General features: G+C 34.6%; 3 protein-coding genes across 5 annotated transcripts; all 3 read right to left on the minus strand.

Moving 5' to 3' along the window:
- Positions 1-18,409: 18,409 nt before the first annotated feature.
- On the minus strand, positions 18,410-20,692 carry LOC110641508 (uncharacterized). 2 transcript variants are annotated; one of them, XM_021793242.2, is made up of 2 exons: positions 20,535-20,692; positions 18,410-20,363 (listed from the first exon to the last, which is right to left on the minus strand). In XM_021793242.2, the coding sequence occupies exon 2, from the start codon at positions 20,307-20,309 to the stop codon at positions 18,603-18,605; it is 1,707 nt and encodes a 568-aa protein (XP_021648934.2). In that variant the 5' UTR covers positions 20,310-20,363; positions 20,535-20,692; the 3' UTR covers positions 18,410-18,602. The 2 variants fall into 2 exon arrangements, with proteins under 2 accessions (XP_021648934.2, XP_021648933.2); XM_021793241.2 differs by having other exon boundaries at positions 20,529-20,687.
- A 2,164-nt stretch (positions 20,693-22,856) lies between these two features.
- LOC110641515 (U-box domain-containing protein 13) lies at positions 22,857-25,364 on the minus strand. The gene is made up of 2 exons (XM_021793254.2): positions 24,974-25,364; positions 22,857-23,951 (listed from the first exon to the last, which is right to left on the minus strand). The coding sequence occupies exons 1-2, from the start codon at positions 25,288-25,290 to the stop codon at positions 23,126-23,128; spliced, it is 1,143 nt and encodes a 380-aa protein (XP_021648946.2). The 5' UTR covers positions 25,291-25,364; the 3' UTR covers positions 22,857-23,125.
- A 2,532-nt stretch (positions 25,365-27,896) lies between these two features.
- LOC110641513 (GBF-interacting protein 1-like) lies at positions 27,897-59,592 on the minus strand. 2 transcript variants are annotated; one of them, XM_021793252.2, is made up of 11 exons: positions 59,127-59,592; positions 58,385-58,428; positions 57,615-57,720; positions 57,155-57,281; positions 56,646-57,058; positions 56,382-56,561; positions 33,801-34,197; positions 32,960-33,137; positions 32,371-32,532; positions 29,774-30,274; positions 27,897-28,821 (listed from the first exon to the last, which is right to left on the minus strand). In XM_021793252.2, the coding sequence occupies exons 1-11, from the start codon at positions 59,287-59,289 to the stop codon at positions 28,525-28,527; spliced, it is 2,568 nt and encodes an 855-aa protein (XP_021648944.2). In that variant the 5' UTR covers positions 59,290-59,592; the 3' UTR covers positions 27,897-28,524. The 2 variants fall into 2 exon arrangements, with proteins under 2 accessions (XP_021648944.2, XP_021648943.2); XM_021793251.2 differs by having other exon boundaries at positions 32,840-33,137; positions 59,127-59,590.
- Between the last annotated feature and the right edge of the window lie 11,456 nt (positions 59,593-71,048).

Genomic DNA, 71,048 nt, shown 5'->3' on the forward strand with positions numbered 1-71,048 from the left:
CCTTCTCGACCTTCTGCGAGGCCCCCTTCTCGTGGCGCTCAAGTGCTGATCGCTTCCCTGGAGAATAACCGGACTGTTCGGGAGAACCCCGGTTTTGCCAAAGTCTTGGGGTCTTCTATCTGCCTTCGGGAGGATCGGGACAGACTGTCTCCGGACAATCTTGACGACATCGACTGATCCATGAGTGCGAATGTAGAGTGCCCGGTGAACCAAAGACGTAGTGCGAAAAAGGCTCACCACCTGGGTAAGGAGGTCGAGAAGAAGAGCCAAGAAGTGGCATCCCTCCGATCCCAACTCTCATCCGCTCAGGATTACATATCTCAAATTGAGGGGCATATGAAGTACTATAAGGATAAGCTGGCCGAACAGACTCATGTTCTGGCTGAAAGGGATCATGCTCTTGGAGAAGTCCAGGTGCTCCGGGCCAACGAAGCTGCTCAAGTCGCTCACCTTACTGAGGAGCTTAAGGCAAAAGATGAAGAGATGGTGACAGGAATAGCCGGTGCTTATGTGAACGCTCACAAGGATCTCTTGGCCGAGCTCCAGAAGCGTTACCCAGAGGAGGACTTCTCTTGGATGGCCGACCTGGCTCCTGGAGGCGAGGAGAAAGCGAAGAGGAGGCCGAGGGTGAGAGAGAAAATGAGCAAAATGTAGATCAGGCTGGGGGTGATCCCCCAGCCGAATGACTTGTACAAATGTTGGTATGAAATGAAATCGCTCTTTGTTCAATGATTGGATGTGATTGGAAAATCTCTGAATTGCCTAAGTATTTGATTGTCTGAGCATAGCAAAACAAGAACTAAATGCAATTATTAATCTAAGCGTAAGAGATCGGAAAGCACAATAAGCATGAGATCGGTAGGGAAGAAATGCTGAACGGTACTTGATTAAAATTGGAAATTTGACTTGAACACTTAAGATCGGAATCCTCATTAAACCGGACCAAAACCTTAGCTCTTAAACTTTTGAAAGGGAGATCGGCAATAAAACTGGTAAGAAAAGATCTAGTGTCAGTTCATTTCGTTTGTCAACAGAGATCGTGAATATACTTGATAGTCGGAGATTCGACAATGGGTTTGAGAGATCGGTGAGCGATTTAATAGGTAGTAAGGCTTTGGTGATGTGAGGACTTAGCATTGATTCAATTCTTTGTGAGGAGAGATCGGAAATGTGACTGTCTATCAAAGAGGGATTGGAAATGTGATTAGCTGTCACAGGGAGACTTAGTACTGGGGATCGGTTTCGAAGTTTTATTGATTTTGGGGATCGACCAAAATATGGTGTCGACACTCTAAGAAGTTGAGGGTCTAGTTATGTAATTAAAAAAAAAAAATCAGAACATTAAAACACAGTAGCAGTAGCCCCGTCTCCCCTCTCCTGCGTCACCCCCTCCCCCTCAGTTTCTCCCTCTCGCTTTCCGGCCAGCGGCAGCGGCAGCGCCGGCGAGGCACCGATGGGACTCCCCCACCTCAAAAAGACGTCAGCAGCCACAGCAACAGGCGATAGGGAGGAAGAGAGAGAGAGAGAGAGAAGAAAGGGAACGAAAAAGAAGAGGGAGATAGAGAAAGTCGGGCCATTTTTCGGTCAATTCCAGCCACCAACGCCGATGATCCAAGCTGCCACTAACTCCCCACGAACCCAGCTCCATTTTTCGATCAGCCATGCTGGGAATTGTGGAGTTTCCGGCAAGAAACGAAGAGAGAGAAAAAGGAGAGAGAAAGTGATGGCAGTGGCTTTCCGGCTACTTTTTCGGCGATATGACAGTCGGATCGGAAATCCGAGGCCACCGATGGACTCAAGACAGTGAAATATTCGAGATAGAATTAATCTCGCTCCGATCGGACACCATTTGAAAGAGGCGATAATCGGAAGGTCTAGATCGCTAGGTGAGATTTTTGAACTTTTTTTGATTCTCAAAATTTAAAAATAATTTTATGATAATTATTAATAATTTTTTGGGCATAATTTGGGTGCGATCAGATCGAAGATAGCTCACCGGTGCAAGGACCGCATTTTTAGCCAGATCCGATTGTCCGGTGGCCCGTCTTAGAATGTGATCGATATTATAGTCAATTATAGCATTCTCAAACGTTTCGGACGCGTTACAGGCGTCAGATTTGACATAGGTAAACCCGAACTCTACATTGCTCAATTTTTTCCTTATACTGGGTTAGAATAAAATTCATAAAATATTCATGGATGATCAGAAAATTATGATTCATTTTGCAATAGCATTATAATATTGTAAAAGATAGCAGGGCAAGTTTATAGAATTTTTAAAGTTAATTTGGATAGTTTTTGAAAAATATTAGTTTTGAAGTCTTATAATTGAATTGTCTGATATTGTGATTATTGCCTGGTTTGGAGGGCTCAGGAGGGGCCATATAATGATAATGAGATATAGGTTGAGTTTAGAAGTGTTATTTGAACTATTTTGCAGGATGAGAAGGTCCCAGGTATAGGGAAAACTCTACTGGATTTCTGGTATGAATTAGACTGTCTGTTGTCTCTTTAGAGTCTTATTTTGAATTAGTACTAATAAATCTATAATATAATTATCTAGCTAATTGAGGTCAGCTATTTTTTTCCACCCAACAGCCACAATAGCCTCTGGTACACTGTGAGTAAAATATTGATTTTAATTATAATTTCAATATTACTATATGTTTAGGCATGCTCATGCATCATCTATAAATATATTTATGTAGTTAAATGCTAGGCATGTTATATGTTGCATCTTTGATTGATGAAATGCTTATGGATGTTGTTTTATGGTAATTTGGAGCAGTGTACGTGCGTTGGCATGCATGTGGTGTGTGATATAGGTTATGGACAGGACGGGTAGACGCAACTTGAGAGACACTCGCTGGGACCCGATCCTTTTATGGATAATTCGGGGTAGGCACGGCTTGAGAGACACTAGCTGGCAGAGGTTGGATTAAGAGGGCTGTATAGGGGATCAACTCTCATATATGTACTGTTTGAACCTTACTGGGTGTATGAGTGCTCCAGATTATCTTTTTGCTATTATGATGTGATTTATATGAAAATTATGAAAGTGTTGCATTCCACTCTTTAAGATGCATTAGCTTTAGATAGCTATAAAAATTATGCTTAAAATCGGTATTTTACTCCCTGAGTCGAACGCTCACTCTTGTTTACCCTATTTTTTCAGGCTATAGAAGGAGACCTTTTTCAGAATAACTTACTTTTTTTCTTGCAGGTTATCAATATTACTTAACTGTATTATTATTCTCTAAATTTGAAATTTAGAACTCCGCATGTGCTAACAGTAGCATTAATCTTGTTAGGGATTGCATGAATTTAAGTTTTTATATTAACAAATGAAAAATTTTTATGAGTTTTAAATAGTTTGTAAATGATGTAACAGGGTTGAGCTGGGTTCCCCTAATTTTAGTTTTTTATAATTACTAGGTTAAGTTGGCCCAAAATAAAATTATAACAGTTTAATTTAAATTATTTTATATGCATATTGGGCCTAAATTATGGGCCTGGTCATGGGTTTGAGAACAGTAAGGCTTACTATAGGCCTGGGGATTCTATGCCGGCCCAGGTCCTAATGGCGATCAGGCCCATAGGTTGGGTCGTGACAAATATGGTTGTCACATGCGGAGTAACAGGGTTAGATTCATGGAAAATGTGCACCCAGAGTTGTCACATGCGGAGTATAGGATCTTATTTCGTCTTTTTCTGCAACTCCTTGTTTCTAGCTTCTGCGTTATACCCCCGGGTAATATAAGAGTGCTTTAGTTAGTATCTTGATTTTTTTGTGGAGTACATAGAAATGTGAAATAGAGTTAGCAGACATGTTGAGGTCTGCCATGGAAATACATTCTCCAAGAAACACTATATTTCTATCAGTATGGGTCCAAGTGTTGTGCCCATCTAGTGCTAGGCACGAGTACATAAAGGTGACTTTTGATAGTATAATTGCACTAGATAAGGGTGAGGATATCACTGCTGGCAGTCATCAGTGGATGACCCAGTCAGAGTAAGTTTATGATAATAGTATATTCAAGAGAGATAAGAAATTAGGAGACGTAGTCTGTCAGGATGTATCGTAGTAACTATACAATGTTCTCGATGTCTACTCTATAAGCTGCAAATTACAGTACCGACATGAGATTATTGTGTAGAAATGCGTGCATCCTTGTGGTGATTCATAATGAGGGTTTTTGCGGATGGCCTCTATTCTGGTATAGTTATGCCAGAACAGAGTTCTATATCTGCAGAGGAGTTGGGAACACTTGGTTAGGGGTCTAGAGTTAGAAGATTGAAAGGTCACAGTTGGTTGATAACTAGAATCAGTGACTCAGTTATCCTAGCATGAGCTAGAGTTACATCAAGAGTTGCAATCAGACCAGAGGTTGTGTCACACCTTACCCCTCTGTAAGGCATAACATGATCTCATAGTATATTTAATGAATTACCGATTTCATCTACTGATAACCCATTAAATACACTACAAGGGATTTTAAAACCAATTTTTGCCCTTCTTGAAGGTGGCGAGCATTTTTTGTAGGAATTAAAAACTTTTAACTGAAGTTTAAAAACTAAGTAAAATGTTTGACAAATTCTATTTTCCGTAATTTTTATAAAAATTTTGGCAGAGTACCGGCTGTAATTGAGAAAAATCAAAAAATTTTGACATGTAGAAAACACTTCCAAATAGTGCACTTCATCAAATCTCAACCACCAATAACTCAATTCAACACAAATAAACTCAATCTCCACAATTCATGGTATTTCCAAAACAATTAAATAAATCCATTCACATGGAATTTAAAATATTTAATTTACATTCATAATTTAATTTACAGACATAAAATCTCAAAAATAATATTATTACACATTGACTATACAACTGCTCAGTCTACATTAATACATATAACACTAAGCTATTTAAATCAAAATAATTACAAGGGTATAAATAAATACTCGTACAAAAATCTAGGTATAATCCTCGACTAATCAGCAGCTCACTCTGCTACTTTTTCCTTTCCTCTATCTGCGGCAGCAAAAGAAGCTGTCGCTGAATATAATTTACTCAGTGGTACACGATAAAAATTTAAAATGCTTAATATAAAATGTTTATTGACAAATCACAATTCAAATATTTCACAATCTCATTTCACAATTTTCAAAGCTCTTTATAACACAATTTTGGTCAAACAATTTAGTAACACACTATGCCAATCCTATACAACTTAAGTCATGACACAAAATTTCCTATCAATGCCATGTTGTACACCACAACCAAGCGATCTACAACCTCACTAATCGAAATCAATGAGGGAGGTGGCTAGCTAGCTAATGAGTACTCATCCGATCTCGACCTCAACTGGGAAGCCAGAGAGGGAGGAAAATAATCGATCTCAACCCCATAAATGGAGGAGGAATAATAAGGCACTATCATGCTAAGTGTGAATCCGAAATTAATTTAAAATAATTTATTCAAATAATTCATGAGAAATCCGATCAATTTCCAATTCATGTTTGCAGTCACAAAGTGGCAACACAATTCATAATCACACGGAAATTCATAAAACATAGCAAATCAATCTTCAATAAGAAAATGATTAAATAGATTTATTGTGCACAAACCTTATGTGAGTTGCCTCTAGGCCTTTACTCAGTTTGCCCTATCATTTTTCAGGTCTTTTTCAGCTAAAACACTCAAGTTACAGTGTTTCAGTATCTTATCTCATGACAAATCCAATAATTAAATTTATGTCTACTCAATTTTAGCCCTAATATGCTTAAAATAATGTTCTTTGAAGTTTGCATTTTGGAGTTACAATTCATGACACTATTCAAGTCAAAATGTTGAATTTCTTATGCTTAACAGGTATGTGGATTCCAATTATATCCACATACCACATTTTGGGTGCTTAATTTGTTGGTTTAGGTTGCCATTTCAATTTCTAGGTCTCCTAAGATAAAACTCAATTTTTTCAGTTTTGGTGCCCTGTTTTGCACTGTTTCATTGGTCTAGTTACTGTGGGAATTTGGCTAAGTATTCTTCATAAAAATTATTCCTTATTATCTTAGCTTACTTTTTGAATAACTCCATTTGGAGTTTTTTAGCCTAAGATATGGCCATTTGAATAGGGCTGGTCGGATTGGTGTTACCCAGAATTTCTGGGCACTTTATTGGTTCTGGCAGTTTTGGATAACTAATTTTGGGTGGCAAAATGACTTGGTTATGGGTAGAATTTGGATTGATGTTCTACATGAAAGTTGTAGTGCTATGTCATACCTTTCCAATGCCATAAAAATAAGGTCATTTGGACCTGTCTAGCCCAAGTTATGGCCAAATGAACAAGCATTGTTCATTTGGTCGTTTTTGTACAGTAGCAGTGCACATTATCCGGATTTGACCTAATTATTCACTATCTAAATGTCATTTTCTGGGCATGGTCTCTAAATGAAAATTGTGTCTTTATGTGTCTAATTTCATTCCCAATTGGCCTCACACAAATTAGGTTGATAAAATTTTAGTTTTGGTCCCTGAAAGGGACCTAGGTCAATCTGCCAGATTGGGACCTCTAACCAATCCAAATTGTATTTTGTTTCCACTCATTCATACACATCACAATTGGTCCCAATGGACCATTTTTAACCTCAATTAGGGTCAATTGCATCAATTGACCATTTCCTCCAATTTTTCTCCCAATTTCAAGAACTTAAGAATCATAATTTTGCAATTCATTTAATCAATGAAATTAAAGTGTATAATCTTACTCTACATACTTAATTTAACTTCTCTATTACTTTAATTTCATCAACTCAACTCAACTCAACTCAACTACGCCTTTATCCCAAAAATTTGGGGTCGGCTATATGGATTCGCTTTTTCCACTCTGAACGATTTTGGGTTAAATCCTCAGAAATGTGTAATGCTTCTAAGTCATGTTGTACTACTCTCCTCCAAGTTAATTTAGGTCTACCCCTTTTTTTCTTTCTATCCTCTAACCTAATGTGCTCTACTTGTCTAACTGGAGCCTCCGTATGTCTACGCTTCACATGACCAAACCACCTCAATCTCCCTTCTCTCAACTTATCTTCAATTGGCATCACTCCTACCTTTTCTCTGATACTCTCATTACGGACTTTATCTAGTCTAGTATGGCCACTCATCCACCTTAACATTCTCATCTCTGTAACTCTTATCTTAGATGCATACGACTCTTTCAGTGCCCAACACTCACTACCATATAACATAGCCGGTCGTATGGCAGTACGGTAAAATTTTCCTTTTAATTTATTGGGAATCTTACAATCACATAAAACTCCCGTGGCACGTCTCCACTTCAACCATCCGGCTTTAATCCTATGACTAACATCCTCCTCACATCCCCCATCTACTTGAAGGACTGAGCCTAGATATTTAAAGTGATTACTTTGGGACAGTACCACCCCATTCAAACTAACTCCTTCCCTATCACCAGTTTGGCCTTCACTGAACTTGCAATACATGTATTCTGTCTTCGTTCTACTTAACTTAAAACCCTTTGACTCTAGAGCACTTCTCCAAAGTTCTAGCTTCCTATTGACTCCTTCTCGTGTCTCATCTATCAGAACAATATCATCCGCAAACATCATGCACCAAGGAATACTCTCTTGTATATGTTTCGGTTCATCTAAAACTAATGTAAAAGGTAAGGGCTTATGGTGATCCTTGGTGTAATCCAATTGAGATCGGAAAATCACTTGTGTCCCCTCCAATGCGCACAATAGTAGTTGCTCATTCGTACATATCTTTCAATACTTGTATGTACCTAATAGATACCCTCTTTTGTTCTAACACATTCCATAAGATCTCTCTTGGAACACTATCATAAGCCTTCTCCAAATCAATAAAAACCATGTGTAGATCTTTCTTCCCATCTCTATATTTCTCCATCAAGCTTCTAATGAGAAAGATCGCTTCCAGAGTTGAACGACCAGGCATGAAACCAAATTGATTGAGAGAGATAGAAGTATCGTGACGTAGTCGATGTTTCACAACTCTCTCCCCCACAACTTCATAGCATGACTCATGAGTTTAATTCCCTATAGTTTGAGCAACTCTGTATGTCTCCCTTATTTTTAAAAATAGGTACTAAAATACTCTTCCTCCATTCATTAGGCATTTTCTTTGAGTTTAGAATCTTATTAAATAATTTAGTTAACCATGCCACTCCCATATCTCCCAAATACTTCCACACTTCAATTGGTATTTCATCGGGTCCACAGGCTTTACCCACTTTCATTCTCTTAAGTGCTTCCTTTACTTCTAAAGATCGAATCCTTCTAGTATAATTTACATTCTTTTCTATTGTTCTATAATCTATATTCACGCTATTACCATTTTGACTATTATTAAAGAGATCATTAAAATAATTTCTCCATCTTTCTTTAATGTCCTCATCTTTCACCAACACTTTTCCTTCTTTATCCTTAATGCACCTAACTTGATTGAGATCTTGACATTTCCTTTCTCTACTCCTTGCTAATCTATAAATATCTTTCTCCCCTTCTTTAGTTCCAAGTTTCTCATATAACTTTTCAAAGGCCTGTACTCTTGCTTGACTAATTGCCTTTTTTGCCTCTTTCTTTGCTATCTTGTACTGTTCATATGCCTCATTATTATCACATTTAGGTAATTTCTTATACCATTCCCTTTTTCTCTTCACTGCCTTTTGTACTTCCTCATTCCACCACCATCTCTCTTTTGAGGGTGGTCCATGTCCTTTAGACTCTCCAAGTACTTTTCTAGCTACTTCTCTAATCTTTGATGCCATCTGTATCCACATATCATTGGCCTCCATATCTAGCTTCCATACTTCGGACTCGAGAAGCTCATTTTTGAACTTCACTTGCTTTACTCCTTTGAACTCCCACCACTTTGTTCAAGCTACACTATTTCTTCTAACCTTACTTGAATTGTTCCTAAACTTGACATCCAAGACCACCAACCTATATTGACTTGTTAAAGCCTCTCCCGGAATGACCTTGCAATCCTTGCATAGAGCTCTATTTGTCTTCCTGGTTAAGAGGAAGTCGATTTGGCTTCTATGTTGCCCACTTTTGAAAGTCACTAAATGTGACTCTCTTTTTATAAAGTAGGTATTTGCTAGTATTAGGTCGTATGCCATAGCAAAATCCAGGATGCTTTTTCCCTCCTCATTTCGACTGCCAAAACCAAAACCTCCATGAACATTCTCATAACCTTGCCTATCACTTCCTATATGTCCATTCAAATCTCCACCAATGAAAACATTCTCTTCATTCGGTATGCTTTGCATTAAATCATCCATATCTTCCCAAAACCTTTGTTTACTCTCACTGTCTAGTCCTATTTGTGGGGCATAAGCACTAACTATATTTATTATTTCTCCTTCTAGTACTAGCTTTACTAGTATAATTCTATCTCCTACTCTTTTCACAGCTACTACTGCGTCTTTCAATGTTCTGTCTATGATTATACCCACTCCGTTCTTATTTCTCTCCTTTCCGGTAAACCACAGTTTGTACCCTGAATTACCCACTTCCTTACTTTTCTCTCCTACCCATTTAGTCTCCTGAATGCAAGCAATATTCACCCTTCTCCTTTCCAAGGTATCCACAAGCTCCATTAATTTTCCTGTAAGTGATCCAACATTCCAAGTACCAACCCTGATCCTCCTCCTATCCTGCTCCTTCCTAATTGGTCTCCTTCTATGATATCTTCTATTGTTTTCTATATCTATCTTGTGTTCTATTCCACTTTAATTTCATCAAACTCAAGCAATTTCTACTTCCCTATAGGCTGGCTGAAATTTACCATTAGTCCCCCCTAATTGTTTTGTTTACATTTTTACTTTAATTCTAAGTTAATTTAGCTAGAAACATAAGCATTGAACTAGAAATTATAAGTTTAAATTACTAAACTTTCTCTTTGAAATTCAACCACCCAAATCCTTCACTTTTCTTTGAAAATTTCTTGATCAATTTTCTTTTCTAGTTTCCCAAACAAGGTTTGATCAACAAAATTGGGGAATTTATGGGAGATTTTTAGGGTTTATGGAGCTTGAAATCAAGCTTCAATGGAGGATTTTGAGAGAGAGAAGAGAGAGGGATGAGGGACAGCAATTGAAGGAAGATGAAGACCAATTTCCTTTTTCAATTAGTTTTGTTTTATCCTCATTTTGACTTAGTCAAAAATTAGGGAAATTAAATTCCATTTTTGACATCATAAGTGATGTCACTAAAGTGATGTAATAAACTTATTTTCATTTCTTTTTCTTTTTCTTTTATTTTTCCATAGTTCTTTAATTTAATTTTATATTATGAAATTTTCATTTCTTCGATTTTCTTTAACAGTTAGGTCGTGAGTCACCTGTAGGGGTGAATTGACCAATTTGCCCCTCGTCGGTTTGATCTGGTTTGCAAATAATTCGATATTTCTTCTAAATCTCTAACCTAATTATTTGACCTACTTATCAATTCTTTTCTATGGTTTTCTCTTTTTCACTAGGTCCGCAATAGTCCTTAAGACTGCAGTGTCACAATTTTCCATTCAAAATTAAGGTTAGGACTAACTTTGCAGTCACTTCCCGGGAAGGTCATCCATTATGTGACCCCTGGCTCATTTAACCTTTTATGCTTTATTTTTCTTATTTATACTTAACTATCTGGTAATAATTATTTATTGTCATTCAGGGCTTTTCTAGGTGTCTTACATGTGGTTCTGATCCCCTTAATTGTCCAGACTGACACCGGTCATCGGAACAGTGTAATATACCAGGCTATGCATATAGGAGTGTTACAATTTGCGGATTAGTTGCAAAGTAAAGGTGACATCTATAGAGTAAGACCATTTGATCTTCGGTATGAAATTTTGGATGGTTTTTGTAGTACGACAGACATTTTACTTAGAGCTTAGAGAGAATAGTATACCTTGTGTGTATCAGCAAAGTGTAAAGTACAACCCTACTACCTAGAGAAGGTTAGAACTATGAATTGATGATTTACAGAGCTATGATATGATAAGAGAGCCATTAATTTGACATGGTTTTGGCAAGGTGGTAAATGTAGTACCTTTGTTGCATTAAGTTAGAGTATAGTCCTATCTTTCTAGAAGGGATAGAAGGCTATTACTGATAATGATGACTTATGGAATAGTGTCCCAGATGGGACTATTGCGTGACATAGAGAGTTGTTAGCTCAGGTGTTCTGGAGAGGGTACAAGTTCCATGTAGGAATCATAAGATGTAAAATCAAGATGTATGTAAGCCTTTAAATTGAATGACGGGTTTGGATACCTAGTATTTTAAGTTTCAGCTAATTAAATGGATATGAAAAATTAGAGTTGCTATAGATCCCCTCCCTAAGGTAGTAGGGGGTAGTATGTAGTCCAAAAAGGTAAGAACAGAGATCACGTAGGAGATGTATAACTGCTATTCCCTAAGTTCATCCTTAGCTTCTTAATGCTTAAGAAGAAAATATACTCCAAATAAAGTAAAAGAAAAAGGACAAAAGTTAGCATCGATAAATCATAGAATATGTATATAAATATATATAGATGGAGTGCGGTTCAAATGCAATAGGAGAGATAGCCTGAATGCCAGTAGAAGTTTAGTTAGGGTAGTTAGAGGATCAATTCTGAGTAACATTAAGGTATAGATGACGTGGTAGGGATAGTGTAAAGGTATAAGTTTCTGACATAACAATCAGGTTCAAAAAGAAAATAGAGCTAAAGAATGGAAGAGTGAAAGTTCGAATTTGGGTAAAAAAAAAAAAAGTAAGGATAGAGAACGTAGAAAAAGATGGCATTAGGAAGAACATTGTCAAGTTATGAAACCCAGAGGTACAGGGCTTAGAACATGTCATAATTGATGTAGTGTTAGGAGCCTGAACTTAGAGTTTAGAGTTACAGGATCTGGATTAGACCTTATCTATTTTCTACCCCCAAGGTAGGATAATGGGACAATGACATAAAAACTATTTTGGTTGTTGACGGTATAATGGAAATTAGGTGAGGAGTGCGACCAAAGTAAGTAGTAGTTGTTGAGCATGCTGTGGTAACTTGAATTTTATTGTCAAATAAAGAAGCAAGATCAGTAGGAGTAAGTTGGATAAAAGTCAACATAAGGGATTTAAATATGCAAGATGAGGGATAATGTCACAGAGGCTTGATGTTAAAATTTAGAATGGTGAGACCTAGAGTCTAAAATTGGAGTTAGACAAATATTTTCAGTGTGATCGATAGGATAATTATGTAAAAAAAAAAAAGAATAATAAAAAATAAATAAATAATGGTATAATAATATGTAGCAGAATGCTAGTACAGGTTAGAATAGGACAAGATAGGTATAGGTGTAATTATAAGATATTGAGAAGTACATGGATTAGAGGAGTGATTGTTGGTAAGATTAGAGTAGATCTGAAAGAATCTATGAGTGCTTTTATCTTCTAGAATATAACCAAGTATAAGGAGCATTGAACAAATAATTATAAGTATGGAAGATAATTGGAGAGTAAAAAGGAAATAGTAAATTCTAAGATGATATGTCAGGTAGGACCACAATATAACAAATGGTAGATACAACTAATATCTTGTAATAAAGCATAATAATTACAAAGAAATAATGAAACTAAAAAGGGAGACTAAGGGGTATGAGCTAAATCTTGTTTATCAAACAATGGTATACCATAAATGGTGGGAGAACATTTCTCCTTCTTTCCAAATTAGCTCGTGTTTCGATTCTAGGAGATTATGTTAAGAAGAGAGGTTATATCAAAGTGACCCAATTAATTGAGAATTTGATGGGCGTTAGCACATATCCAATCTTTTAAGGCGAAAATGACGATAATGGTGTACCTAATATTAAATACGAAAGAATGATTAGAGAGGTGATAGGAGTTAAATCGAGCTAATTATTAGGGCTTACAACCCTTTTGAACTATAAGCTAGAGAAAGTGTTATTTGCTAATGAGTTACAGTGAATTAAATAGTTGTTAATGGGAAAAGTTGAGGCTGAAGTTTGGAAAGCTATGGGCAGTATATGTGATTATATTAAAGAGAATGAACACGTAAAATATCTTGTTCGAAATTAAGGCATGGCACATATTTCCTACAGCCATGTTAGTTCAGATGGAACTTATAATTTCTGGGGCTCCTATCCATCCAAGATGAGCAATTTCCTACTAAGGCTGGTAGGGAATGATAATGTTCTGATAGTTAAGTTGGGAAAGGGGATACAAAAAGAATTTTCTATGGTTAATTTCAAGTGTTACATAATGTGAAGAATGTGCTGGTAGGAGTCAATCGTAAGGTTAGAATTCTCAAAGTAATGGAACTAGTAATCAAAATGAGACTAAGAAAAAAAAAGTTAAAGTTGATGATGGGATAGACATCCTTGAAGGAAAAGGTGTAAGGGTGAGACAGGACTTAGATTAAGGACAGGTTGAAAAGATATCAACAATAGCAGAAATAGGAAAAGGAAGTGGATAAGATCCAAAGGACAGGAAGAAAGCTCGGTAGAGTTAGTTATAATGATGAGGATAAGAAGGAATAGGTATGCTAGGAACACACTAAGAGATTTTTGAAACAAATTATTATGAGATAATAGATTAAAGGAGTAGGGGAGCCTCGACCTAAGTGTCAATGTGTCAAAAGTACGTCACATAATAAGAAGCTTTAGGAAGAAGTCAACATATTCCCATTCTAGAGGAGAAGTGAGAAATGATAAAGTCACATGGACTGGGTTATCAGGGAATATAAAGACTTTTGTCATATAAGAGAAGAGACCCAGTTCACTTTCCAATATTGATAGATGGTGTAGGGAACACTTGGCATTTGGATGGAGCTTTATAGGACTAGTTGCATAAGATAGATAGAAGTTGGTCTAAGGACCTTAGTAGTGATACAAGGAGATTGGAAATTCGAAGTATCATGGGAGTGAAAAGATGCACAAGTACTGACCATTGAGGTCATGGGACAAGTAAAGATGTTGAACAAGATGCCTATGATAGGTGCTACAGGAAAGCTTCTCATGGGATGTTTTAGGATAAGGAACATAAGTCATGTCCTTGGGAAACAAAATTGTTGAAAAAGGAAGAATAAAGACAAAAATCACTAAGAGGCGTGTTAGGGTGCAATATAAGAAAGATAACCACCAAGTTGATTGAAGTTATGAGACATCAAGTCAAGAGCAGTGAGATATAGCGAATACTTGAAATGTCAGAAAAATGGCCAATGAATAGTTACAAGATAAGAGCCCTCTAGAAAGAGATGATAACAGATAGGACACTATAGTAGAATCAGAGAGCAGTAGAATGTCATCTATAATATATGAAGAGTTTGAAGAATAAATGTTTTACCAATCTCTACATAGCTGGAGGAGTAATTATTGCACTTATTCTAATAATCTTCTTTTCCTTATCTCTTGTTTATTTGAAAATTTGAGGACGAATTTTTCTTAAGGGGGGAAGAATGTAACAACCCAAAATTTTTAAATTATAAATAAAATGAAAAGGAAATATTATGTTATTAATATTATAGGATTTATTTGAATTGATTTTAAAATAAAGGAAGATAATAATAATAATAATAATAAATGAATTAATAATAAATAATTTAATTAAAGTTAATTTATTAAACAAGAATAAAATAATTAAATTTTCCTAGATTATATTTATTTTATCATTACTAGAGTTTTATTAAACTTTAACATAATAAAATAATATTGGACCTAATTGTAAACCTCTAAGAAGTTGAGGGACTAGCTATGTAATTAAAAGATAAAAAAAATCAAAAAATTAAAAACACAACAGCAGCAGCCCCCTCTCCCGCGTCACCCCCTCCCCCTCACTTTCTCCCTCTAGCTTTCCAGCCAGCTGGCCAGCACCAGTGCCGGCGAGGCACCGGTGGGACTCCCCCACCTCAGGATGACGTCATGCAGTGGCAGCCACAGCAGCAGGCGGCAGGGAGGAAGAGAGAGAGAGAGAGAGAGAGAGAGAGAGTCAGGCTGTTTTTCGGCTAATTTTGGCCACCAACCCCGCGATCCAAGCTGCCACCAACTCCCCATGAACCCAGCTCCATTTTTCGACCAGCCATGCCCGGAATGATGGAGTTTCCGGCAAGAAATGAAGAGAGAGAAAGAGGAGAGAGAAAGTGACGGCAGTGGCTTTCTGGCCACTTTTCTGGTGATCCGACTATCGGATTGGAAATCCGAGGCCACTGATGGACTCAAGATGGTGAAATCTTCAAGATAGGACTAGTCCCGCTCTGATAGGACACCATTTGAAAAAGGCGATAATCGGACGGTCCAGATCGCTTGGTGAGATTTTTAAACTTTTTTCGATTATCAAAATTTTAAAAAAAAATTATGATAATTATTAACAATTTTTTGGCATAATTTGGATGCGACTGGATCAAAGATAGCTCACCGGTGCTAGGACTGCATTTTTAGCCAGATCCGGCTGTCCAACGACCCGTCTCAGAATGTGATTGATATTATAGTCAATCTTAGCTTTCTCAGATGTTCCGGACGTGTTTCAGGTGTCAGATTTGGCATAGGTAAACCCGAACTCTATATTGCTCAATTTTTTTCTTATACTGGGTTAGAATAAAATTCATAAAATATTCATGAATGATCAGAAAATTATGATTCCTTTTGTAATAGCCTTATAATATTGTTAAGGACTGTGGGACAAGTTTATAGAATTTTTAAAATTAAATTGAATAGTTTTTGAAAAATATTAGTTTTAAAGTCTTATAATTGAGTTGTCTGATGTTGCGATTATTGCCTGGTTTGAAAGGCACAGGAGGAGCCATATAATGATGATGAGATATGGGTTGAGTTTAGAAGTGTTATTTGAACTATTTTGCAAGTTGGATAGGTCTCATGTATAGCGAAAACTCTGCCAGATTTCCGGCATGAATTAGGCTATCTATTGTCTCTTTAGAGTCTTATTTTGAATTAGTACTAATAAATCTATAATATAATTATCTAGGTGATTGAGGTTAGCTATTTTCTTCCACTCAACAGCCATAATAGTCTCTGGTGCACTGTGAGTAAAATATCGATTTTAACTATAATTTCAATATTACTATATGTTCAAACATGCTCATGCATCATCTATAAATATATTTATGTAGTTAAATGCTAGACATGTTATATGTTGTATCTTTGATTGATGAAATGCTCATGAATGTTATTTTATGATAATTTGGAGCAGTGTGCATGCGTTGGTGTGCGTGTGGTGTGTGATATGGGTTATGGACAGGACGGGTAGACGCGGCTTGAGAGACACTCGCTTAGATTCGGTCCTTTTATGGATAAGTCGAGGTAGGCACGGCTTGAGAGACACTCGCTGGCCCCCACATTTGGTTTATTAAGCGAAAGTCCGGCTTGAGAGACACTCACTGGCAGAGGTTGGATTAAGAGGGTTGTATAGGGGATCAGCTCCCATATATGTACTGTTTGAACCTTACTGGGTGTGTGAGTGCTCCAGATTACCTTTTTGCTGCTATGATGTGATTTATATGAAAATCATGAAAGTGTTGCATTCCACTCTTTAGGATGCATTAGCTTTAGATAGCTATAGAAATTGTGCTTAAAATCGGTATTTTATTCCCTGAGTCGAACACTCATTTCTGTTCACCTTATTTTTTCAGGCTACAGGAGGAGACATTTTTCAAAATAACCTACTTCTTTTCTCGCAAGTTATTAATAATTACTTAATTGTATTATTATTCTAAATTTGAAATTTAAAACTCCGCATGTACTAACAGTAGCATTAATTTTGTTAGGGATTGCATGAATTTAAGTTTTTGTATTAATAAATAAAATTTTTTTATGAGTTTTAAATAGTTTGTAAATGATATAACAGGGTTGAGCTGGGCTCCCCTACTTTTAGTTTCTGATAATTACTGGGTTAAGTTGGTCCGAAATAAAATTATAACAGTTTAATTTAAATTATTTTATATGCATATTGGGCCTAAATTATGGGCCTGGTCATGAGTTTGAGAACAGTAAAACTTACTACGAGTCTTGGAGGTTTTATGCCGGCCTAGGTCCTAGTGCCAGTCTGACCTATAGGTTGAGTCGTGACACTGTCAATCCTTACTATATTTTGTCAAATTAAGCTGCAGGCTCCACTCTTGGTGGTGCCAAAGCTTTTTCTCTCGTCTGCGTGTTTGTGGATCTGGTTGTCTTCATATTTAATACCTTGACCCTAGGAAATAGATGGAGGAGGTTGGTCTGCAGCATTATTTTGTGGATTAGCTTAGCATCAGTAGCTTAGAGATTGGTTTTCAAACAAATTCTCAGCTTAGTACTATTCTATTCCAAAACTAAAACTTCATTTCTTTTTGTTATAAAAGTAAATGAACTACCACTGCCACCTTACGGGATTGAAATTGTCATTGCAAGATGTGTATATGCATTGTAATTTGATAGTTTCATTTGATAATGTTTGGCCTAGTGATACACTTGGTTAACTGATGGTAACTTTTATATCTGATACTGGTGCAATGTTGGACAGGTTAGAACTAGTGTTACTTTGAGAGTTGAAGCTTTAGGACCTCCTTTTCAAAGATAGAACAAGAAATTTGTTGCCTGTAAGTTGAGCTTCTAGTCCAAAATCATACTTTTTCTTGTCAGTCACATGGGAAAAGGACAAGACTTCCAATCTTGTGTGGTTTCTCTCAAAGTCTGGATTTTTTTGAAGGTTTATGTCATAGCAGGGAGAATTTTTCTATATTCATATTTGAAGCCTTAATGCAAGTGTTAGGGCAATAGAAAGTCTTCAATTTTTTAAAGAAAGCACCATTAAAAGTATGGATACACCATTAAGTACTCAAATGAACTTATGCTGGATTTTTTGGCATTGTGCTAAACAACCTACTTGAATTGGTCATCCATTCCTTTATTGGAGGAAAACCACTAGCACAAGGGTGATTGAAACCATTTACAGATTACCAGGCAAATGAAAATCAGCGTTAAGACAAACAGAGACAGTACTATCAGTTCTGGCTAAAAAGTAACTCTTGTTCCTGTCCAAAAGGGCAAGTTTGGTGGGGAATGAAATTATCATCTCACATTACATTTTTGCCGACTCAACATCATCATGTTACACAAAATCTCAGTAAAGCAACAGCAATGTCGCTGAAAATCTCAATTGCAGCAACATCGACCACTTCAGATTCCTGTTTTTTCACTTCATTTACCACGCCAACAAGTAATAGAATACTCGTTCAGGTGTGCAATACATTTACCTTCCAAACAATGTTTTATTCATTTAAAACAGACCTAGTATACAAACAGTCTTAAAAATAGGGGAAAAAAGCTGAGAAGCAAATTTTATCTTTGACAAGCTAATTAAACTAACACATGATTGCTTACACAGAATGGCATGAATCAAAAACCAAAGTAATGAAACACTGATGATAATAGCGGATAATGTTCTACAAGTACAAAATTCATGACACTGCTATCAAAACTAACAAATAATGCTAACAGTTCCTCAAAGCGAAAACAAAGGCTACAAGTACACGTGCTTCTATCCCAATGCAGCAACATAAAAGCTCCAAATCTCCTATATTAGAATTAACTGGCAGCAGTGTTGCAGGTGTTTATGCCATCTTTGCAATCATTAGTAAGATCATTGAATGTCTCAATCTGCTTTTTCCCTCTCAAGAATACTTCTGTATCAACAGACACCCTCATATAACCATCAAATTCAACTGGAACACCTTTGTTAAGTTTGGTTGTCTCCGAGTACCACTCACTGTTCTCATCCCAAAGATCCTTGTACTCATCAAGAAAATGAGTTGTGTACTTGTCCTTCAAAGGGTCAAAGAAGGAAGTGTCAGGTTCATTCGTTGCAATGTAGATGTTCCTCCCGTCTTCAATCTTGTTAGCCAAGGTTGAAAGCAGTGCATCAGGAGAAGTATCCGCTGCAAGATTAGGCCAGAGTTCCTTGTTCATTGCTTTATCCCCTCTCTCAATGTGAACTGCATCATAATCCCAATTCAATCTCGAGGCCATTGCTGACACAATATCCATCAACCTTCTCGATTTCCATATCAAATGCCATGGCCGTTGAACAACAGACTCTGTTTCTCCTTCACACACTCTGTACCAGTAATTATCTGGTTCAACTGATCCAAACTTCCTCATGATTAGGGTGTCTTTAACCTCCGCAAGCTTCATAGGGGTGACCCTAAAATCCTCCAAAAGATAAAGACTCAGCTTATCCTTTTTATGCCATTTACCCCAGTCCTCCCAAAACTGAGCCTGGTCCAACACTGATGCTGCCTCCTTCAAATGCTCAAAATCAAAATAAAACCTGAAATCTTTCCCTTCTTCATCCTGATTTGAAGAACTATACACGGAATTCAAACAAATAGTCAAATCCATAATCAAAGTTCGATTTAGATACTGTGCTTCACCTAATGCACACAAGAAACTCCACAAGTAGTGATTCATACTCTTGCATCTATCACCACCACCATTGTAAATCAAATACTTGCCACGACTAAATGAATTCTCTGACTCAACCACGGGAAGCGAATCATTCACAGTTTCCCCAACAACAGGTAACATCACTGCCTGTTGTTGCTGGGCAGGAGTCTTTTCAAATCCAGGTTTCTGATTCTTCTTCTTCTTCCTTGCATTTACACCCGTATGGTAATCCCCAATTCCCACAACACTAAGTGTACAATTCTCTGACCTAGCTATCACAAACCGCCTGTAATCCTTGTAAAATGCAGCAGTCTTCCCTTCCTTAGGCCTAAATCGCCAGGCCATGTCACAACTACTATCATTATTGGCAGGAACCGGTTTCCCAAACCTATAAAAATGTATATCCTTAAACTGCTCTATTGCCTTTCTCATCATCAAATGAAACACTTCTGGATCCCTACAGTCTATAGGACCAGCACAATTCTCAGCAGTTATTTCAGCGGTACCATCACCACCAGCACCACCATCCTTGGGGGTTTCTACATCCGTAATGTTGATAAAAGTGGCAAATGCAGTCTGGTTTGAGGCCATGAAATCCTCCCCGGTTTTCACTACAGTATTATCGGATTTAAACGTGGCATTTGAGGTTGATGTAAGGAATGTGTTGATCTTTGTTGATGGATGAAAAAGCGGGTCCTCAGGCTCATATGTAGCAGCAATAATGGTGAAAATCAGGACTCCTAGGACAAATATTGTAAAGCAAAGATTCCCAATCATGGCCAATGCATTTTGGCCAAGATTTTCTGGCCTAAAACTTCCTGTTCTTGCTAAAGTGGCCCGACCAAACATCTTTCCCTCCCTCTTCAGCCAAGATTCTAAAATTAAACTAAAATCCACCCACGACTGCAATAAATAGAAAAGAACCCAGATGACCAAAATGCAAAAAGCACCCAAGAAATAAGAGATCTAGCAATAAGTGGATTTATGGATCATGAAAAGAATCAAAATAACAAACCAAGAATGCAAGACCCAATTGGCAGTAAAATCTAGTACAAATAATTTACTTACACATACATGAAGATCAAGGAAAACCAGTGAGCAGATTCATATCTTTCTCTGTATCTCTTGACTCTTGACTTTGTTTCTGTGTTATGGGCTAAGGAAGAAAAACTAAGCTCCCTAGTGAGATGTGCTTAAGTGGAGGCTGAAACTGTGGGTGCCAAAAATTTCGATAATAATAAAAATAATTCAAAAAAAAAAGATCTTTGATACATTGAGCCTGAGGTATAGTGCGCCTATTTGCATGAGATTTTGCCACGTGGACATTGGTTTACGTGGGATTATGGGATCAGTGTTGGCTTTAGAATTTGTTTATCCGTCATATCCTGTTGGCTCATGGCTGGACACTCTGGAGAGGAGTCACCGACAATGGCAAAATTGTAAAACAGGCACTAGATCTAAATATATTATATAATATTTGTATTTAGTAAATTGGATTTTTTTTCCCATAAATAGATTTCTTTGATAAATTATTAAAAATGTAAAGATAAAAGAAAAGGTTATTTTCTGTATATTTAATTTTTTTTTTTAAAAATTATTTTTTTTAATATAATTTAAAAACTAATTATAGTTGTAATTAAATATTTAAAATAGTAAAATTAAAAAATTATTATTAATTAAAAATATAATTTAGACAAAAAAATGAATTTCATGTGGAAGGAAAAGCCATCTAAGTTGTTGAATTTACAAATACACATATTTATTTTATTGGGTATTGAATATTTTGTAATTTTGTTATAGAGATTTGATGCATGTTTTATAATTTAAAAAAAAAAGAAAATAATAAGAAAAAAAAGATAATTTTCTTATTTTGTTAGAAGAAAAAGGGAAAAAAAATTAAAAGCCAAAATTTCCTATTTTATAAAAAGAGAAAAAAATTATAGATATTTGTGTGGAAAATGCTCTTTTTTGAGTTATTTTATTTTTTGTTTAAATTTGAAGAAAAATAGTAAAAATTCCTTTTACGACCTTATTTCCTTCTAATTTTTTTAATATAATTTTATTTATTTAATATGAACAAAATAATAAAAAATATAATAATTTTCTATCTTATTTTTCTTTTTATTAAAAGCATAAAAAAAAAATTACTTCATTTCCTTTCATTTCTTTACCTTTCCTCATAAAAAAGATAATTTTATTTACTTTTTTTCTCTCTTCAAATATGCCACTAAGTTCGACTCCTGTATATGTGAAAAAATGTAAATTTTAATAAAATAATTTGAAAAATTAATGTAAATCAATTAAAAATTGAAAATAAGAAATATTAGAATGATTTTTACAACTTCTCAAAAAAAGAATTGTTGAGTTTTACATGTAAACATGATGTTTTCATAAGTAGCCCATGGAACTATCATTTCCGATAAAGATATTGAAGCTTTTTTTTTTTTTACACCTTTCTCTCCCATTATCCAAGGCTCTTTAGACGCTACGTTAGAAAACAGCTGGGGCAGGTGTCATTCATGATAAAGGCACAAAGAGATTGCTTCTTGGATCAGCCCCCTTGAGGAACCAAGCTACTTTTCATTTTATATTATCATCCTGTGTACAAAGATGGCAAGGGTGTTCTGAATTAAATTAATTGAAAATTAAAATAAAATATTATAAAAATTAAATTAAATAAAAAATTTTAATTTGATTTGATTCATTAATTTTATTTTCAAAATTTAATTAAAATTTTAAAAAATAATTTTAAGTTTTTTTTTTACCATTTTTTATTTATGACAAATGTTATGTTTTTAAATTGTAGATTATAATGACTTTTTTATATTAAAAATTAATTAAATAATTGGATGACGCATATTAGGAATGGCTGAAGCAATGAAGCTTGAAGGGAAGGAGCAATTAGTTAGGTTTTTAAAATTTGCATATGGAACTGAAGTGCGCTTAGTTGGTAAGGCTTTGTTTGTGGACTGTCATTGGCTAGAGAGAGAAGGCTCATAATTTATGAACAAATCAGTCAATTCAATTTTTTATGAAAATAACCCAATCAAATAAATTAAAAACTGAACTTTCTTAGATATATCAACCGAATAAATGGTCCTTGCTCCACCCTAGTGAGAGACCCCAATTTCTCATATTTTCTCATCCTCAATCCTAATAGGGCACTGCACACAACCATTTAAAGTAGAATCCTAACCCTACCCCACCATTTTATCTATCAAAAACAAACAAAAGTTACTGCAGCCATTGATTCATCTAGCACTACATCCTGAGAATAATCACAGTCTCTTTGACCTTCAATCCTTGTACCACAGTTTTGTTTGCCAGGTATATAATGAGTCGACTACTACACTGAGAGCCAGCTTGAAGAGAAAAAAAAAAAACCGACTATTGTAATTTTCCGAGTAAAGGGACTTGATTTTTCATATATATGCATGATCATGACGGATTTACAACACACTGTTGAGGTCACAATTAATATATCACCTCAAAAGAGCAGATTTTAGTGAAATCTACTTCAGTATATTAGTATGTTCATTCATCTCTGTTTGATGATGACACAGAAATGGGAAAGAGAGTTTTAACTGGCCAAACAAAACAAAGATTCAGATTAAAACTCTAACCCGGGTTACCTGTAAATGTTCTCTTCAAGTCAACAGGACATGTCATATGGTTGAAATTTCAGAAGGTGTAAAACATGCAGCGCTATGCTGGATTCGGTCAAGGCTGAGCTCCATACTTCTATGAACCATGTCCTGTAGCAGCCTCTTGGCAGTTTCAGCTGCTTTATCAGAGCCATCATCTTGTGCAGCACTGTCATAAACAATTCTCTTCAATACTGAGGATGCTAATTTCTTTTCCTCGGGGGTATCTCTGAGCAAGGCTAAGAGCATTCGAGCTTTTTCTTGAGCTTCAGAGGTTCCCTCCACAGTTAGTCGCAGAAGCCCTGGAATTGCGCCTTCTTTAAGAATGAGTTCCCTGTACTTATCTCGGTTGCTCTGGCACAAAGAGAGCAAAGTTCCAACTGCATGTTCCATGCTAACAAGTGATCCATCTTCAACTGTCTCCACTAGAGTTAAAATCCCACCATCTGTGTCAGTGATTGCAATTCGCCCTTCTTCAGAGTTGGAAACAAGTTCAAGTAGAGCTGTTGCTTTCTCAGCAAACTTTGAATATTTCTTGCATTCTTTAAGGAGTTTAATGAGAGGGGAAACTGCTTTAGCATCCACAATTGGAAGAGAATTCTTAGTGCAGGATGAGAGGTTGTGTAAAGCTGTCACAGCATCAACTTTTCCTTGAACAGTGCCAGAGTTCAGAATCTGAACCAGAAGAGGTGCAGCTCCTGAAGCTGCAATGGTTGGCTTGTTAGGTTCAGCAGCTGATAACGTTAAAATTGCAGCAGCGGCTAACTCCCTTAAACTACTATTCTGGAACTTGAGCAACTCCACAAGTGGGGGAATGGCACCAGCTGTCACTATCTTGACCTTGTTTCTGATAAGCAATAAATACAAAAAAGTACTGAATCAGATAAAATGGCTAAATAACTTAGGGAGTACTAAAGTATAGTTTCGGCCAGAAGGACAAGGACAACAGGCATAAAGTAGATAATATGAAAGAAATCACATGAAAAAAAATAAACAATAATAAAGGGAAACACAAGAAAAATTCACATTACTAATTCAAGATTCACCAATCACCATTACTGCGACTGCTTATCACATAACTATGAATTTTCAGACAGAAAGTAGTTGTTCTAAAGGGGATAAATTTCTTTCCTAGATATCATCTGTGTTATTGATAAGAAAAAAAAAATGCTAAATTGGACCAGATATTCAGCAATATAAACCAACTCATCAACTGAACAGAAATAACATTTCATATCATGGAAATAGAAACATATCTATATAGATCTAGAAACTAATGTTAATATACATCACATAATAATCCATTATCTGCATTAGCAACAACCCCAACACCATAGTCTTCCTTCCAAAAACAAAAGGTACGAAAATTGAAAAATTATAAGCAAATTGAATCATTTCTTGCAACCCAATACTAAAAGAAATACAACAAAAGCCCTCCACCATCCCCTTCTCCCAAAATTTCAGAGCAAATGAAGTTCTCCACATAAACACCAATAATTGCAGATGATAAAGTAGGAAAGGCAAGATATACAGTTTCTCCATCTTGGAGCAAATTGGGCTAGCTTATTCCGGTCACAAGACCATGGTACAACTAAGAATTGCAGTCAATTTTCAAGAAATTTCAAAATAATGAATCACAACATCAGATTATCCAGGATAAAAATGAACCTAGATTCTTCAGATTTGTAATTGCCCATTTCTTCTTCTATATTTCTCTTTCAAAAAATATAAATCAATCCCCAAACTTCGTTTGGTCAGTTATCATAAAATCCACAATAGAAAACAAAAATCTGAGTACCCATGTAAAAGTGAAAGCTAAATTTATAAGCATATGCCTAGAAGAAACAAAAAAGTGAGTGAGAGCGTCACCGTTGATTTCTAACGGCGAGATTGAGGAGAGCGAGAAGAGAGGCTTGACGGGCGTCGAGGTTAGAAGAGAGAAGCATGAAAACGAGGGGCTGAATGACACCTGCAGCGGCGAATTTGGAGCGAGTCTTAGCGGAAGATTTTCTGACGAGCTTTCTAATATCCCTGGCAGCTTGAATTTGGGTTTGGAGATCTCCGTTGATGAGGCTATCTGAAAGTTGGAGGATTAGGGTTTGCTTCCTGAGGTTCCATGCCTCTTCTTCTTCGTCTCTTCCACTGGAAACTGTTGATGTATCCTCCTCCGCCTCCTCCTGTCCCATTCTCTCTCTCTCTCTCTCTCTCTCTCTCTGCTTCTCTTCTCTTTCTGTGAGAGGCTTTTCTGTATCTTCTTATCTCTTTAATGATTGAGGTTTTTGTCTGAAACCCTTTCGTAAAGATGCACGAGAAAAATAAAATAAAATAAATCTATATTTTGCACGTGCCATTATTATTATTATTATTATTATTATTTTCTTTTAAATTATCCGTTAGAATACAATTTTAGAATTTTTTTTTAATGAAGTAGTAAGAGCTTCTTGATAATTTCTGTTGGTAAAATTATTTTTTTAAATATATTAGATAAAGAGTATTAAAAAATAATTTAAAATTAAATTTAATAAATTTTAATTATAAAAATAATAAAATTATTTTTTAAAATTATTTTTTTAATAATATTTAAAATAATAATTTTATTTAAAAAAATAATTTTAAACATCTAAATGTATTCTCAAATAGATATTAAGTCTTGTTTAATATTAAGTTTCAGAGTCTGAAATTATTTTTCTGAATTAAAATATTATTTTAGATATTATTGAGAAAAATAATTTAAAAAAAAAAATTTTTTATTTTAATGTTATTATAATTAAAATTAATTAAATTTAATTTTTAATTATTTTTTAATATTTTTTAACTAATATATTTAAAAAAATAATTTTCTCTGACAGCAATTTGAACGACGATAACAAGCAGGCCCTAAATCTAACTAGAATGGCTATAGGCAGGTGGAGAGAAGAATCGCCTCAGCTTCGCTCTATAAAAATTTGAGGTAGGAGCAGAGTTAGACAAATTTTCTGCGGTGATATTAATTTTTTTATTTTAATTTATTATTATATAATATAAATTTATTTATTAAAAAATAAAGTAAAATTAAAAAAAATAAGTTCAATAATATATTTATATTTTTTAAAAATTATTACATTTAATACATAAATATAAAGTAAAAAGTTATTTTTTAATAAAAAATAATTATATATCAATTTGTGTGAGATGGAATATGAGTATTCGGGGCGAAACCCTTCATGTTGTTAGAGTCGGGTACGTTAAATTTGAGAACAATTAACATCTCTAAATAAGTGATATAATTTTGGCTATTAAATCACATCAGGTTAGAGTACTTTTATAAAATGATTGTTATGTAATATTTAAAAGAAAGTATTAGAATAATAAACTTATATCATGGATAATAATAATAATGTAAAATAAATAATACATGCAATTTACGCAGCTTATTATCGTTAAAAAAGTAAAGAATATAAATTTTAATAAAATGTGGAAGATTAAATATGAAATAATGAAAAGGGCTCCATGGACAAAACAGGTGAAGGATTTCAACAAAATTTCATAGGCAAGAAGTCAAGAAGATCAAATGGAATAAGTTTACATGAAATATGATGAAAGAGAACAAGTTTATTCTCGTAAGTTAAATTGTCTGGAAAATCAATATCAGATTAATGCGTGAATCTAGGGAGCATCATTAATTCATCGGTCTCCATGGCTTTCAGTGACTGCTTGAAAAGATGGCTGCCAAGCTACGGCATTCCTTTTAAAAAAAAACAAAGGCTATGGCATTCCAGGGCGTCCTCTTTTCTCCACCCCACTCAGAGTTTGAGCTCTTTTTGGTACCTTTTTTGCTCTTACCCTTCTTCTCCGAGTTGGATGAACTTGACGCCTTGTGCTTGTCATCCATTCCAACGAAAGTTACAATTCCACTTCTCTTTCTAAAGGCACTGCTTGTAACCGTAAAATCATCATCTTCTTGGCGAGAAACCATGTCAAACCGTGACTCATCCGATACGACGCAGAACGAGAAAGAATTTCTGTCCTGGGGTGAGGATTTTCTCTCGTCGTCGAACCACTGAATCCCATGGTCTCCTGAATACCTCCGGCTTGACTACCACATAAGATGGGTACTTCTCCAAGATCTTCACTGCAGGTATTGCCATATGGTACATTCTACCTTCCACCAGCGTGGACGATCCTCATGACAGGAGGGTAATCCTCAGGCTCTTTAGGGTTGCAAGGTTCGCCAGCTTGGGCTGGTCACCAAGTTTATGAAATTTGAGTAGTACTGCTACTTAAACCTCCTTTTAATGCTAATATGCTTTGGATCACCGATGAGTTCAAGATTAAAGAAAAATTGTTTCCCTTATGTTTTGCATGAAATAGACCAACTGCGACTGGAGTTGAGAATTTCTAATGAAAGATAACATCAATGCAGAATTACCAAGCAGAGTCCGAGTCAAGCAACAGGCTTTGGACTATAGCATTCGTTGGGTGTTCGCCAAAGACATGGAACACGTACCATCTCAAAAGTCGAAAGGCATGGCTTCCAGCCAGAAACCACCCTTAACCCAAAGAACAGGAGGAGGATTTTATAGTCACTCCCTCCGGTGAGGGCCAACGCTCCTAGCGCGCAGGTTATTAGTGTGCATCACCACCTTTCAGTGAGTTGCAACTTAATTGCAAAAATGAACACCTAAGAAATGGGCACATGCCATTTCCTCCAAGCATCAACTAGAAATGATTAACGCCAACCTTCGATCGGGATCAAGCATGAATTTACAGAAACTTCCAAACTTTAAAAATGTTCAAAAAATAAAATACAATATTCCCAGTGAACTTTTCCCAGAATCACATTCTTTACCAAGCATTTATGATAATATCAGTCAGGATAAACAATTGAAAGGTTCACTTTTGCTTATACCAATTACAACAGTTAGGAAAATCCCTTTTCTTGCTATCAAAATTCACTTTACAGGTAGCGGAAAGACAATAAAAAGGAATTGCAAAAATTCGCCACCGACCTATATCTTACCTTCCAGAACCCTAGAAAACCTCAAAAGTCAAAAAGAATTGGAAAAAAGGTTCTCACCACTCAACAATAGAAAACCTAAGTTCAAAGACTTTCTTATAAAGAAAAGTAGAATGCTTGAGACTACGAAATGCAGAAAATGTAACACCCCACATGGCAGCAACAAGAAAGAGAGAACTGCACATACCTACCTCGACTAACTTAAAATGGTCAATATCTGATACAGATGAATGCACTTCTTAGGCCTTCAACCCAAAACAAGTAGAAGATCTCCAGAATCCTCTTCTAGATTTGCACTCTCACTCCAGCCAATGTTGTATCTTCTTTCTGTTCCCCTCTATCCAAACTTGTTGGAGTTCCCAAAATTTATCCTAAGATTGGACTTGTTTTCTTGGTGTACAAAAGGATATATCATATCCATCCATCAGTAGTTACTAGGCCAGTTGATCTGTTGATGCTGAGGCTGCTGGTATACACTGGCTGCAGGTCCCACCATATCAACAGCTCCAGCCATGGCTTGAGACTGTTGAAGAAGTGGGTGAACAGCTGCTGCCGTCACTGCTTGTGCGGGCTGATAGATACTAGTAAAGGTTCCATGACCCGCCTGTGCTGGGGTAAAAGTCACATGCTGACCTTGAGGAGGAAGGCTGTAGAAGGAACTTGCTGGCAAGCTAGATATATCTCGTCCAGGAGCAGCAATCCACACGGCTGAACCCTCACTCTGCAAAATAAACCATCATCAACAACAAATGTATTTGTAGCAGTGAAAGAACAGAGGAGATTGTATGAGCTAATCATTACAGAATCCTGGTTCAACAACCCAGCACACATTCTAGCACCTCAAGTATTCATACAGCACTAACCATGCACTGACAAATATATTAATTCAGCCATCTGACTAACTGATGAGCTGAACAAGCAATAAGTGGGTATTGAAGTAGTTACAAAGAACAGATTAAAAAACATATCTAAATCTCTACAGCAATCATACAGAAGCATTTCATTGATCAAGAAAAGCTTATTCATAGCACCAATGTGATATACCATCATGCCACATGACAGGAAATTAATTATCAAAATCACTATACTACAGCAACCAAAAATGAGTAACTACCACAGCAGCCACAGCAGCTAGATCATCACAATCACATCTGCCACCACTGCCCCATCACCAATGCCACTGGCAACAATACGAAACCAAAATTGTAACCACAATTCCAATTACAAAACCAGTCATCTCATTATTTCACAACACCACCGATTTCAAGGCAATCAATATCCACCAATGACACAAAATATCGCAATTAACATGACACCACAACGCCCTCTACTTCCACCGCCCTGATCATATATTACCACCTTAAAAGTTATCCATCTATTTTGTAATTCACCAAAATAAACCCAGAGAGTGTGAAACACAAAATGTTTTTGAACAGAAGGAAACTAAATACATCAAGGACACTGTAACATTCTTTTATGAAAGGAAACCCATAGAAACAATATAAATAGTGGGAAAATAAAACTAATAAAATTTTAAGAACAAAAAAATACAAGAAATAATCCTTATTATTGCCTTGACATTCCAATTTAAAATTGAACCATCTGAACAGGCATTTTCCACTACAAGACCAATTAACTATGATGAAATACACACAGAACCATTAGAATACAACCTGCTGCCCAGTGATGTAAACATTACTTTCTTTGAACTGGGATGCACCAAGATCTTCATTTGTGGTAGAGTTTCCTCCTGTTCCCGCAGAACTGGGACTATAACCAGCTTGAGAGGAGCCATATGGCCCATAGCCACTTGCCATTCCAATATGAGTTGAATTTCCTGTATTAGTTCCTGGTTTATATTGTGGAAGTGAATATTTGACCCCCATGGCAGCTGCAGCTGGTGGCGCAGGATATATGCTTCCAGCTTGAGGTTGCTGGGGAAATGCACCATTACCTAAAAATTGGTGAATGCCTGGAGGTGGAACATAGAATGGGGAAAAGTAATGACCGTAAGGGATGTAGTTTGGGGGATAATGGGGCATGTGCAACCCTGTTGGTGGACGGAAGACAGGGAGTGGTTGTTGAGTCACAGCTATGGAACTTTGCATAAGCCCAGCAGCTTGAGTCACCTGTGGAGTTGGACCTGCTGTTGACAGAACTAATGAATTTCCACCCTGCAAATAGACAAGTATAGGAATTATAATTTAGAAACTTATATAGACAATACAAAATATTTTGTTAAAAAAAAAAACTCCCGAAAAAGAAGAAGAAGAAGAAGAAGAAGAAGAAGAAGAAAGAAGTTGAAATATTTTGAAAAATAAACATGTCTTGGCACAATGAAGTGTCCAGAACAGTAGTAGCCAATAAAACTAACTTATATTCTTTTTTACAATGAATGCATGATCCAGGAAAATTACAAGGAAATTGTGAACTATATCGTCCTCTAGACTAACAAAAAGATAATACAAAACGACCATGACTAGGAAACATAGAATGAGTACTACTGATTTAGGCAATCCTAGAGATATTAAGACTACTTATTTTAGGAAAAAATATAGGAAGTAGTTCATTTTATTTGGTAGTTTTATTTGATTTGTAATTCCTAGTTAGGGTTGGAATTAGGGTTCTTAATCCCAATATAATTAGGGTTACAAAACTCTATAAATAAGGTTTAGTTTCTCTACATATTTAGAACTTTTATTATGATGTTATTCTATCAAGAATTTGTTTCTCTAGAAAATTTATTTCTCTTTTCTTGGGAATTTGTTTGCCTTTATTCTTCTTGTTCTACATCAACTATGTAATATCAGATTTGTAGAACGTTAACCATTCATGTGTTTGAGTCAGCATTAATCTTTATAAGGAAACACCACAGTTGTGTTGACTAATGCTGTAAAGATCACAGCTAGTTTTTTGGTGTGAAATTTGGCTCTTCGCTTTTTCTCAAATTAAGTTATATGGTCCTTAACTTTTTAAATTTCTTACACTTCCATGAAACATAACACACTTCAGTCCTATGCTTTTAATGAAACAACTATTTAATTCATAATATTGTACACATTAGTTCAAATTTTTAGGAACCAAAAAGCCGCTTCATTTCATTTCACTCAAACTTAAGGACTAAGGCATATAATATTTTAACAGAAAGACTAAAGTGCAAAGAATTTAAAAAGTAAGAGACCGTATGAGTCAATTTGGAAATATGATGACAAAAATGTATATTTTGCCATATGTCAGGATTCCCTTTTTAGGTACATCAGAAATTTGTACACTAGGTAAACATTGATCACTGATACTGAGCTACTAGCCCAATGGCAATGATTGTATTGCAATATTCCTTTTATCAAATAAATTACATTTAAAATGCTAAGAAGGTTGGAAGTTTGTGACCAACTTGCCAGCTACAGCATTAGATAGAACTAGGAGAGCACTAAGCAACAAGATGGGTCATTGCCTTTGAATAAATCTGCTTCTAGGAACCTTTTTCAGGTCTTTCCAAAATCTCAATAGTATTATCTGACAGCAAAGAATCACTAGAACAGCAACATGCCTTTAGACATAATGCCAAGAATAAAACAGTGTACCCGATAAAGATGATTCAAATGTGGTTCATGTTTGCAGTTGCAACGAGGACAAATCAACTACTCTAGGCCATTCTTTTGTTGAGATGCATGTTAATCAAATAAAAGCATAGCGTTTAAGATTGTCATGCCATAAGCTAAACTCACCAAATGTAAAAACTATACATTGAAAGCCCTGAATAACTTATAAAGGTGTATTATCATGTAAGAAGACTCCTAATGATGATAAACCTACCTTTGCCACTAACTGCTAACTTTTCATCAAAAAAATTCTCGAAAAAATACAGAATACGATGAAATGTAGAATGCAGACTATAAATAGAGCCAGACCAAATGCTGAAATCTAATATATGTCCAGAATAAGCGTTTAAAAGCAAATCCCAATGAGACAGCTATGAACAGATGGTAAAATAGCTACGGTAGTTGCATGTTATTTGTATTAAGCCTGGGAGATTGTTAACAATCCCAGTGGCTGCCTAATGTTTGCATTGCAAAAATCACTGAACAAAATGCTGATAGGTATAGTTATCATGAAACATGAAAACTATGCCTGAGGAAACATTAAATGCTGATCAATAAAGAAATGCTATCTTTGACAAATAACTGCGTAGGATGAAGAAGTTCATCAACAAAAAGATCTTGCATTTTGATAAATTGAATAACTAAAGAGAAAGCTTATCCATTGAAACCTCTTGGGGAGACTGAGAAGTATGTGGAGGCAACAATGCAACATTCCCATTGTATTTAGCAGCAACTGCAGCTGATGGAAAGGGAGAAACACGACCATCACTATCAGCGCTCGAACGGTAAAATTGGGCATAATAACTTGCAGGATCAAATGGTTGTTGAACCTATACAGAGAAACAATCAAATAAACACAAGTAATCAGTTTTAAGTTCAACAACAGAAATTGCAAAAATATTGCAAGAAATTACCCTAAAATTTTCTATATAACAGTGATCATGTTATTATAACATAAATGTTTGGGATCACAAAATAAATATTTTAGCACTATAATTATACATGATAAGTAAAGTGTTACATCTATTGCTCACCACACATTAATATTTTGTTTATAAAAAAAAAAACTGAATGTAACATGATACAACTGAATTGATAGATAACACAAGGAACATAGTTTTGATTGGAAAGACTCACTACAAAGCTAGGAAGACGAGAAACATCACGTTCTTGAGATTCAGAGTTTTCAAATGGTGCAATCTGACTACTCAGCATTGGAGGAACAAAACCAAAACTGTAGCTTGGAGAAGTGTGTACCACAGAGTATTGCTGGCCCCGAGAAAGCAATGCAGTTTCTGGCTTGGACTCATTATACTCAGGCATTGCACTGGATGAGACGTCACCATCACCAGTTAAATTTTCAGGTGCATGTGAAGGTGACTCTGGATGATCAGGATAAGCTCCCTCCTCAGCAGTCGGTAATGCATCTTGATTGCTGAATCCAAAAAAATGTTACAGCTCAAATAAGTATGCAGCATACTCATGTACAGAAAAACTTAGCCCTGCAAACAAACTATCCATTGATCCATAGGATTACTAAAACCATCACTAAAGGCCAAGTAAACAATCAAATTCAAAGCCCCACTTAGATACATCAGTATGTTTATTATTTATACAATTTGTTACCTACTAGGTTATTATTACATCTCTCTCTCTCTCTCTCTCTCTCTCTCTCTCTCTCTCCTCTAATTGTCCTCTCTTTTTGTATTAATTAAAACGAAGGTTAGGGATAAATATAATTTAAAAAACTAATAATCATTGAGTTTATTATATACCCATACATTCTCTCCCTTATTATTGAAATGTATGGGTATTTAATAAACTCATTAAGTATTAGCAATTTAAATTACTTATTTATCCCTAATCTTCATTTTAAGCCCAAGAAAAAAGAAAGGGCAACTAGTGGAAATGGACAATGGACATGTTGTTAACTTGTCGCAATTGGGGACTATATATATGATGACAAAGTAGGATGATCAGCAATAAATTATTTCTTACATTTGATAAAGAAACCAAAACAAAAAGGATAATGGAAATGACTCTGGCAGACAACTCAACATTACATTTAAACCTAACTAACAGCACTCATCGTACATACCTCACAGCCTGTTCCTCCACAGCTTCTTCCATACCCTGAGAAGTTTCGGACACAGGTGTAGAACTTTTATCACTCTCTGGACCATTAACAAAGCTTGCCATTACTCCAAAACTCGCATCAAAACTTCCAAAACTCAATTTTGTTCTTTCAGATTCAGGGACATGAATATGGTTTGGAATAATAACATGTTGACGCTGTGGAAGATGCAACTCCTCTAGCTTCTTCTGCAGTTTAGAGGTAGTTTCTTCTGAATCAAGGACATTTGATAGAGGCTGTGATCGGATACTGGGTTCAACTGGAATATTAGGCACATCTGATGAACCGGTTGGTCCAGTTCCAGAACCCTGAAGCACACTAGGGTTTGCTGGCTTTGGTTTCCACTCCTTAGTAGAACCAACTGTTGAAGACAGTGGGATCGTCAATTATTTACACAACCACTTTTCTAAAACTCATCCTTTTTTGTGTAATTTTCTCTATATTCAATAATAAACAGAAAAATATGAATTCCTCATAAGGCCATACATTTTCAAAATCTTGTTTATTGAAAGACAAAAAATTTCTAATGTAATCCAAAAGCCAGAAAATAATTTCTAACAGATTTTCATTACTGCAACCAAACAACAGAAAATAAGTTATCGTTTCATACTGACAAATCATTGTCCACAACGCGAATGGAACCTAAATTATGTACCAAATCTATTAACCATAGAAAATTCCTAGCTCAATTACAACTTAGAATAAAACTGATGTAGAACAATAACAAGAATAAAGAACAAAACAAGAATAAATCCTCGTAAAAGAGAACTAATTCTCAACAATTTTATTAATCTCAATAATAATCATAGTCTAAAACTATTGAATAATATATAATTTGCTCTATTTATAGAAATCATAGTTATTAAAGGCTCAAGGCGCACTAAGGCACTAAGGGGTCCTGGAGCCTAGGCTCAAGGTTAAGGCACACACCTGAGCAAGAAGAGGCACAAAAAAAAAAAAAAAAAAGTAAAATAAATATGAATATTCCATCAAACTTCAAATAACATAAAACTAAAAATAATAATAACAAATAAGCATTCAAGTACTAAATTATTAAAACTTTAATAGTCTTTTAATCTTTCATAACTAAAGTTAAGAAATTATAAAGTAACTATATCTTCATCATCTTTTTCTACACCTTCATCCTCTTAATATTCATTTTCAAAATCAATATCTTTATCATTTTCCTAACCTTTAAGAAATAAAGGAGTATTAATTTTTTTTTTGAAAAAGATAATGAGTGGTAGTGTTGAAAATGAAAATATGAGAGGTTTGTAATCCTGAGTATGTTAATTTGATGAGATTTTGGTAACTAGTTATCATCAACAATACTAATTTTGAAAATTTCTAGATCGACAAATTTCGAGTTGGGTAGTAGTGTTTTTTGTCAATGGAAGTACTTGCCGAATATAAAAATAAAAAGGCGCGCCTTTCTAGCCTTGCGCCTGGAACAAGGCACACGGCTAAGCGCATAAGGCGAGGACCTAGTGAATGTTGCTCGCCTTTCTCCCGTAGAGGCATTAGGACTGGAGCTTGGTGAGCCTGGAGCCTGAGGGGGGCCTTTAATAACTATGATAGAAATTACGACCCTAATCAATTTAGAAATAGAAATCCTAATCAACTATAATTAGGAATACTAAATAAGATAAACTAGAAAATAATAGACCTAATAATAATAAAATTCTTAAATAATAAAGACTCTTTAAATTTTCTAATTTTATAATAATTAAAATTCCTAAATAAAATTATAAACTTCCTATTCTGCATTTTTCTCCCCTATTTGGAGAAAACTTGTCCTCGAGTCTTGAAGTGTTGAAGGATCACAAACCAAATGAGGAGAACAAACAATACGATCTTCATGTATGGTAGCAACAAGATTGACTTGAAGAAGTTTGCACTCTCTTTTGTATTCTTGGAAAATGCTAGACAAATAAAATCAATTAGAATAGTCATAGAAAATCAATCCTATAATTATGTACATAATATTCTTTATTAATTAGTTAGCATAATTATTGGGATCTCTTCCCAATTAGAATACTTAATTATAAGATTCTTTGTATATAAATACCTTGTATCTCATTCAAGAAAATACACAGAAAATATTCTTTTCATGGGATCAAAGCCTAAGTTCCCTAGCCTGAAATTTTTTTTTTGTTTGAAATATATATATTTTTTTTCTGGTTCTTCTCCGACAAGTGCTGTCTTTTAGGAGAACTCAATAGAGTTATCACAATGTCTCACCACCTATCTCAGGAGAAGGCCTAGGCGCCAATCGGCCACCCTTGGAAGTCCGGTGACCGGACTTGAAGCGCGTAGACTTCACGCAGCATTCTTAAGTTCTGATCCCTATTCCACGAATTGGCGCGTGAACGCGTGTGTGCCCTCCTCCGGTGACGCCCAACAGTCACGCCTCTTGTCCCAGGGTCGCCTCGACTATGTGATTCTAGTTCTGTGGTTCATTGTTCAGTTTGGGGCATTTCTTTTGGATCTCAAATATTTCTCTCCTTTGGGCAATTCAATGTAGAGCAATTTCAGGTTCTGTTTTCACGGAATTCTTTTGTTTCTAAGTTTTATTAAGTTTGTTTGAAGATTGGGACAGAGTTGGTTATTAATCTGTGTTAGAATTTTGTTAATTTCATCTAGTGGCGGACAATAAGGCTATTATTTCTGATGTGATTCCAATGATGACTAAAATCACGGAACACAAACTTAATGGTTCAAATTACCTGGAGTGGAGTAAGACCGTCAGGGTCTATTTACGAAGTATTGACAAGGATGATCATCTGACTAAAGATCCACCCACTAATGATACAAAGAAAGCTTGGCTTAGGGAAGATGCTCGGTTGTTTTTGCAATTTCGGAATTCGATTCATAGTGACGTAATTAGTTTAATTAATCACTGTGAATTTGTTAAGGAATTGATGGATTACTTAGATTTTCTATTTTCTGGTAAAGGAAATATTTCTCGCATTTATGATGTGTGCAAAGCATTCTATTGTGCTGAGAAGCAGAATAAGTCTCTCACGGCTTATTTTATAGAATTTAAGAGAGTATATGAAGAACTTAATGTCTTGTTGCCTTTTGACCCTGATGTGAAAGTCCAGCAGGCTCAACGAGAGCAGATGGCTGTTATGAGTTTTCTTGCAGGTCTTCCTTCAGAATATGAGACTGCTAAATCTCAAATCCTATCTAGTTCTGAAATTTCCTCTCTACATGATACATTCACACATGTCCTTTGCACAGAAAGTACCCAACTTCCACAAACTACTAGTGGTGCTCTTGTTAGTCGAAATATGAATGGACAACAGAGAAATAAAGGAGGAAATTCAAGCAATAAAAGTAATCAGCGTAATGGGGAAACCAATTCTAATCTGGACTCAAAAGGAGTTATTTGTTATAATTGTCATGAGCCTGGTCATACAAAACACAATTGTCTAAAGCTTCATAGGAAGAATCAGCGGTCTCAGATGGCAAACATGGTAATAGATGAGTCTACAGTTGCACCCTCATATGAGAAAACTGTCTTAATATCTGCAGAGGAATATGCACAATTTTCCCAATATCAAGCATCTCTAAAAGCCTCTAATTCTCCTGTAACTGCTATCGCTGAGTCAGGTAAATCCACTACATGCCTTGTATCTTCCTCATCCAAATGGATCATTAATTCTGGTGCTACAGACCATATGACAGATAATTCTAGTCTTCTATCATCTTTTCAGTCTCATCCTACCTCCTCTACAATTACTTTAGCTGATAGTTCTACTTCTTGTGTCATGGGTTCTAGTACTGCAAACCCAATATTATCTATTTCTTTATCATCTGTTTTATGTCTACCTAAATTTTCATTTAATTTGCTTTCAGTTAGCAAACTTACTCGTGCCTTAAATTGTTCGGTTTCCTTTTTTCCTAATGAAAGTATTTTCCTTTTTTCTTCGGTTTCCTTTTTTCCTTTTTTTCCTTTTTTCCTTTTTTCTTTCTAGACTAGATAAAGTCCGTAATGAAAGTATTAGAGAAAAGGTAGGAGTGGTGCCAATTGAAGATAAGTTGAGAGAAGGGAGATTGAGGTGGTTTGGTCATGTGAAGCGTAGACATACGGAGGCTCCAGTTAGACAAGTAGAGCACATTAGGCTAGAGGATAGAAAGAAAAAAAGGGGTAGACCTAAATTGACTTGGAGGAGAGTAGTACAGCATGACTTAGAAGCATTACACATTTCTGAGGATTTAACCCAAAATCGTTCAGAGTGGAAAAAGCGAATCCATATAGCCGACCCCAAATTTTTGGGATAAAGGCTTAGTTGAGTTGAGTTGAGTTGAGTTGAGTATTGTTTGTTTTAATATCTTACGACGTAGCAGATTATTGGTAGAGGATATGAGTCCGATGGTCTCTACATCCTGAATAAATATGTACCGCGATTTCTTACTTGCTCCAACACCTTAACTCCGCTTGAAATTCATTGTCGTTTGGGCCATCCCTCCTTGGCTACCTTGAAGAAATTATGTCCTCAATTTCAATCTTTGTCCGTCTTTGAGTGTGAGTCATGTCAGTTTGCTAAGCACCATTGTTTACCTTCTACACCTAGAGTCAATAAAAAGGCTTCGTCCCCTTTTGAGTTAGTTCATTTTGATATTTGGGGTCCTTGTTTTATTACTTCTAAAATTGATTTCAAGTATTTTGTTACATTTGTTGATGATTATTCCTGTGTTACTTGGTTGTTTTTAATGAAGAATCGTTCAGAATTATTTTCTATTTTTTGTGCCTTTTGTGCTAAGATTCAAACTCAATTTAATACTTCTGTGCGTATATTGAGAAGTGATAATGCTAAGGAATATATTTCTGGCAATTTTCAAGCCTATATGTCACAAAAGGGCATTCTTCATCAAACATCTTGTGTTGATACTCCATCCCAGAATGGGGTTGCTGAAAGAAAAAAATAGACATCTTCTTGAGGTAGCACGGGCACTCCTTTTTCAAATGAAGGTCCCTAAACAATTTTGGGATGATGCAGTTTCTACAGCTTGTTTCCTGATTAATCAATCGTATGCTATCATCTGTGCTTAATGATGACATTCCTTATACCATTTTGTTTCTTTCTAAATCTTTGTTTCCTGTTGAACCTCGTATCTTTGGTAATACTAGTTTTGTAAGAGATGATCGTCCACAGGTTACTAAACTGGATCCCAAGTCTCTTAAGTGTCTCTTCCTTTGCTATTCTCGACTTCAAAAAAGGGTACAAATGTTTTTCTCCAACCCTTAATCGTTATATTGCGTCTGTTGATGTTACTTTTTTTGAATCTACTCCATTCTTTCCTCCCTCTCCTAGTTATAAGAATCAGGGAGAGGAAGATGATCTTTTAGTCTATTTTGTCCATCCAGTGTCAAGTCCTCAGCCAAGTCCTCAGAATCCTCCTACACCAGCACCTGCTCGACCTCATCGCCTACCTATTATTCATGTTTATTCCAGGAGATTGGAAACTCTTGACTCAGATCCTCCACCGGCTTCTTTGCCAGAACATCCAGTTTCATCCACTGCTCCTCAGTCTGACTTACATCTTCCCATTGCTCTTCGCAAAGGTAAGCGTCAATGTACTTATCCTATCTCTTCCTTTGTATGTTATGATCAATTGTCTCCTTCATCTCGTTGTTTTGTTAGTTCTCTATACACTATTTCCATTCCTAAAACTGTTGCTGAAGCATTGTCCCATTCTGGCTGGCGTGCCTCAGTGGAAGAGGCAATGGTGGCTTTAGATACTAATGGTACTTGGGAATTGATGCATCTGCCTCCAAATAAGAAAGCTATTGGATGTAAATGGGTTTTTACAATGAAAATGAACCCCAATGGTACTGTGGCTCGTCTCAAGGCTTGCCTCGTAGCTAAAGGATATGCTCAGACTTATGGGACTGACTACTTTGACACTTCTTCACCTGTTGCTAAACTAGCTTCTGTTCGCTTATTTTTTTCCTTGGCAGCTATGTATGATTGGCCTTTACATATCAGTTGGATATCAAAAATGCTTTCCTTCGTGGTGATCTCCAGGAGGAAGTTTATATGGAGCAACCATCAGGATTTATTGCTCAGGGGGAGTTAGGCAAAATTTGTAGACTTCGAAAATCCCTTTATGGCCTGAAACAGAGTCCTCGAGCTTAGTTTGGCAGGTTCAGTGAGGTAGTACAGTAGTTTGGTATGCAAAAGAGCAAGTCTAATCATTTGGTGTTTTTTAGACATTCTAAAGCTGGACTAATCCTACTTATAGTGTATGTTGATGATATTGTCATTACTGGAAATGACTATGCAGACATTTCTTCACTCAAGTCATTCCTTCAAACTCAGTTTCAAACAAAAGATTTGGGTTTATTGAAATATTTTTTAGGAATTGAAGTTTCAAGGTGTAAGAAAGGCATCTTCTTATCTCAGAGGAAGTATGTCCTTAATTTATCGGCGGAAACAAGTAAATTAGGTGCCAAACCATGTAGTGCACCAATGACTCCCAATCTTCAGCTCACAGCAGGAGATGGTGAACTATTTGAGGACCCTGAGATGTATAGAAGATTGGTTGGTAAACTTAATTATCTCACAGTAACTCGTCCAGATATTGCATATTCAGTTAGTATTGTAAGTCAATTTATGTCCTCTCCTACTGTTACCCATTGGAAAGATTTGGAGCAAATTTTATGTTGCTTGAAGGGTGCTCCAGGTCGTGGTCTCTTATATAACAATCATGGGCACTTACATATTGAGTGCTTTTCAGATGCAGATTGGGCAGGTTCAAAGATTGATAGAAGATCCATTACAGGATATTGTATTTTTGTTGGGGGAAACTTAGTATCTTGGAGAAGTAAGAAACAGACTGTAGTTTCTCATTCGAGTGCTGAATCAAAATATCGAGCTATGGCCCAAGTTGTGTGTGAAGTTATGTGGACACATCATTTATTGGAAGAAGTGGGTCTTAAGACCTCATCTCCTGCCAAACTATAGTGTGACAATCAAGCCACTCTTCATATCGCCTCAAATCCAGTGTTTCATGAGCGTACTAAGCATATTGAAATTGATTATCATTTCCTTCGAGAAAAGATTCAACAGAAAATCATCTCAACAGGGCATGTCAAAACCGGGGAGCAATTAGGGGATATCTTCACAAAAGCTTTGAACAGGGCTCGGGTTGACTACATTTGTAACAAATTGGGCATGATTAATATCTATACTCCAACTTCAGGGGGAGTATTATAGAAAGTCAATCCTATAATTATGTACATTATATTCTTTATTAATTAGTTGCCATAATTATTGGGATCTCTTCTCAATTAGAATACTTAATTATAGGGTTCCTTGTATATAAATACCTTGTATCTCATTCGAGAAAATACACAGAATATATTCTCTTCAAGAACAATAGTTGAAATGTCCTTAACAGGATTTTCAATTTTCACTGATGTCTCCATTGAATCTTCTTCATTCCCCAATATATCTTCCTCAAGCCTTGCATGTGCAGTTTTATCAACTTCTTGCTCTGGAATAAGCTTTTCAACATGTAAGTTCAAGAATCAAATTTTCAGATTCTTCAATCTCATACTCTTCAAGCTTAGTTTCTCTAGGTTGCTCTTTTCGTTCCTCATCTACAAGCTGCTCCTCAAATTCTTCTTTTTGTTCATCTTCAACGTCAAGCATTTTTCCTTGATTTATAATTTGAATTTATTCTTAAAGTCCTTGCAAAGCTATTGATAATGCATTAAACTCAACTTTTGATAACTTATTAAACTTGTAACACCCCTATTTTTATTGGTTCTATACATTTCACTATTCCAGTGACCATTGTCGGTCCAGATAGTCAAGAGGCTTAGAACAATATTCAAGTCACCTAAAAAAGTCATAAACAAAAATTAATAGAAATTATATGAAGGAAAAATGGAAATAAGAAAAACAAGGCATAAAGGATTAAATGAATCAATGTCACAGCAATGGGTGACTGTACCGGAAAGTGACTGTGAGATCAGTTGCAACCCTAGTTTCGTATGGGACATTGTGATACCGTAGTCCTAAAAATTATTGCGAAGCTAGGAGAACATTGAAAACCGCAAAAAAGAGTGGGGAAAAAGGTCAAATAATTAGATCAGGGTTCAAGAAGCAAAACAGTGTTATTGAAAAATCGGATCAGGCCGATAAGGGGCAAATTGGTCAATTCACCCTTAGAGGTGACTTTTGGCCTAAATGTCTATTAAAATGTAAGAAATTAAAATTATGAAACATAGATTCAAAGTGAAGAGGTGAGTGAAAGAAAATGAAAATGAAAAAAAATTCAAATATAAAATGCCTTATGACATCACTCAAGTGAGGTAAGCATGACCTCATAAATTTAAAACTTTAAATTTTGAAAATTTAAGATAAATATAAATATGGATAATCACAAATTAAAAACTTAAAAATTAAAAGTGGTCTTCTTTCCCTATTGTTGCCGTCCATGTCCCTCTCTCTCATCTCTTTCTTCTTCTCTCAAATCCACCATGAAAGCTTATGATAAGCTTTTCTAAACCCTAATTTCAACCCTAAATTCTTTAATTTTCTTGAGGAAAACTAGTAATTGAGCCTTGGTAAGAAGTTTAGAAGAAAGAATTGGAGGAAAAATTGAAGAAGCAAGAAGTTAGGAAAGCTTCACATCAAGTAAGTTCTTCTCTCTCTAATTTAAAGCTATGTATATTGAAGAAATGAAGTAAGACACTTAGAAATTAGTTCAAAATTGAAAAATTTCATGCACCTAGGAAACCCCATGAATTTTGGCCATGTTAGGGAAAAAGGGGATTTGATTGATTTTGATGACATTAATGGTGTAGGCAAGCTTGATTGAAAGTGTAAATGAATTCTATACACTTTAATTTAGTGAATTGTGTAAAGTAAGAAATTGGGAAAAAATTTTGGGGTTTTTAAAATTGCTGCCAATTGACCTAATTAAGGTTTAAATTGGTCAATTGGTGTCGTTTAGAGTGTGAGTGAATGCATGAAATTGAAATGAAATGGTGAATGTGTAATCCTCAATCTGAACAGCCTGACCATGGTCCACTTAAATGGCCATAATTGCAATTCTGTTGCTCCAATTGATGTGAGGTCAATTGGAGATGAAAATTAAGACCCAAAGCTACAATTTTCATGTAGAAACCTTGCCCTAAAACTGACAATAAGTGAGTGTAAAATTAGGTTAAATCTGGATTTCACACACTACCACTATACAGAATTGACCATATGAACAATACTGTCATAACTTGGTGTAGAAATGTCCAAATGACTTAATTTTGGTGGCAATGGAAAGCTTAGACATAGTACAACAACTTTCATGAAGAATACAAACCCAAATTCTGACCATAACCTAGTCAAATTGCTAACCAAAGTTAATTCCTCAAACCTGCCAGAACCAGAATTTACCCAGAATTCTGGACTTCTGGTCAATCCGACCAGTTATGGTTAAATGGCCATATCTTGAACTACAAAACTCCAAATGGAGTGATTCAAAAAGAGAATTAAACTAGACACAATAAGGAACAACTTTGATGAAGGAAAGTTAGCCAAATTCCCACTGTAGAGGGTCCAATGGAACAGTAGAAGTAAGTGACCCAAAACTGAAAATTTGCAATTTCTCCTAGGAAACCTTGAGTTGAGTTTGGCAATCCATACCAACAAAAATGTGATCCAAAATGTGGTATGTGGGGATAATTAAAATTAGTATACCTATTTAGTAGGAAAAAGTTAATATTTTGACTTAATAGTCAAATGAATAGTAACCATAACATAACACATACAAAGAATTAAACTTTTAGGAGAAATTATGAGAGGAATTTAGCATGCATACATTTAAGTGTTAGTTTAATTATGGAAATGGATTGGATGATAATTCAAACGCTTTAAATTGTGTGTTTCAGTAGAGAAAGACACTGAGAATGATACGGGAAACGTGAGTCAAGGCAAAGAGGCGACTCACTAGAGGTTTGTACACAACTAAGTTTATTCAATTAATTTTAATATTGAAAATTATTTTGAATGAATTGTGAATTTGAATGTTTTGATGGCAATTGTGATTTTCTCTTTAAACTTTATGAATTGTGTGTTGCCAACCCTATAAGGGTAAATTCTTGAATGATTTGTGTTAAGCGAATTGAAATGCAATTATTTGAATGGAATTTTATGAATTAGTTTTTAAACCACAGTTAGCATGACAGTCCCATTCGGAAATCCACGGTAATAACGGCTATTTGGGGTTTGACAATTAAAAATTGATTATGTCTCTCATTAATAACGGTTAGTGGGGTAAGACTATGTGAGTACTCATTAGCTAGCTACCCCTTCCCTCATTAATAATGGTTAGTGAGGTAATTTGCTTTATCGTGGTGTACAATACGGCATTAGTCGTGAAATTTCATGTCATGGTCTGGACTGTGTGTACTTGGCAGCACTTTTTCTTTGAAATTTGTGAACTATGTTGAAATAAAGATTTTAGTAATTTGATAAATTGGACGTGCTTCATTTGTATGAAAATATTGATCTGTTATGAATTGTTTTATTTTATTTCATAATGATTTACAATGAATATTAGTTGTGTACTACTGAGTAAAAATTACTCAGCGATAGCTTTTATTTGCTGTCGCAGATAAAATAAAAGGTATATTATTTGCTACAGTAATAGGGGAGCATTCTTGGAGATTTTGTACGGGTATATTATTTATACCCTTGTAATTTAGTTTGATGTAAATATTTTTATTCATATGTATCTTTTGAATTGGTTGAGCAGTTGTAGAGTCAAGTTGTAATATTATTGCTTTCGTTTTCTTTTCTGTAAAATTATAGACTTTTGTATGCATATATTTTTGAATGAAATGAAATTTATGTTATTTGAAAATGTATTGAATTGAGAATTGGTGAACATTGAGATTAATTTGAAACTGTGTTAAAAATTGTGTTGAACTGAGACTTGATGAAATTATGGTTGAGGAAAATATATTGAAAATGCCTTCTTTTCAGGTTTTTGAAGAACTGTTTTCTCAAAATACAGCCGACACTCTACCGAAATTTTTACAAAAATTGCGGACATTTTTAGATAAATCAATAATTTAATTTTGATATAAATTCCAATTAAAGGATTTTTAACAATTAAGAAATATGACCCACCATTTTAAATTGAAAGGAAAAGGGTTTAAAATTCCTTGTAGTATGTTTAATGAGTTATCAGTAGACGAAGTACGATAATTCATCATATACACTATGGGATCATGTTATGCCATATGGAGGGGTAAGGTGTGACATGTTTTAGTAGTATCAGAGCAACGTTTTGAATGAGTTTTGACTTTTGAATTTGAATTATTTTCTTGATTAGTACAACTGCTTAATGTCGTTTATTGATACATATAATGCATTTACATCATGAATACGAACTAATGGAGATAATCCTCCTCGTGTTTGTTATCAAGGAGTAGATAACTCTTTAAACTGAAATGGAAGAAGGGGATCGCTCAGTTAAGCAATCTGTTGAGGCAGAGGCACAGGAGGAAGCCCCAGTTCTCCAGAATGTTAGTGGGTCAGCCACTCCAGCTCCACCTATGCCGCAATTTCCTACTCAGTTTGCCCAGCAGATGGCTGCACTGTTTCAACAAATGGCTAGAAGTGTGCCAACCCAAGCACTAGCAATGCAACCACAGCCTCCAGCCAGACAATATAATAAATTGATGAAATTTAGGGCTACTGAATTCAAGAGTACTGTGGATCCACTAGAGGCAGAGCAGTGGATTGAAAGAATGGAACGGGTATTCAAGAAACTACATTGCACAGAAGAACTCAAGTTTGAATACTCGGTCTCTCTGTTGCAAGGGGATGCATATGAGTGGTGGAAGACTATCCCACATAGTCTAGTGGAGCCCCTTGTTCTGACCTGATCAGATTTTCTGAGGGAATTTAGACAGAAATGGGTCCCTGATACCTATGTTGACATGAAATTGCAAGAATTTTTGAGCTTGAAGCAAGGGAATAAATCTGTGGCCGAGCATGAGAGAGATTTTTTCTGCTTTAGTCATCTTGCTGGAAACCTGCTTATCACGAGCAAAGATCGATGTAAGCGGTTTGAGGCTGGTTTGAAGCCCAATATGAGGATGCAAGTAGTGGGGTTCAGACATGAAAACTTCTCTAAGCTGATATCTCAAGCACTGGAACTAGAAAGAATTGAATTGGAAGAGGCACCTAAAAAGGGTTTAAAAGAGAGAGAAAACTGGAAAGACTACTGATCAAGCTCCTGATAGTGGGTCGGGAAAGATAAAGCAATTTGGAGGATCTAACTCACGCAAGTCCGGTAGAGGTAGATCCTCAGGACAGAGGCCACCCCAACCTAGCCAACAAACATCCAGAGGAACAGCTCTAGTCCGTACTTGTGAAACCTGTGGAAGATTACGCGGAGAGGTTTGTTATAAAGCCATCAGAGCCTGTTATAACTGTGGTGGGACTGGACATTTTGTCAGGGACTGCACTAGTGCCGGCAAATCTGAGCCACCTACTACAGTTGAAGGTTCAGTTCAGAGTTCTGCCTCCAAAGGTTCACAGACAGTTAGCAGAGGCCGAGGTAGAGGCAGGCCACAGTTAATCAGCCTAAGCAGAGTGGTGCACCAGTTAGGGTATACACCATGAGGTAGTGAGAAGAGGCTGAAACTTCTGATATAGTTGCTGGTACATTTTCTATTTTTAATCAAGATGTATTTGTGTTGTTTGATCCTGGTTCCACCCACTCTTATATTAGTGCTAGCATCATTGGTTATCTTGCTATCCCTTATGTGAAAATAGATTTTGAGGTGCCAGTAACTAGTTCGCTAGGACAGGAGGTCAGGGTCAACAAAATGTATAAGGATTGTCCTTTGGTGATCCAAGGACACACATTCCTATCCGACTTGATTGAAATGCGCTTTAGAGATTATGATATCATCTTAGGCATGGATTGGTTAGCCAGGCATAATGCCATGATTGACTATAGACTGAAGACAGTCACTTTTGGTCTCCCTCAGTATGGTGATGTGGTTATACATGGGGAGAGGCAGTTATTGCCATCAAATCTCATTTCAGCTGTACTAGCTAAAAAAATTATCAGAAAGGGGTGTGAAGCATATTTGGCTCATGTGATAAACACCCAGGTAGAGAGTCCCACCGTGAGGGATATTCCTACAGTATGCGACTTTCCAGATGTGTTTCCTGAAGAATTGTCAGGGTTACCTCCAGAAAGAGAAGTGCATTTTGAAATAAAGGTTATGCTGGTGTGGACCCAATCTCTATTACACCTTACAAAATGGCACCTGCCGAGTTGAAGGAGTTGAAGATGCAGTTGCAAGAATTGCTTGATAAGGGCTTCATCCGCCCTAGTGTCACCTTGGGGAGCACCAGTGTTGTTTGTTAAGAAGAAAGATGGTACTCTCCGTCTGTGTATCGACTACAGGCAATTGAAGAAGGTGATAATAAAGAACTGATATTCGTTGCCCCGTATAGATGATTTGTTTAATCAGTTGAAGGGTGCAGCTGTGTTCTCCAAAATTGACTTCAGATTGGGATATTATCAATTGAGGGTGCAAGAGCAGAGCATTCTAAAAACTGCTTTTAGAACTTGATATGGCCATTATGAGTTCCTGGTTATGCCATTCGGGTTAACTAATGCTCCGACTGCATTCATGGACCAGATGAACACTATCTTCAGGCCCTACCTTGATCAATTTGTAGTTGTGTTTATTGATGACATCTTGGTATATTCGAGGAATGCAGAAGAGCATGATAGGCACCTGAGAATTGTGCTACAGACTTTAAGGGAGAAGCAGCAGTATGCTAAATTATCAAAATGTGAATTTTGACTGAAAAAGATTTCTTTCTTGGGGCATATTGTGTCAGCTCAAGGCATTAAGGTGGATCCCAGCAAGATTGAAGCTATCCTTAATTGGAAGCCACCCAGGAATGTTACAGAAGTTCGCAGTTTTCTGGGTTTAGCTGGATACTACTGCCGTTTTGTTAAGGGATTTTCTATGTTGGCATCTCCACTGACCAAGTTGCTTCGGAAAGATGTGAAATTTCAGCGGACGGATAAATGTCAGAAGAGTTTTGATGAATTGAAAAGATGTTTGACTGAAACTCCAGTCCTTACTTTACCTACACCGGATAAAGAATACACTGTCTACAGTGATGCTTCTCACAATGGGCTAGACTGTGTATTGATGTAAGATCGAAATGTCATTGCTTATGCATCAAGCCAGTTAAAACCCCATGAGAGATTATCCTACACATGACTTGGAGCTAGCAGCTATTGTATTTGCTCTGAAGATCTGGAGACAGTATCTGTGAAAGTGTTACATCTACATAGATCACAAGAGCCTGAAGTATTTGGGTACTCAGAAGGAGTTGAATTTGAGACAAAGGAGATAGTTAGAGCTAATAAAAGACTACGACTATTTGATAAACTCTCAGCTAGGGAAAGCTAATGTGGTAGTTGATACCCTAAGTCACAAGACTATTGCTAGTCTAAGAGTTTCTCTTTTGTCTATAGTGCATGAACTAAAAGCACTGCATGCTAGTTTGGAGATAGATGATGGGGCCAGATGAGAGCTACATGGCAAGTGAAACCAGTGCTGATTGATTAGATAAAAACAACTGCACAAAATGATGAGAAGTATCAAAAACTGATCGAGGTAACTCAGGATGGCAAGAAACCTGAATTTTCTGTAAATGATGATAGCCTACTGCTACACCAGGGCAGAATGTGCATTCCTAATAATATTGAATTGAGACAAATCATTATGAAGGAAGCACATGTGTCTCCTTTTGCTATGCACCCTGGTGGCACTAAGATGTACAGAGGGTAAAAGAACATTATTGGTAGAATGGGATGAAGGACATAGCTGAGTACGTATCTAAATGCCTAACTTGTCAGCAAGTGAAGGCAGAGCATCAAGTGCCAGCTAGTTTGCTACATCCACTGCCAGTACCTGAGTGGAAATGGGAAAGAATAACAATGGACTTTGTGATGTGACTTTCAAGAACACAGAAGAATCATGATGTAGTATGGGTTATCATGGACAGATTGACCAAGTCTGCTCACTTTTTGCAACTACAGATGGACTACAGTCTGGACAGATTGGCTAAACTGTATATCGATGAGATTGTGAGACTTCATGGGGTGCCAGTATCGATTGTGTCAGACAGAGATCCAAGGTTCACTTCTAGATTCTAGGGTAGTTTGCAAAAAGCCCTAGGAACTAGATTGAACTTCAGTACGGCATTCCATCCACAGACAGACGGCCAATCTGAGAGAGTGATTCAAATATTAGAGGATATGCTACGGGCTTGTGTGATTGAATTTGAAGGTAGTTGGGATACACACTTGCCTCTGATTGAGTTTGCTTACAATAACAGCTATCAATCAAGTATTGGGATGGCCTCCATATGAAGTCTTGTATGATAGAAAGTGTAGAACTCCTCTGTGTTGGGACGAAGTGGGTAAAAGAAAACTGAATGGCCCAGAAATTGTTCGGCAGACAGAGGAGAATATCAGACTTATCAGAGACAGGCTCAAGACTGCATCAGACAATCAGAAGTCCTACATCGATTTGAAAATGAGAGATATTGAATATGCAGTGAGTGACAAGGTATTCCTCAAGGTTTCCCCTTAGAAGAAAATTATGAGATTTGACAGAAAGGGGAAACTGAGTCCTCGTCTCATTGGGCCGTATGAAGTTCTGGAAAGAGTGCGTCCTTTGGCATACCGATTGGCACTACCTCCAAAGTTGAAAAAGATACATTTGTGTCTTTCACGTATCCATGTTGAGGAGGTATGGATCCGACCCATCTCATGTTCTACCTGTTGAAGAGATTGAGGTAAATCCAGACCTCTCATATGAGGAAGAACCCATAAAAATTCTAGCACACGAGGTGAAACAGCTGAGAAACAAGCAGATACCACTGGTGAAAGTGCTGTGGAACCATTATTCAGGCTAGGAAGCTACTTGGGAACGCGAGGAGGATATGAGGAGACAGCACCCATAACTATTCAGAGACTGACACCAGGTAAAATTTCGAGATGAAATTTTTTTTAAGGGGGAGAGAATTATAACACCCCTATGTTCATTAGTTTTATATATTTCACTGTTCCGGTGAACAGTCGGTCCGAATAGTCAAAAGGCTTAAAACCATATTTAAGTCACCTAGAAAAGCCATAAACAAAAATTAATAGAAATTATATGAAGGAAAAATGAAAATAAGAAAAACAAGGCATAAAGGGTTAAATGAGCCAAGATCACAGCGATGGGTGACAGTACCAGGAAGTGACTGCGAAAACAGTTGCAACCCTAGTTTTGTATAGGACATTATGACACCGCAATCCTAGGAATTATTGCGAAGCTAGGGGAAAAGTGCAAATCACAGAAAAGAGTGGAGAACAAGGCCAAATAATTAGATCAGGGTTCAGAAAGCAATACAGTGTTATTGAAAAATCGGATCAGGCCGGTAAGGGGCAAATTGGTCAATTCACCCTTAGAGGTGACTTTTGGCCTAAATATCCATTAAAATGTAAGAAATTAAAATTATAAAACATAGATTCAAAGTGAAGAGGTGAGTGAAAGAAAAAGAAAAAGAAAAGAAATTCAAATATAAAATGCCTTATGACATCACTCAAGTGAGGTAAGCATGACCTCATAAATTTAAAACTTTAAATTTTGAAAATTTAGGATAAATATAAATATAAATATAAATAATCACAAATTAAAAACTTAAAAACTAAAAGTGGTCTTCTTTCCCTATTGTTGCCGTCCATGTCCCTCTCTCTCATCTCTTTCTTCTTCTCTCAAATCCACCATGAAAGCTTATGATACGCTTTTCTAAACCCTAATTTCAACCCTAAATTCCCTACTTTTCTTGAGGAAAACTAGTAATTGAGCCTTGGTAAGAAGTTTAGAAGGAAAAATTGAAGAAGCAAGAAGTTCGGAAAGCTTCATATCAAGTAAGTTCTTCTCTCTCTAATTTAAAGCTATGTATATTGAAGAAATGAAGTAAGACACTTAGAAATTAGTTCAAAATTGAAAAATTTCATGCACCTAGGAAGCCCCATGAATTTCGGCCATGTTAGGAAAAAAGGGGATTTGATTGATTTTGATGACATTAATGGTCTAGGCAAGCTTGATTGAAAGTGTAAATGAATTATATACACTTTAATTTAGTGAATTGTGTTAAATGAGAAATTAGGGTTCTTGACAATTGAAGAATTGGGGAAAAATTTGGGGGTTTTTAAAATTGCTGCCAATTGACCTAATTGAGGTTTAAATTGGTTAGGTCAATTGGTGTCATTAGGAGTGTGAGTAAATGCATGAAATTGAAATGAAATGGTGAATGTGTAATCCTCAATCTGGACAGCCAGACCATGGTCCACTTAAATGGCCATAATTGCAATTTTGTTGCTCCAATATCAGTGAGGTCAATTGGAGATGAAAATTAAGACCCAAAACTACAATTTTCAGGTAGAAACCTTGCCCTAAAACTAACCATAAGTGGGTGTAAAATTAGGTTAAATCTGGATTTCACACACTGCCACTATACAGAATTGACCATATGAACAGTACTGTCATAACTTGGTGTAGAAAGGTCCAAATGACCTAATTTTTATGGCAATAGAAAGCTTAGACATGGTACAACAACTTTCATGAAGAATACAAACCCAAATTATGACCATAACCTTGTCAAATTGCTAATCAAAGTTAGGTCCTCAAACCTACCAGAACCAGAATTTACCCAGAATTTTAGACTTTTGGTCAATCCGACCAGTTATGGTTAAATGGCCATCACTTGAGCTACAAAACTCCAAATTGAGTGATTCAAAAAGGGAATTAAACTAGATACAATAAGGAACAACTTTGATGAAGGAAAGTTAGCCAAATTTCCACTGTAGAAGGTCCAATGGAACAGTAGAAGTAAGTGACCCAAAACTAAAAATTTACAATTTCTCCTAGGAAACCTTGAATTGAGTTTGGCAATCCATACTAACAAAAATGTGATCCAAAATATGGTATGTGAGGATAATTAGAATTAGTATACCTATTTAGTAGAGAAAGTCAATATTTTGACTTAATGGTCAAATAAATAGTAACCATAACATACCACATACAAAAAATTCAACTTTTAGGAGAAATTATGAGAGGAATTTAGCATGCATACATTTAAGTGTTAGTTTAATTATTGAAATGGATTGGACGATTATTGAAACACTTTAAATTATGTGTTTCAGTAGAGAAAGATACCGGGAAGGATAAGGGAAACGTGAGTCAAGGCAAAGAGGCGACTCACTAGAGGTTTGTACACAGCCAAGTTTATTCAATTAATTTTAATATTGAAAATTATTTTGAATGAATTGTGAATTTGAATATTTTGGTGGCAATTGTGATTTTCTCTTTGAACTTTATGAATTGTGTGTTGCCAACCCTATAAGGGTAAATTCTTGAATGATTTGTGTTAAGCGAATTGAAATGCAATTATTTGAATGGAATTTTATGAACTAGTTTTTAAACCACAATTAGCATGACAGTCCTATTCGAAAATCCCCGGTAGTAACGGCTATTTAGGGTTTTGCAATTAAAAATTGCTTATGTCTCCCATTAATAACGGTTAGTGGAGTAAAACTATATGAGTACTCATTAGCTAGCTAGCCCTTTCCTCATTAATAATGGTTAGTGAGGTAATTTGCTTTGTCGTGATGTACAACACGGTATTGATCGTGAAATTTTGTGTCATGGTCTGGATTGTGTTTACTTGGCAACACTTTTTCTTTGAAATTTGTGAACTATGTTGAAATAAGGATTTTAGTGATTTGATAAATTGGACGTGCTTCATTTGTATGAAAATATTGATCTGCTATGAATTGTTTTATTTTATTTCATAATGATTTCCAATGAATATTAGTTGTGTGCCACTGAGTAAAAATTACTCAGCGATAACTTTTATTTGTTGTCGCAGATAAGGAAAAAGATAAAGCAACAGAGTGAACTGCTACGGTGATAGGAGAGCATTGTTAGAGATTTTGTACAGGTATATTAATTATACCCTTGTAATTTAGTTTGATGTAAATATTTTTATTCATATGTATCTTTTGAATTGGTTGAGTAGTTGTACAGTCAAGTTGTAATGTTATTGCTTTCGTTTTCTTTTCTGTAAAATTATGACTTTTGTATGTATATATTTTTTAATGAAATGAAATTTATGTTATTTGAAAATGTGTTGAATTGAGAATTAGTGAACATTGAGATTAATTTGAAACTGTGTTGAAAATTGTGTTGAGTTAAGACTTGATGAAATTATGATTGAGGAAAATATATTGAAAATGTCTTCTTTTTAGGTTTTTGAAGAACCGTTTTCTCAAAATACAGTCGGCATTCTGTCGAAATTTTTATAAAAATTGCGGAGATTTTAGATAAATCAATAATTTAATTTTGATATGAATTCCAATTAAAGGATTTTTAATAATTAAGAAATATGACCCACCATTTTAAATTGAAAGGAAAAGGGTTTAAAATCTCTTGTAACATGTTTAATGAGTTATCGGTAGACGAAGTACGGTAATTCATTAGATATACTATGGAGGGGTAAGGTGTGACAAAACTTTACTTTGGAGAACTTATCAAGCTGTGCATTCAATTTTTTTTACACTTGAAATCACAAGTTCTTTCCTACATTCTTCAAACTCTCTTTCTTTAACTTGTAAGAATTGTTGTAAATCTTCATATTTCCTTTCTTTATCAAGTAAAATCTATTAATAAATTTTGACAACTGTCCCTGAACTTATTTAGTTGTAACATTACAGACCCTCAACTTAAAAATGTAACATAAAACCCCATCAACTTTCTAATTTTGAACAGTAAAGTTCCTCTAACTTCCAATTATCAGTTTTTCAGTTAGACATTGAACTGGACAGTTCCAGTATGGAGCTTAGTCAGTATTTCTCTTTTCTCTCTCAAGCCATGTGTAAATTAAATCATTTTTCTCTCTATAGACTGAATAATTTTTCATGCGTAAAGAGAATAATTTTACACTTTGCATAAGAGAGGAGAGAGAAATGTTGACTAAGCGCCATGCGAGAGCTATTCACATCAGTTTCTAACTGAAAAATCAGTAATTGAAAGTCAGAGGGATTTTATTGTGTAAAATTTAAAAATTTAGGAGATTTTATGTTACATTTTAAAGTTAAAGGATAGTAGTGTTATAACTATATAAGTTCAGGGATAGTTGTTGAAATTTATCCTAAAATCTATAATTCTCGATATTAACCATGTAAGAAAGAACACCTATCACGATCACGTCTATGACTATAATTATCTATCCAATGACATAGAGATGATAATCGAAACCCTTATGAAATCCGATGTCATTACTAATTTCTTCAAGAGCATTTTTTTAGTAATTTATCTCCTCTTCTAGTCTTGCAATGTAAGTTTTCAAGTTATTTGAATTAAGTAAACATACCTTACTTGAAGAAAACTCAAAATTCAGCTCTAAGGAGTTTCGAACGGACTTCAAAATCAAATGCAGGATGTCAAAATTGGCAAGGAAAGAAATTGTTGGAATTTTGCAAACATGGCAGTGCATTCTAGCGATGATGTGGCATAGTTGCTAGAATAGGATCCTGTGTACACAAGTGTAGAGGAGTGAGCTTAGATGGGTGGAGAAGCAGGGTTAGATGACCCAACCCGAAAGATTCTCTCCGTTGAGCATCAGTTGGGTTTTTCCAACACCGAAAATTGGTGGATTGGCAGATTTCGACCGACGAGGAAGGTTCCAGGTGTCGGAATTTGAATGAATTAAGGCATGTTGAGATTCAGATCGAAATGCAACCCATATGGATCTTCAATTGTGGGTGACTTCCGGTGATTGAAATGGTTGCTCCGGGGTCGCCTATGGCTCACTAATCGATGGGTGGTGGTGGCGTTTGGATTTGATGGCCGAATGGTTATGAGTCTTAGTGATTGGTAGGTGGCGGCGTTGGGACTCCTTCAAAGACTTTTTTGTGTTTTGAATTTTTTTTTTTTTTTAACACTGAACAGAAAATTCTAAGGGGCTAGAACAAGGAAAGTTTGAATGGGTGTTCAGGAAATTTGTAGGAAGCTATGGAATTTGGATTGAATTTAGGCTATGAAACCAAATTAATGTAAACAATAACCAGAACAAAGAACAAAATAAAAACAAATCCTTGAAAAAGAGAACTAATAATTTTCGACACGAGAAACTGGCAGATCGGCGAATTTCAACCAGCAGGGAAGGTTCCAAGTGTCGGAATCTGAATGGATTAAGGCATGTTGAGATTTGGGTCCAAATCCAACCCAGGAGGATCTTCAGTTGTGGGTGCCTTACGGCGATCGAAATGGCTGCTCTAGGGTTGCCTAAGGGTCGCGAATCGATGGGGGGTGGTGGTGCTTGGGTTTGATGGCTAGGCGGTTATGGGTCTTCGTGATTGGTAGGTGGTGGCATTCAGACTCCTTCAAAGACTGTTTTTGTGTTTTGAATTTTTTTTTTTCCTAAACAATGAACAGAAATTTCGAAGGGGCTAAAACAAGGAAAGTTTTGAATGGGTGTTTAGGAAATTTGCAAGAAGCTAAGGAATTTGGATTGAATTTAGGCTCTGATACCAAATTAATGTAGAACAATAACAAGAACAAAAACAAAACAAGAACAAATCCTTGAAAAAGAGAATTAATTCTTAACAACTTTATTAATCTCAATAATAATCATAACCTAAAGCTACTGAATAATATAAAATTAGCTCTGTTTATAGAGCTTACAACCTAATCAATTTAGGAATAGAAACCCAAATCAACTCTAATTAGGAGTACTAAATAAGATAGACTAGGAAACAATAGACCTAATAATAATAAAATTCCTAAATAATAAAAATTCTTTAAATTTCCTAATTCTATAATATTTAAAATTACTAAATAAAATTTTAAACTTCCTATCCTACATTAAAAACACTAAACAATTTGCAACCATACATCCCAACTTCCAACTTGCAAGCCTATTGAGAACTCCTACCAAACTTCAATGCAACTCAACCTTTACATATTAAAGAAATGCATATGCATGGGTAAATCTGTGTGCAAGCCCAGAATAGCCATAAAACAGACTAATGAAAATAAGCAGGGAATGAGGAACATAAGAGAAAAGATTAAACCCACTGAAACACAGAAAAGATATCAAGCAATGTCTCATGCTTCATATGAATCTGAAAATGGTTAATGTTAGATGTAGAATTTAATATGTTGTTCAAGTACATTAACTCCAGAAGTATTGAGGTTGAAACTACATTTTTGAAAAAACAACCTTTTAGATGTCGTAGAGAGTAATTTCAAACAGCTTTTTGGCTATTGAAGTGTTTATGACCAAACTATCTAAGATCTACCTTAAAATGACATTTTAATTGCGTTTAACCAACATAATCAAAATAGTGTGTTTCTCAATAGCAGCTACAAATAGCAATACCAAATAAATCCAATGACAAAACTACAATATGGAAAGATCATACCTTTTTGAGGGCCAATTACTTGCTGTGACCTGCTACTATAGTTAGAGGAAGGCCGACTACCAGAAGAGCCACCATGAATTGATGCAGAAGAGGGTTGGGAAGACTCACTGAGTTGACCCTTCCCAACCTGGGATTTACCTGGAATCTTCCCTTGCAGGAAAGGGATACCACTCTCAGAAGCTGTGGCCCAATGTCAAGCTATGAGTTACAACAGAAGATGAACAAAACTAGTAAACCTGAAACAGTATTTGCACAGGTCCTTACCTGATTTCTCAGCAGGAATAACTGCATCTGATTCAACAACAGCTCTATGGCTTCCCACTTCACGTTTAATGGTACCCACCGTACCAGGAAGCCATGACTCATTAGATGGAACAAGGACAGGATCCGATGATGAGAAACAGACTGTTGATGAAGATGTTAGAGTCACAGACACCAAGGAGTTACTAGAGCTTGGAAGGGGCTCGCTGTGTGAATCCCCAGCTCCAAATGCAATGGTGAGGGTTTTGTCAGCATCAATAGGGGACATTTTACTTCCAAACTTACTAACAGCAATTGGTGATGAAGTCACTTCATTTTGACTTATGCCACTTCCTGAAGGTAAGTCAGAAGCATCAATTTCACTGTTGCTTCCAGAAGGCTCACCAGTGGCACCATTGGCCACAACAGCAGCAGAGCTGTAAGCCATAATTAGAGAAAGTAATTATCATGTATATCATAGTAACCTGTCAAGCCAATTATAGAGGAAGTGAGAATTTGTAATTCATAGTCACCTTACTGACAGACTTGTTTCCCTACTTTTCTCTTGAGGGGCTGGCAAAGAAGTGCCATCTTCCTTCTCTGCAGCTTGGTTGGTTCCACCGTCCCTTGCAGGACCAGAATTCCTGCCACCACCAGCATCTGAACCAATCTCACAGTCAAAAATCAGCTTAATAATTAGAGTAGATCTTAGTTATACAATAAAATACATACCATCAAAAACTAATGCCATAACTGATATGGTATTTTTCACAACATGAAACCAAAGTCCCAAATTAGTTGGAGGAGAAACAGGGTTTGGCAAAAGAACTCAGTAAGTGGCATTCACTAACAAGTAACTAAATGAGTTTGAATATACCAAATACAGCCAACAAATGAACACAGGTAAATACAACAGAATAATCACGTATCATAACAAGGAACTAATCCAGCAATTCTAGTTCTCAACAAGCTGTATTAGAAGTAGTAATTTACCATGTGATGTGTGACGAGCTGAAAAGTTCACCCGTCCGCCCCTACTACCCCTCCCCTGCATTCCAGGTTTCCAACGAGCATCTCCAGACTCTCTACTGTTCATATGCTGCAACATTTTAAAATAAAGTAATAAATAATGATATTAGAACCCAAATTTGATAAACACAAAAGTAGCGACTACCATTTGTATTAAGCATGCACTTGTGTCTAACCAACCAATGGAAATAATAAGATATTGCTTGATTAAATGAAAATAAGTAATGTCTCTTGTCTCCAAGGCTCCAACTCATTCTAAAGCTCAAACCCAGGCCACCCAATAGCACCCTGCATATCTACTAATTCCTCTTTGTCCATTAACTGGCAAAATCACCTATTATGAACCTATATAATTTGAATAGCCTTGTACCATTTCATCTCCAAGGTTGTAGACATTGCACAACTTTTAAACATCTAATTTAACCAATACAATTGTTCACAATGAATATCTCTATAATCCATGCACAATGATGCCGAATTGAATAAACACTTTATAGAGATGATAATGCCAAGTCAAAGTTACAACCATGCAAAGTCAAACTCACAGCAGCCCACAAGGAGGAATAACCATCATCATAGTCTAGTCATTGGACAATCTCCATATAAAACAAGCCTAAGTACAATGGGATGGTCAACACTATTATCATTTTTGCAGATAAAGAAACAGTAAACATATGAACTACAATTCAAACGTCCAACACAAATAACAGCAGGAAAAAAAAAATACATCTTGCCTCTTTTCTCCTTCCGCGTTTCTTCTTGACTTCATGAAATGGATCTGTGAAACCGCATACATGCCTGTTATATTTGGAAATGGGAAAATAAAAAGAAAGGATAACATACAAACAACCTCATTTACTATTGCTTTTATATATATTTCCTCGGCTTATGAGCAATCAAACATAGAGCTCATAAGCAATTCATGTGACCTTCAAAAACATAAATTCATGAAGGTTATTCTTCCGAACAGCAGGCATTTTAGTGAAATCAATAGGAGAAGCAACCCCAATTTCCTGAGTTGAGCTCTTAGCTTTAAGTTCTCTCACTGTTCATTAACTTTTGGACATCTTCAAAAGCTATTTCCATAAATCAAAATTACCGAAAAGATAGAAAGCAAAATGCAAAGAAAAATGCTTTCATTTCTGAAATGGAAAGTTGTGACAAACAGAAGCACCATTGCAAAATCTAACATAACCCCCTCTAGTTAAAATCAATTAGAGAGAGAGAGAGAGAGAAGCGCAGAAAACAGTGAATACCCATCACATAAAATCAAAAACCCAATTCAATCCCACACTTCCCATGGAGCAAATTCAAAATCCAAAATAAATCAAATACACCAGTCCAAAACGTGGATCATAACGAAATCATCAAAATGGAAAGCATGCACTCCAAAAATATGAACTTAAAAGAAAACCAAAATCGGAAACCATAAGCTACTAACAATAACAACAAATATAAATTAATAAAACAAGTTACCCTGAAGAAGAAGCTTCTGAGCAGTTTCATTGGGATCCATAGAGCAATCCTTAAGCATTGCATAAATCTCCTCTTCACTGTGATTGCCCGTGATCTCCTTAATGTTCTGGATCATCTTCCTGACGTTGCTCGGGATTGAAACCCTAACCCCACCACCGCTCATCTTTACTTACCCCACAGCCTCCTCTATAAGTTAGAATATAGAAGAATTACGCCTGTAAGCGTGCGTATAAAGAAATGGGAGCTTGTAGAGATTGATTGGTAGTGAAGATGGAAAGCGAAAGAGAGAGTTGATACAGAGTGATTTGTGTTTTGAATTGATCTATGTGAAATGGGAAGAAGAAGAAGAACAAAAAGAAAAGGAAGAAGAGGAAAAAAAATAATAATAAAAATTAAAAATTAAAAATTACAAAACAAAAATAGAAGAAGAAAAGAAAGACAGAAGAGGAGCAAAATTAAGCGTGTGTGTATGTTTTTGGAGTGTACGGCTTTTGCTTTTTATTTTTATTTTTATATATTTCATTTGTTTTTTGTTAAAAAGATTAATTTTATTGAATTTTCCTGCTCCTTGTGGCACAGCCAGTGGTTGGATTCTTAGCGTTAGGAGTGTATAAAGAAATCGATAAACTGATGAATTAAAATAAATTTAAATTAAAATTAATAATTTTATATATTTTTAAATATTAATTATGATCTGAAAATAGTTATAAATTAAATTTTTTATTTTAATTTTGAATTAACATAATAAAAATTGAATTTAATTTAAATATATATATATAATATGTAAATAAATTTATTTATTTTTTATTTTTATTTATTTTTATTAAATAATATATTTTAAATTAATATTTTACTTTTTAATTAATGTATGAAAATATATGCATGAAAAAGGTTTAATAATAATTGAATTAAAAATCAAAAACAATATTAAAACAAGTAAAAATTACCAAAACCAAACCTAACATATTTATTGTAAAAACTGAACATATTTGATTTTATAATTTAATTTATTAGTTTCAATTTAAATACTATCAAAACTAATTTTTTAGATAATTAATTAATTACATTTATGTGCCTGCTTTAAAAATGTGAAAATTAATTATATATAATAGTAATATTATCATTTTTCAAACAAAGCATGTAAATGAATTTTCTATGTAGCTTGCATGAAGGCTTCATGTGGTTTCATTTGAATCTTACACAACAATAATTTTTGTGTTTTGTGTATAATAATAATAATAATAATCCATTAGACTGAAAACATATTTTAACCATTTACCTTTGAAAAGTTTAATATTATCTTGAAAATGTCTTATCTTAGACTTCAACTTTTAAAATCAAAATTAAAAGAAAAATCAAATTAGTTAAGAGTAATACTAGGCTTTCTGTATAAAAATTAAAAAAAAAATGATAGAACAAAATCAAATAATTTTTAACTAATTAGTGTTAAGTCAAATTGAAATTTAAAAAATTAAAATTGAATATGAAATGGGTCCAAACAAAGCTCAAAATAAAAGGCTAAAATTAGTAAATTGAATCCAACAAATTGAACTAGATTTAATCTGATAAAATTTTAACTTATTTGGTTTGATTCGACATTTTTTCTAATTTAATTTGATTTGATTTAATTTATTAAAACTTTCAACTAACTTAATTTTTTTTATTTTATAAATTGAATCAAACCGATCGATACTCAACTATATTCTAGAGTATATATCTTGCCCCTTTTTATGGGCATGGACATGCAAAGAATGAAATATGAATAAGTGGCACTATATTATTTTTATTGGAAAAAAATTGTTATTGGTTTGAGGAAAGAAAGCTACTCTTTATATAATAGTCACTTGGAAAGAACTAATAATACAATGAATTGATATGGCTACAAGATGAAAATCTTAATAATGTAAACACTTTTGGGATTAAGCTTTTGGACTGATATAAATACCATCATTAATGATTAGTTGAATAGAACTTTGGCTGGAAATTTTTGCTTCCATAATTAGGGATTTAATCTTATAAAGTCCCTACTTCATTATTATTATTATTATACACATGACACAAATGATTATTATTGAACTCATGTTATGGATATATGATTAAGGAGATCAAATGTTGGATGTTCATAATTTGGTTCTCAATTGTTAATATTTAATGCTAGTGCATGTGTGGGTTTGTATATAAACACACAACACTATTTGATTTGCTATAGAATTTTCATAAGCCTTAAACCTCTCATGATAAGTAATTGAGTTTAAAAAATTTGTTGTGCTTGTGGAGTGGAGAAAAAAGTGACTTTTAGAATAAAAAAATAAAATTATTGAAATTATTATTTTTCTTACAGAAAGAGGAAATAATGTGACAAATTGTTAACACCATGTTGATTTATGATTAAGGAAAGATTTGTTGACTAATTAGGAAATTATTTAGGTTGATTGTGTTATTTTGTCAATTACTAGTTATTAGAAAAATGGACCATGGACTATAATCTATATAAATGCACATATTTATTGTCACAAATTTGTATATTATTAATTTAAAACACAATTACAAAAAAAAAAATTGGTAGCCTATAGAACAACTCTTTTTAGATTTATAGAAGGGGAAAGTTCTATCTTTTTTTTTTTTTTTCTTAAGACTCAAAGTAATCTTTTGTTTTTAGAATTGCTACCACTCGTGCCCACTCCGAGCAAGGAATGGCTTTCCTTTCCTAAACTTGAAATGTGGGTTATTCTCTCCCCACCTTTGGGGCTAAGAATTTTTTTTTTTTTTTAGGTCTATTGTTTTTTAGGTGATGGACAAAGAGAAAGATCTGTCTTAGTATTTTAATATTTGCCATGCAAGAGGATCCTTTAAAGTTGGCTTGAGAATGGCATCTCCGGTATAATTTTACTAACTATGCTATTGGTCGTCAACCCAAAAGACTTAAAGTATAGGAGTTTTATCATTCACCTTCCTTACAGAATATTGAAAAGGTGTCGTGCTTAGATGGTTAAGGTGCTTTATGTTCTATGGAAGCTTGGTTCCTTGGTGCTTAGATGATATTTCAACAGTAGGAACCATCTTCTCTCTTTTTAGATAGTGGAGCCAGTGACAGTGCTTGTACATTGCTGTTTCTAGATTTAATAGTAATAGGGCTGTGGTGTGTTGGGTTTTTCAGCGTTATTCATGTTTTGTCTATTAGGGCTCGACCTATGTTTTTTAATGTCTTATTTTATTGTTTTTAGTATTGTTTCGTAGATCTGTAATTGGGCCTTAGGGGACTTGGCCATGGTCCAGTTTGGATCGTGAATCAGTTAGTTTAGGTTAAACCTATGACCAGATTGGGTCAATGATTTCAATCTTTAAACCGATTGGAACCGGTCTAAAGGATGGCGTTTTACTATTCCTCCTCATTTGAACAAAACCATAATTGACTCATTTAATTTTTTTCAAATTTTATTTAATTTTTTTTTTAGATTATATAGATGATTTTGAGTATTTTTAATTTTTAGACCACTCTCAAATAAGGAACATAATAATTTATATGAATTTTTGAAGTTAAATAGCATATTTAGATTTTTAGGTTTGATTTAAAATTTTTTTTAAAAAATATTTTTTCAAATATTTTTCCTAAATTATATAGATGATTTTGAATATTTTTAATTCTTGGGTCATCCTCAAATAAGGTACGCAATAATTTATATAAAATTTTGAAATTAATTAACATATTTTAGATTTTTGTGTTTGATTTGAAATTTTTAAAATGATTTCTTTTAACATTTTCCCATAAATTATGCAAATGATTTTTAGCATTTTTAATTCTTGTACCATTTTCAAAAAAGATACATAATAATTTCTATAAATTTTTGAAATTAATTAGTATATTTTAAAATTTTAGTTTTATTAAAGTTTATTGAATTATAGAATATACTATTGATGATTAAAGTGTAGAAATATTTGAAAAGGGATTTTTTTTTAATTGGTGAGCTTTTATGAATTTTGTTGTTATTGTTATTATCTTTATTATTTTTTGAGAAAAAAATTTATAAAAAAATGGATTTTTTTCCTTAAAGAAAATGAGTTTATTATGAGTTAAAATAATATATTGATGCACGCATATTATGTAAGATATGTTAGCGTGAAAATTAAAATTTTAAATTATGTATATTTTAAATTAGATGAAATTGGAGATTGAGATGTTGGAATATAATATATATGAATTGAGATGTGAATAAGAGTTTATTAAATTTATTGTAAATGAAATTATGTTATGTATTGTGATTTGGACTAATTAATGGATGCCCAGTTAAATAATTATTAAAGGTTCAAATATGATATTATTTAATTAAAATAAATTTTCATTTTTTATTTATAATTTTGTTAATTTTAAAATTTTCAAGAATGTTATTCAAAATTCATATTGAGATTGAAATGGAAATGAAAATTGAAATCAAACCAAAATTATCTCGAATTGAATTGGAACTCAATCAATATTGTAACTAAAAATTAGATTGTAACTAAAAATTAGAATCAAAACTACTTCAAAACTGGATTGAAATTGGATCAAATTGTAATTAAATTGAAATTGATTCGAACCGTCTAAATCAAAGCCAATTTCAATTCAAGCCTCAAAGGATAGACAGGACTAGGCCTTAGATCTTTCTACTATTCTCTTAATCTTAATGAAGTGATATCTTAAAAAAAAAAAAACAACTTTATTATTAATTCGTTAATAGCTTGAATGTTGCATGAACAAACAAATTATTGCTCAAAAAACACAATTAGGAATGATAATGAATAAAGTATTTGTAAAAATTATTTTACTCCAATCTTATTAATATTTTCAAAATCTGACCCCGTCATTAAAATTTATTCTCAACTACCGAAATTCATCCCGAACATAATTATTATTACTTGAAAAAATACCCGAACCTATTTTATTTTATATACTTTAATTAAAAATTTGCATAAAAAATATTTTTATCAATAATTTATATTTTAAAATTTAATAATTTCATAAATATTTCAATTTTATTTTATATAAAAATATAAAAATTTATAAATATTATTGTAAAAAATATATAATATTTATATAAACTAGTTCGAGTAATGAATATCTAACATGTAAAACCTAAATCCGCTACGGGTATTAAATTTCAATCTAAATCCATTTCAAACTCGATTATATTACCTAAACTCTTCTATTATGGTTCAGTCAGATTGAATACTTGCAAAAACCCGAACCTAAATACAAGCTATGACCTTGCTAACACCACGCAGAACCAATGACCACCAAATTGAAGCATACACAATACTTTTGCCCTCTAATTTTTTGCTCTTGTTGCTCTCAAAACATTATGCTCTTGGAACTAGGGGTGAGCATTTGGTTCAAACCGAATCGAATTGAACCAAACCGAATTAAATTATAAAAATTGAATTATATATTTTAGAAACCGAACCGAACGGAAATAGATGAAAAATCGAATTAAATCGAACCGTTTTATTTATATTCGGTTTTGTTCAAACCAATCAGTTTTGATTTTTTATTGATTTTTTAATTTACACTTGATTTTCAAGTTGTTTGGTCTAATTTTGACTTTGGTTTGAACTTAATAACTAGTAATTAATAAAATTAAACAATATATATATATATATATTATTACATATAATTCATAAATTTTTCATAAAAATAAATCAATTTAAAAATCAGTTCGGTCTGATTTGGTTCGATTTGAATATATAAAATAACTATTTGGATTGATTCGGTTCGATTTAATCGATTTTTTCTCTTCAAAACTGAACCGAACCGAAATAACCAAAATTTTTATAATATAAAACCGAACCAAACCAAATTATTTTAAAAACCGAACTAAATTACTGAATTAAGGTGGTTCGGTTTAATCTATTTGAGCCGAATAATGTTCACCCCTACTTGGAACCAATATTTCTTGTTGCACCTCTAGTGTTGATTTTTTAATTATTTTTTATTTTCATAATTATATATATATAGTATTTAATTATATGAGCCAAGTCAATAAAGTATAATATAAATTTAATTTATAAAATAATAAAATAAATACTAAGTTAAACATGAAGCAATAAAATCTCTTAATGTGTAATATTTTATTGAAAAATTACTATATTTATTTTATTTGTCATAAAAACTTCACTTAATTTAAGCTAAATTGTAAAAAAAAAAAAGATAAAATTAAACCTTTATGTGAATTGTCAATTTTAACATTTTTTTATTAATTATAATAACTTGAATTTTAAAAATATAAATTTTACATTTTCATATAGTATTTAAATATTATTTTAATATTATCTAACTAATTTATAATTTTTGTAAAATTTCATTTATATATTTTTAATGTTATTTCTAAAAGTATTTTATAAATTATTTAATAGTCAAACTTTAATTGAAATGATTAGTTTTAAATATTAATGTTAATCAATTAACAAAATATATTATTTTATTATTGTTAACCTTTGCCTAAGATTTGATTAATTGTTATTAATTTGATGATGATGATGATGATTATTATTATTATTATTATTTAATTGTATATATATTTGTATTTTGGGACTCAATTGAAAGAAATTTTAGGCTCATTTGATTATACCCTAAAAGTTCAGGGACTGATTGTAATTAAAAGTTAAAAAGAAAAAAAGATTTTCAAAATCGTGCAATAGAGTCCCCCCCTCCCCCCAATGCTCTCTCTCTCTCTCTCTCTCTCTCTTTCTCATGGCCAGCAACCACCCCTGGTGGCCATAGCTCCTCCAGGCAACCCTCAGAGGTCGAAAAACAGTAGCCGGCAGCGAGAAATCTAGCACCCATGTGAAGAGACAGAAAAATCGCCGCCTCCACTTCCAAGCTTCTTTCCGGTTGTTTCCGACTTCCAAACGGAGTGATTCCGGTGGCATTGGACTCCTAGGAGTGAGAGCTTTCAAATGGGACCAACCTCGTTGGATTTTATAAAGTTTCTGGCAAGGTGGAGGAGAGAGAAGGCAGCAGCATTTTAGCCATTTTCCTAATGATCTGGTCATCGAATCTACGATCCAAGTTCACCGTTGAACTCAGAATGATAAAACCTTCGAGATGGGACTGGCCCCGCCATTTGAAAAAGGCAATCATCGGACAGTCCAGATTACTTGGCAAGATTTTCAACCCTTTTCGATACCCGTAAATTAAATATAGTTATATGATAATTATTTATCAACTTTGTTTAGGTGCGATTGGATCGACGATAACTCACCGGCACTCGGGACCGAGTTTTTGATGAGCTATTTAAGAAATGGGTCATGTTTATAGTCATTCTTATCATTTTCAGATGTTCCGGATGCATTCCATGTAGTAGAATTTGCAAAGATAGTCTCTAATTCAAATTATAGCACCCCTTACCCGGTCTACAGTGTAATCGAGTAAGACATGCTACATTCGGTGCTCGAGCACTCTATCTTATCCTATCTTATACCATATTAATTTAAATTCCATTTATTTATATTATTCCATGTGTAAATATTTTTTTTATCACATCTTATTTTTGTGGAGACCCGAACGGAGTCTCCTCTGTTGTTATTAGCGTATGGCGGGTGTCACTATTTACCTGTTAAAAACAATTTTATATCATGTGTTATACTATTCATCTTCTTCTTTCCACATACCATGTCATATCATCCCATTATTCATGAAATTTTCAAGAAAGTAAATTTCATTTCATTCATATAAGATTCAGATACAATAGTTTACAATTGATATACAATCCAAAAATTTAATTACGTATCTCAAACTGATTTACAATATTTACTTATGTACAATGATCAAAATGTAACATCTAATATATACATGAGCCCTACCAAAATAACTGATGAGGTGACAACCTACATTATAGTAGATCTGATCAATCGTCTATCGGTGCTCTACTGCTACTGCTACTGGTGGTGGTGATCTCTTATACCTACATGATGGAAAACCAATGCGCTAAGTATTTCTGCTTAGTGGTGTAATAATTTAAAATAAAAATAACTAAATAATTGAAATAATTATTCTATGTATAACTTTATAAAGAAATATATAATTTTATGAATTTAAAATCTTTTACATGTTTATAGAACTTTGGAAGCAGTTAAGTTAATCATGATCTTTTCTGTTTACTTGTTTCATGTTCAGTCTTATTACTCATACCTGTAATCTCTTAATATACTTATTTAAATTTTAAGGCTCATTACTTATATCTGTGTCCAAGTAACCTATGACAAACTATAAAGACTGGATACACGAGAGTATACTAGTTAAACATCTCGTATGTCTAATATGTATACATCTGTCATGTCAGGCACAAGGCCAGTGGGCAGGCATAAAGCAAGAAATAAAATTGGGCACAATGGCCAATAGGTAGGCATAAAGCTAGTAGAAAAACCATCTTAAACATATATTATCTATCAATGAATATTCTTGTGGGCAGTACTGCAATCTGTAGTCTCTAATTGGTATACCAATTGATCCAGGCTATATACATAAGCCTAGATATACTTTTTGCAATTTAGTATTACTAATTACTTATTAGAAATTTCATATCAATTGTAGTGGGAAAGTAGGTGCTACAAACATATTCATGTTATTTATGTATTTGACAATTCTTGTAGGTAATTTACATATCATGTATTAGGCAATTTCTTGGGCCTATCTTTAGGTTCAGTTTTGCTGTTTTAACTTCACCTAGCAAATTGGCCAAAATATGGCTACTGTTTGGCTACACTTCCTTCATGGAAGTTGTCCCTCCATGTCTTGTATTTGTTTTCCTTTTCGAATCATGTCATTTGGAGTTTTAAAACTCGAGTTATGATCAAATAACCAAAACTAGTTCATTAACTCATTCTAGTTCCAGAACTAAGCAGATTCTGGAGTCAAATTTTACCTAATTATTTGGACATGTTATAGCCACTTTTAGGCCTAATGTTCTTCATAGGAGTTGTTACCATATGTATTATAATTACTCAAAATTTTGAATTACAATTTTTCAGGTTTTTTAGAATTAATTATAGCAAATTAACTGGCCTAGACTCAGATATCCTGTGCCTTCAGGATTCTAGGTTCAGGTCAGTGGTTTTGTCTCCTATTTTAGGGTTCTTACACTGAAAATCTGAGAAAGGTTCCTAAATCAAAGTTGGAGCCCTGTCTCTTAGGTTTCTAGAACAGTCTAGCTCATCCCAATTGGAGTTTCCTAGATATGATAAAAAAACTTTTCTATGGTCAAGTGTAGTTTGGTCAAATTCCAGGTCTTGATGTGCTGACTTGTTCTAGCCATTTGACCTAGTTCCTTTGAGTTATGGGTTTTGATCCAAATACCAATATTATAGATTTATGTCTTATAAAAATTTTGCCATTAGATTCACTACATTTGAATTTTTGTAGACTAAGTTATGACTTTTTTGTCAAAACTAGTTGGGTAGGCCTAAGTTCAGAATTTCTGGATAGTTTTGTTGACATAAATTTTGCTAATAATTTGATTTGGTTAGAGGTAGTTCTAGGTTCAATGTTCTTCATAAAAGTTATACTCCTATGTCTAATCTTTCCAATTGTATAAAAATCAGATCATTCTGACCTTTCTAGAGGAAGTTATGGCAAAATTCATTTGGTCATTTTTCTGGGTTTAGGTTATGATTATCCGAATTCAAGCAGTAATTAGGTCAAGTTGTGGAGAGTTATTGAGCATGGTTTCTTCATAAAAAAATGGGGCATTTTGACCCTAGTTTCATCTCTAATTGATGTCACACCAATTGGAGCAACATAATTCAAGTTATGGCTCAATATACACACTGAACTTATAAGTCCCAAACCTGCTTGAAAATGTACACTCCCAATCTCAATTCTTCCAATCTTCCAAATTTCAATTGGCATACATGGCACTTCTAAAGGTCAACAAATCATCTCAACAATGCTAATTTCAAGCAATAATACAAAAGCCCCAAAGTTAGGTCAAAACCCTAACTCAACGTTTACAATTTCATGCCAAACTCATGCCAATCATCATAGCCTTCATATATATACACCAAATACCATCCATAAACAAGTTTTATTACCAATTAAACTCAACCTATTCTCATTATTTAATGCTGCCGAATTTTTAGGTTCCCACATATTAATGCTTTTCTTTTGTTTTCATAGAATTTCAACCTAATTTTACATGTTTATCATAATTAGAAAAGGAGGGAAGCATAATAGTGCACTAACCTCTTGTGACCCAACTTTAAGCTTCCCAAAACTTCAAGTTCTTGTCTTCTTTTCACTTTCAAACTCTTCACCAAGATGAAATAATAAGGTTTTATGCTAGTGGTTTGGGATTTAGTAGTAACAATCTCAAGAAAATTGAGCTAAAAACAAAGTTAACAATGGTGGAATGGGTTGTAAGAGGAGCTCAGCCAAAGTAAATTGAAGAAGAAGATAAAGCTTCCAAATGATAAGAAGGAATTAAAGAGATTTGTCTTATGTTTATATGTATGTCTAAATTTAATTGGCTTTTAATTTTTAATGATGTCATCACCACATCATGCTTAGGTCATAAATAGGTTTTTATTTTCTTTTATTTCTTTTCCCTTTTTTCCTTACATAATTTATAATTTTAATTTATTTCATGTGTTTTACTCTCTCTTTTCGCTTGGCATTTAGGTCAAAATTCATCACTGAGGGTGAAATTACCAAAATACACTCCGTTGTACTTATCGGGTTATATTCGTCTGTACCAATTGACTTAATTTTCTTAATTTTTTTGACATTTTTAATATCATTTAGAACTCATAGAGCCTTCAATTTAGTCCCAAAAATTTATTTCACAGGGTTCCTCACGGGTCTGGAGTCGGCAACTGTCTTCGCAGTCGCTTTCCGGTACGGTCACCCATCGCCGTGACTCCGGCTTGTTTAACTCATTTACAATTCATTTCTTTTATTTTCCCATAATTTTTGTTAGTCTTTATTTAATCATCTCATGACTCCTCACTCTAGTTCGAGTGTGGTTCCAGACATCCTGGTTGTCCAAACAGACGTTAGTCATCAGAACAGTAGAAATATACGGATTACCTAAAGTAAGGGCATTACACAAATTATGTAGTTTGTCCCTTATTTAAACTAGCTGGTTGAATCTGTAAAATATTTATAGCTTAGAAAATTTAGTAAAATAACTTTAATTAATACAAGGACGATGTGAAGAACCTTTAGAAATATTTTTATAATTTTTTTGAAATGTTAAAAATAATTATTTGAACTGTAGAGAAGTTAGGGACTCAAGTTAGAGTTTGAAGGATTGGACCTAGATTAAGATTCTTGTAGGCTTTGAATGGGTTTTATAATTATTATTATGAACCTGAGGCCCTATTTGTTGCGGTAGTTGCATTTTTCTTACAGGGAAGTTAGGTTTAGTTATAGGAAAGACTATCAAAATTTCGACAATACCTTAGGAATTATTCTTTCTTTCTTAATTAAATTAATTAGTTAATTTTGTCAGTAAATTGATAGAGGTTAGTGTGTCTGTATAAGTTATTAGTGCCAGTTAGCCTTTCTTCTCTCCAGTCGGACCATCTGCAATTAGGTCGACTATTCTGTGAGTTAGATATTAATTATTTTTATAATTTTAATATTAATTATATACTTGGCATGCTCATCCATTTTATAAATAATTAATTATGCATACAGATAGTTAATATATTAGAAACATTTTTTTTATTGTTGCATGTTTAATTATTGTTAATTATTGTGATTATCGCCTTGAGAGTAATTTTGAGCTCTATGTGTGTGTTGACGTGAGTATGGTGTGGATATGGATACGGATAGGATGAGTAGTTACGGCTGTAGTTTGACTCGCTGAAATCCAATCCTTATATATGGATAAGTTGAGGTGAGTACGGTTCTAAGTTGATTTTGCTGACCCCCGCACTTAGATTATCGAA

Source organism: Hevea brasiliensis, chromosome 10 (genome assembly GCF_030052815.1).
Source record: "Hevea brasiliensis isolate MT/VB/25A 57/8 chromosome 10, ASM3005281v1, whole genome shotgun sequence".
Lineage (NCBI taxonomy): Eukaryota > Viridiplantae > Streptophyta > Magnoliopsida > Malpighiales > Euphorbiaceae > Hevea > Hevea brasiliensis.

What these genes read in the sequence shown, in the direction of transcription:
- LOC110641508 (XM_021793242.2), bottom strand. Translation starts at nt 20,309, where the DNA reads ATGTTTGGTCGGGCCACTTTAGCAAGAACAGGAAGTTTTAGGCCAGAA.
- LOC110641515 (XM_021793254.2), bottom strand. Translation starts at nt 25,290, where the DNA reads ATGGGACAGGAGGAGGCGGAGGAGGATACATCAACAGTTTCCAGTGGA. An exon ending in CTCGCCGTTAGAAATCAACG is followed by an intron (nt 23,952 to 24,973) that starts GTGACGCTCTCA and finishes ATTGCTTATCAG; the next exon opens with AAACAAGGTCAAGATAGTGA.
- LOC110641513 (XM_021793251.2), bottom strand. Translation starts at nt 59,289, where the DNA reads ATGAGCGGTGGTGGGGTTAGGGTTTCAATCCCGAGCAACGTCAGGAAG. An exon ending in TCAGAAGCTTCTTCTTCAGG is followed by an intron (nt 58,429 to 59,126) that starts GTAACTTGTTTT and finishes GCGGTTTCACAG; the next exon opens with ATCCATTTCATGAAGTCAAG. An exon ending in CTCGTCTTCCTAGCTTTGTA is followed by an intron (nt 32,533 to 32,839) that starts GTGAGTCTTTCC and finishes TTCTCTGTATAG; the next exon opens with GTTCAACAACCATTTGATCC.